The sequence below is a fragment of the Phaseolus vulgaris genome, chromosome 1, assembly GCF_000499845.2.
Source record: "Phaseolus vulgaris cultivar G19833 chromosome 1, P. vulgaris v2.0, whole genome shotgun sequence".
Taxonomy (NCBI): domain Eukaryota; kingdom Viridiplantae; phylum Streptophyta; class Magnoliopsida; order Fabales; family Fabaceae; genus Phaseolus; species Phaseolus vulgaris.
In genome coordinates this window covers 3,726,849-3,798,937 of record NC_023759.2, presented here as the reverse complement: position 1 = coordinate 3,798,937, position 72,089 = coordinate 3,726,849, and the positions used below count along the sequence as shown (strand labels likewise).

Genomic DNA, 72,089 nt, shown 5'->3' with positions numbered 1-72,089 from the left:
TAAGTAATGTTATAAAATTAATAAATTTACTACATATATTCATTTAACATTAAATAGTACTATAAAATTATTTTAATCTGTAAATAAATAGTATATATTCTCTTGCAATAATTCCAAAGAAAGACAGATTTCAAAGAACATGGGGTATGAAGCAACAGATATGGAAGAAACGTGAAAAGTGACATTTGATAGATGAAAATGAAGAAAAGTAGGTCACTGAGTGAGAATAATTGCATGAAAAGTAAGTTTTTATGTCAACAAGTTCCAGAGCCAAAAGCCCCGTGACAAAAGAGATAATCTGAGGCACAATTTCATTTATTTGCATATATAGATGTTGTTTTTGCTGGAGAACACTGCAACATTCTATAGACTCGGATTACTATAATTCATCTATTTTGTAGTCATTTTTCATTTTTCATTTTGGTAGATATTTCTTTTCTTTTTCTCAAAAGTGTTTAGACAATTCTGGCTTTCTGCTTTGGACTGAAATCAAGTGTATGGTTGTATTGGATATTGTCTCAAGCTCTGTTCTGCACCACAAAAATAAATAAATATCTTGGATTTGTATTTTATTAAGAAATGTAGTACAAACATAACTTTCTGTGGTTTTGCATGAATGGAAGTTTTACAATATATAACACCCATTTTTGTATATCATTTTGTATGACATTACCATATCTTCTCCAAATGTTGTCAGCATTGTGAGCATCAAGATAAATTGGCATTGAATCTAATTGACAGAGTGAATTGTTCTATCATGTAATTGAGTTCTATCAGTTACATCTGAATAAAAAAGGAATTTAAAAAAGAAATGAAAAATAGGATACAAAATTAACAAAAGGTAATGCTGAAATAGTCCCTGCAGCTGACTGACTAATGTGATCAGATGCCTCACCCAAACCTTGAATGGTACAATTCTTCTACAACCCTTCTCTTTACTTCTCTAACTTTTTTCTCCATTTTTTCAACCCTTCAACTCAACCCTTTTTTTTTCCTTTTTTGGCTTGGCCATTGCCATTACTTCTTCCCATTTACAGACAGATACAAGAATGACTACAATGTCTATGTGTTCATGGTGGATTTTTACTGTCAGAAACTTGTATACCTCCCTGGTTCAGTACAACACTACACGAATCAGGCCCGGCTGCGGTTCGGTGAAATCAAGGCCTTCTTCGAGTAGATATCGCTGTACGGCTATCGGAAGTCTTGCCGGAGTGCGCGAGCCCCGGGTGTGGTGGCCAGTGCCAACACAGATGTAAACCTGAAGACGCTGCTCGGCAGCTCTGGCCGTGCTTCTAAGCACACTCAGTTCGTGTTTCAGCACGTGAATGGCTTCACTTACATGCAGACCATGTAAATCTATCATTCTCTGGTGCCCCCTCCCATTAACTTGCATCTCTGGAGCAACAGGATTCCTGAAAAATCAATGTTCACTACATCACAATTTTCCAGCAGAATGCAGCACCTAGATTTTTATTTCTCTCTACTTTAGGAAGCATTCAACTGTTTGGCAGCCTCTATTGGTGAGTGTTTGAGAAGGAAAGGCTGCAGCAGTTTAGAAAGTAGATTTTTTCATAGAAATAGTAGTACTCTCATTTGAACCTCACTTGTACATTTTTTTCTCTGCAAGCAATTGGATTGAATAACAACTGGAGATCACTTATGTTAAACCACTCAAATTTTTTCATACTTCTCATAATAACCAATGAGACCATCATTCTTTTCAATGGCCATAGTCCCAACAATGTCTCTCTGTGTGTTACTGTGACTACCATACAGATTCTGTTTTTTAAGCGATTGTTGCATGGATGGAAAGAATGATAGAATTGGAAAACAAACCTCTGACGGTAAATAGATTCTTGAGCTTTTCCATGTGCGGCTTTCATATGCATGTTGTGCAGTTGCCCTTTAACACTAAGCTCCTTTGCAAGGGCCTTGTTGCCAACAAGGTAGGCTTGTCGTGCCTGTTTTTTATATTTTGAAGAATTAAACTCAATATACAAAAATTAAGATGGGTGGATTCATGTTACACCTCTTCCCGAGCTAGTGGGATAGATTGCAATTGTTGAAACTTGACTTGCCAAAATGTTAGCCGGACAAATTTCATGACAATAAAACAAATAAGAAAAAAATTATATGTTCTGGAAAGATTTTGCCAGTTACACAGCAAATGTTCCTTTATTGGTGCATACTCAATTTGGTATCATCCTAACAGCTCCACTGTTAAATTTACCCAAACTACTACCCATATCCAACTTCATTGTCCAAAGTTATACTAAAAAACAAAGGAAATAACATAAATTATGGACTAACTACTAAAAAGAATATGGAAGACTTGAAGTGTGGTAAAGCATATGGATACAAGCCAGCCAAGAAGTAGGTAGGTTGTAGCCAAATCATTATATTGTACTCTCATTCATATTCCCATTAACTCCTCCATCACCATATGAAACAAAGACCCACCTGCTCAAAATAAGCATTACGCAAGCGTGCATGATCACGAGCCTCCTCCCGCAGATCAGAATACATATTTGCTGCCATTCAAAATTGTTAAAGGAAACATGGTATAGAAAGAAGTCGTCTCACAGTTGAAGCATATAAACATAAATATTTACCAACTGCGTCACCGGTTTCAAGCCAAACAGGAGCTGCCCGAGCAGAACTATAGTTCTGTAATCTATCCCCAAGGTTGGATCTCCCCTGTCCACCATTGTAGGCACTAGCAAGAACATTTAAACTTCTACTAGAGCCAGTGGAAGCATCACCAGAACCATTTTTATCATACTTCCACATACCAGAATCCTGAGAAGCCAATTTCCTGACAGTTGAAGCAAAGTCAACAGCCCCTCTAGATGGAATAGAAGAGCTAGTTTTGAACATTAGCATGTCTTTATCAGATGATAAGTAAGGATTGCCATTTTGAACACTATCTGCGGCATATTTTGCAGTACTCTGGCCATTTGATGGAGTAAGAGCTGGAAATTCCATTGCACTCAGATTGGGAGCTGACAGAGTCTTAGGACTCAGATTCTGATTGAAGCTACTACCATCAACTTGAATCTACAAAATTGGAGGGGATGTTTAGTAAATCTAATCAATGTAAAATCCTAGGTTACGAAGAATGTCAGAGAAATAAACTATTCATGAGAGATGACAATGACAACCACAAAATAAAAAATACCAAGAGATAGTTGTATAACTATATCATATACCAACAATATAAATATATATATATATATACACACACACACACACACCCCAACAATATATATATTTCAAAAAAACTTAGAAATAAAATTTTAATTGTCACTTGTTCACATGAAGCATAAGCTATAAAAATAGGGAAATATTGACTAGAAACTGGGAGATGGATTGCCTTAGAGTTGCCACACAACTTAATGGAACACCAGCTCTTCCCTGCCAAAACAAGGCACACATATTTCTCTATATCTTTAGCTTCCATCCCTTCAGATTTAATATAGTATAGTACCAAATCATGTTTAGGATACAGTTATAACACATATATGCATGCACTTTTACCAGTAGTAATATGAAAAGAGGCTTTATAATGAGCCATAATTTAACCATAAATCAGCTATCACATGAAGAACCAACCTCTAACTGAGTGAGCATCTCAATGGTCAGATGTAAATCACATCCATTGGCAAAGAAAACTTCAGCGAGGCTTTCTGAAGCAAACCCAGGAAAAAGAGAAGCTAAAAATTCCAAAGGGTTCAAATCAGTATCATTCACAAGGGAATTCCCAGCAAAAACATCATTTAAGAATCCATGTCCAGAGTTGTCATCATAAACAAGTGCCTCTTGACCATTGCTAACATGCAAATCCGTGTTCCCATTTTGCCTATCCCAAGGCTTTGCTGATGTGTTCAAAATGCTTGGTGAAGATGATTCCTCCCTGTAGGTTGAATTGGAAAACCTTAATTTATCAGCAAAAGTATTGCCATTAAGGTGCTGTTGAGACAATTCCTGCAGCTCATTTAACTTATATCTACTTCCCTTAGAAGAAGGAAACATTGAGGATTCATTATCATTATTTATAGATAAGCCTTCTAAAGAGAGGTTGTTAACACCTTGGGATTCATCTTCTCCCATGACCTTGAAGTCAGGAGTGATATCATCAGGAAGCTGACAACGCCAGTATTGGTGAGCCTCATCATCAGAATTGTTCGAAATGGATGATTCTGAACGATCTAGAACTGCTTTACCAAGAGATCCAGCGGCAGTAGTAAACCTCGCTGTTGCATCCACTGAGCTAGCGCTTCCAGATGGAGATGATCTCAAGGAAAAAGGAACAAACTCTGCTGCATTTGGATTCAAATAGGTTGCTTTGTTTGGGGTGCTCAATTTAGCGTCTGTTTGGGATACTTTCTTGGATAAGCTCATTATTGACAAGAATGTGATAAAAATGACTAAAACATAGATGGACCTTAAAAACTGTAACAGAAATATTCCAGAAGGCTTCAACCAAACCCTGCAAAAATAATTCAACTAGGTCATCTACAAAGTTCATCAACCAGACTGTCAAAAAACAATTGTCATGCATCATGTACTAGACAAGTGATTCCACAGTACCAATATCACATGATGCATAATGAGCAACTCAATAATGAATTCCAGTTAAATAAGTTGATTATCACTGCAATCAACAATAGAATGACCATTTACAAAACTGAAACTTGAAAGTGAATCACACAAGCCCAATTGAACAACAGAATGACTAGTATGAATTACAAACACAACTTTTAGCTAATCATATTGCTTACCAAAAATGCATTGATGAACACCTAGCAATCTCACACCAAGTAAGAAACAGCTGGATAAAAGTAAAAACCCTAATTTTTGTTCTGGAGCAAATAATTAACAGTGAATAAGATTAAGTAAACAATTGAAAGAATTATTCAATTAGTAAAACCCAATAAAACTTCCAAAAATCTCAAACCTTATCACAGGAACAACAAACAAAAAAGAAAACCGCGACAGATTAAAACCAGTTGAAGGCAAAAAAAAAGTCAAAGCACGAGCACAACAATAACACAACCTTCCATTATGAAAGCCAAAACCTTTAGGAGATCTCAAGCAATTCAACACCATAATAATCAAAAGATAAACCAAAACAAAAAACCCCAATAAGTCCAATTAATCAAACATAACAAAAGCAGGTAATTACCGATAAAACACACAATTTAAAGAGATGGGTAAGTGAAAGATCTGAAATTTAAGGTAAGCCTGAGATAAAAATTATACCTTTGCGAATCAAATCAAAGGGATCCATTAGCGGAGATTGCATGAGATCAGAGGGGCAAGAGAGGAAGAAATGAAAGTGAAGCAAAGTTTAAATTTTTCTTTCTGGGAATTGGAGCTTCTAACTATCTCTCTCTAATATTGTTATCTCACTTATCAGTTTTTCTTATTTTTCCCTTCTGTTCTTTCTTTCTTTCTTTCTTTTTTCTCTTCTTTCTCTCTTCACTTTCTCTCTCTTGTTCAGTTCTTTTTTGTGTTGAAACCCTCTTAGGCTTGGCTAATACCAGCACCACCACCACAAAAATACTAATGAAGAAACCCAACCTTTCGCCGCTCGATTTGACCCCTCTCTCTCTCTCTCTTCTCTCTCACATCCTCTTAACTCTTCACTGTTTATATACTAATTTTTTTATAATTAATTAGAATCCATGATCGGGATTTGGGAAGGAAAAAGGGTGGCGCAACCCTCTTCTCTCTTATTTCAGTGCATTAAATATTTTATTAAATAAATTCATCACTCTTATAAGAAAATTATGCCAATCAATACTATTGTTTATAGAATTGCTAAAAGTTAAAAGCTTAATCTAACGTGTATTATTAGAACATGATAATAAAATATAGTAGTAATCAATAGTCTTGTTTAAAGAATTGCTAAAATAAAAGGTTTAATACATGACATTTATTAGTATCTTATAAAGGAATGTATGTTATTTTTATAAATACTAGTACATTATTATCCACAATGTAGATAATGTTATATTCGTATTTAATCACATTTCATTATATAAACTTTCTTTTTTCTTAGACTTTTATATACAAATAAAAGGAATATAATAAATTTCTTACTTTTTGTAAAATATTTTCTAGTAAGGGTATAATTGGGAAATATAAAAAAAAAAAACTACAAGAGATTTAATAAACAAATGTGCAAATAAATTATCTTCTTGTATTTAGATGTTTCTAACATAAACTTTTTAACAAGAAAATTGTTAGAATTTGTATTGTACAAAAGCATTATTCAAGAATGATAATAACTCTGCATAAAATAAATATGTATCCTAATTTAACTTACAAGAATTATAAATAAAAAGAAACTTAACTATTTAAATATCATTTTACATCGTTCTAAAATACTTATTTTGTGTTTTCTTTAAATTTTTAAAATAATTGTGCATTCTTTTATAGATTCAGGTCTACCTTAAAAATTATAATGGAGACTAGAATATTTTTGTTCGATTAAGAATTGTTGTTTTTAGTAAATGGGTAGTTGTATTATCAAGGACTAGTAAATACTTGGATAGTTAACTAACTCCTTAATTAAAACTTACATAAAAGTAAATATAACATTATTATACACAAATTAAACACAAGTTTACAGGGATTGGGTTGATTAGCAACCAAGTACATTGATAGTAAAATTCATATATGATATATGATAGTTGGAATTGAATTGGTTTTAATACTAATATGCACCATTTGTTCATACATATAATTATATATTTAGTATACTGGTAGGGCTGGACGACCGAGCCTATCATTCAATACTGGTTGTTATGCCGACTAATATCACAAAGATCATTATGCTTAAGCAAGAATAGTAAAACTAATTAACAATGAGTGTTTCTTCCTGCACCCCTATATTCTTCAAAAATATCGAAATTACCCTTCATAGTTTTAGGTGTTTTCGGAATAGTGGTTCCGTAAGTAAATGATATTTTCGAAATAGAAAATCTGAAAGACAAAAATCATTCTAGAATATCTTTTCCATAACATTTTTTTTTATTTCTAGATTTATAAATCTGGAATTTATGAAACATGTTTTGGAAAAAAACGTTATGGAAATATTTCAGAAAAAACAATCCATAAATTATTTTTTAAAGGGGTAAAACAGTCTTTTCTGAAAGTGAGCGGGTGCAAGAAGAAATTTGTAGAGGTGCAGGAAGAAGTTGTCATCAACAATTAAGAGTTAAATGCACTTCTAACACATGACCCAACTTCATAATCTGATCCACTAAGAAAATATCCATAATAACCATATATATAGGCATAAAATCCAAGAACCAGGTACGTCATATACCGTGCTCAGGATACCGAGTGCCGAATACTGAATTATGACTTGAGCATTGGAGTGTCTTTTGTAGGTATCATCCAAGTCTAGACTTTATGGAGATCGAGAGGTAGAGTGAGAGGAGGAGAGTAAGGAGCTTGCTTGAAGAGAAATAAAAGTGCAGACCGACCGATCGAGGAGGAAGAAAAGTACTTTTTGAATTGAGTATTTTTTATTTTATTTTTTACAATTTAGGATCTTGAATTAAAAAAAATGGAATGTTGAAAGGGGAATTAGGTTCTCATCTTCATTACTTATAAACAAAATGATATGTGAGAATGTTATATTGAGAAGACTCTTTCACTCAATAATCAACCAAAAAAGTCTTTAATTTCATTTTCTTGCGAGTAGTACATTAATAATGTAACCAAACTCACTCACTTTCACTTATTTTCCTACAATTCTCAATCCCTTAATTTTCAGTTTTTTCCCTTCGATTTCTCATTGCTCATCACATTGGATACAAAGTTAGTTTAATTACTTTTACAATAATGATATATTTATAACAATTAATAATGCTGATTGGTTTTCATAATTATTTTTTGTGTACATACTTACTCACTCATTTTCCTTAACAACTTTTTAGTTTTATGATCTACAACAATTACTCATAATCAGTAATTATGATAAAAAAAAAGAAATCTTTTTATTGTATAATTGTAATAATTAATAAAATGATAGATTATTTTTATAATTATTTTTAAACGTATTTTGTTAAAATTTTATTCATTAAATTTTGATAATTATTTTTTACTATAAGAATAATTATATAAAATATTTTAATTATATTTACTATTTTGTACACAACGTCTATATTTCTACCGATTGAGATATTAAACTCTTTTCCATAAACACTATTTTAAATATCAAATAAATATTTTTTTAATTAGTTGTGTAAATTTTACACTAAAAATGCATTTATGTTAAGTTAGTATTTTTTTTTAATATTTACTTTTAATATTTATGACGTGAACATTTCTTTCAATATTTATTTTCCTTCATCGAAGGCATGAAGTGTGGCCATGGTTTGTGGCATTGAATGGAATCAATGGTTGGTACTTATTTTTTATTACTTTGGATGATGAGACAAACTACACTTTTCAGTTTTGGTTCTGAAGTTCTCATATTGTGTACTTGTTCACGTGTTACTGTTTCAGCTTAATATTAATCTTTTATTAGAAAGGTTTAACACAATTAATAAATAATAAATAAGGAAATGACATATGAAATTAATGAAAAAGAAAAATAATCCTTTTCCAATTAATGAAAAAGAGTTACACGGAGTGTTCATGGAGTGGTATAAAATTAGATTTTCTTAAGCTGGATAAAAGTATCAATTTATTCTAAAATAACCTAATTGAAAAGAATTCAGATAAGATAAAGAGGCAAGACACCAATCAAAGAAAGAGAAGCAAACAGTGAAAACCTTAGAATTAATCAAAGACCCTTCAATCGGGTCAAAGAAAAGATTTCAGAATGATCCATCACACCGCCTTTGAAGATGACCTTATTCTTATGAAATCAAATCTCTCTAACCACCAAGATTCACACACTTCCCAGGACAAAGTTGATAGACTTAGGTGCATTACAAAACTGAATGAAATATGCAAAATGGATCAATGGGAGCAATCGACGACACTCCTAACCACGAGAAACACAGAATCCACATTAACCAAACAATTCTACAGTAAAAAAACAGATGGTTAGTAGACTCCTCTTTTAAACGACATAAACAACAAATAATACTTTCAACCACCACCTCGTATCGTGCCAAATTAACTTTAGTGGCAATCTTGTTTTTCAAGCTTATTATTGATAATAATGAAGCACTCCAGCCAAATTGCTCTATCTAAATAACCTTAGGAAAAAATAAAGTTGCACTATTACATAATTTCATAACCATAAGCAAGTTGTAGATGATTGAAACATGCTAGAAAATCAGTTGAGATTGTGCATACCATACAAATTTTCAAGCATGTTTTGAACATCTAACTGAACCGATAAATCTTCTAGTTACGTTCTATTATTAAGTTTTGTGAGATATTTTGTTATTAAAATTAATTTTAAAAACCAATTTGACAGTATAGTATGAATTAATTTGCTATTAAATAAAAACATTAGAGACTTGATTGATTCCTTTTTACACATTCAAAGATCAAATAAGATATTTTATATTTTTAAGAATTAAATTCAGAACCACTAATATATTAAATACATGTTATTTGTCTCATGTCACAGATAAGATTTTAATAAGAATGAGTTATGAATTAAACTCACAGAAGGAATTGTTCAAATCCAAAATCAAATCTTCCCTTTTTTTCGTATATTATTCAACTTTTTCATTTATATATACTCAATGTAGAACTTATAGTTACACTCCCATTCCTAGTAGTATAAAACAAACATTTAAAAAAGAAATTATTCAGTTTTATAATCTTATAGTGTTTGAGTATAATTGTTTTATGAATGCAGTGTCTATGAAATTAAGAATTCATGTTTATTTTTTATTGTAAAAAAGCTCTTGTAATTTTTAATAAGAATTAAACATTTTAAGAGTACTCAACTCATTCCTTAAATGAAGGTTCAAGTCAGGTATATTTTGTTTTTAATATTTTTTTCTTATGTTTTTGGGAAATTAATTCTGACTTTCAACCAGACATAGAGTTGACGAGTGAGAGAGGGAGCATTGGCCACGACAATATAATAAAATATTTTAATTAAATTGATCGACACGTTATTTTGCATCACAACTCATAAGACGTTGACTGCTTTGTCACTCCAACTGCTACTTTGACAATTACATGGCAAAGAAGATAATTTTAGACATAAACAATATTATTATTAAATGATTTATGTTAATTTTTCATTTTATTTATAAAGTCAATGTTTTTAGGTTGTGTAAATATATATGTTTTTAGGCCGTTTCTTCTTGCACCCCACGTTTTTCTTATTGCACCCCACACTCTTATGCAAAGACTAAATATTCCTTATTAATTTTTAAAATTCCAAGAATATCCCTAACTTAAAGAACCCTAAAGAAGACCGTGAGTGGTGTTCTTGCGCAGCGTGAATCCCTACCACCAGCGTGTTCTTCATCTTCCACCAACGGCACCTTCTAACCATTCTCCTCTCAATTTCACACATTTTTTCTTGGTAATTTAAAGTGCTTTTGGCAAAGGTAAGTAAATTTTTTTGTTTTCGAATTTAGACATTCGTTTTTTGTATGATTTTTATTCTTTAAAGTATGGTTGTGTTTTTAGTTAGTTTCTCACTTTTAATTTATTTCATACGAGGTTTTATGAAGGATTTTTTATTATTATATGTTCATTTCATTACCATTTTATTAGTTATTTAATTTTTTCATTTAAATATATTTAACTATTTTTTCTTATTTTATATGAAACAAAAGAACAAAATTATTTACCGATATTACATGAGAAAAACTTAATTTGTTTTGTTACATTGTGGAAGAAAATACTTTTTATTTAGATGGAAATAAAAAGTTTATAACAGACTAATGGAAACAGTTTTATAAAACAAAAATATTTATATAGTTTTATTTTAAAATAAAAAACAGGGTCCAAATGATATCTAGTCTAAAATTGAAAAAAAAAATTGCACCTCTTCTATGTGACGCCTTCCTCTCTATCTCTTTTTTTTTGTCATTCTTCTTCTTACGTAACACTTAAAAAAAAAAAACAAATTAGACATTATACTTATAATCTCAATAAAAAGTTGTTTGGACAAAATTTTATAATAATTTAAAATATTAACTTAAATATATATATTATATATGTATAAATATATGAATATCTAAAAAAAAATTAATTTTTTTATTCTTTTTAGATGTCATTCATGTACTTGTACGTGTATTTATTCGTGTACACAATACATTCATTATATACATGTTCGTGTACACAATACATTCATCATATTTTATAATACAAATGAATAAGACACACAAGGATAAATTATTGAAAATATTTTTTAATATATGAAGATATAAGTAAAAAAACAATTATATTAGTAATTTATAAATAATTCAATTTCTTTTTCAATCAAACATGGATATCCAAAATCAATGTATCAACCTCAATAATCCAATTTTCTTCCAATACCAATATACAACAATTGTGTAGACCACACATAGATCTATAGATCAAGAACATTCAACAACCATATAGACCACACATGATCTCTACATCAAGGATATTCAACAAGAGGAATATCAACTAACGTCCAAGAATTAGAGTACCAAGGTAAGTTCAATACAACCTAGACCATGCATCTACATATGTCATGGTGGGTAAGAAATCCCCCCTCAACTTCTCACCACCCGATATCTTAGTCTATGTGATTTAGATCATTAGTGAAAAAAATGGGAATCTCTGTTATAACATAGATGTCAACACTTAATACACATTCAAACAACGTCTCACACATTATCTCAAATGTATGACCTCAATTTCATACTAATTTCATCATCCTCATTAACTATTTTCATTCAATACATATCATTATGAATTTCACAAATCAATTGAATATATAAACTAATATTCTCTTTACATTTATAAAAGCATTCATACATAATCCAATTCAAAGAGACAAGAAGAAAAGAAAAGAAAAGAAAAAAGTTTTTTTTTACAATGAGTGAGAATATTTTAGCTTGAGCAAAAATTTGGTCAAGAGGGTTGACTTTTAGTGTTGTTTTCTCTTGAGTAACAAGTTTGAGAGAGCTATTTTTGCTTGTGTGAGGATGTTTCACTTGAGTGAAAATATCATAAAATTAACCTCAACAGTAGAATCAAATGCATTTTCAATGATCTTTACAAAAACATTCCCACAATACAACATCTAAACAATTCAAAATGATCAATCCAAAACTATGATTTATTCAAACACTGTTGGAGATCCCACATCGACTAGAGATTAGAGCCTTTCATTGTATATAAGTGGGTGCAAACCTCAACCTCATGATCCGGTTTTATGGGGTTGAGTTAGGCTTAAAGTCCACTTTGTAATATGGTATCAGAGCTCTTCGAATGAAGAGTTCTGCTGCGCTTCTCTCTGATTTTTATTTCCCTCTTTGCTGTTCTTGGTTAATTTTTTTTTTCTGTTCTCTTTCAAAATCTTGATTGGTTTTAAAAATCTTTTAGGCAATGTTTAATGAAAACCCTAGTCTTCATAGTCTTAATAGTAGTCACACTATTACATGCAATTTTTGTGGTAAATATGGTCATACTGAGGCTGTTTGTTTTCGCAAAGTGGGTTTTCCTTATGGTAATGTTAAAACCTCAAAGTTTTCTTTTACTAGAAAAGTCTGCACTTTTTGTAATCGTCTTGGCCACACTGTTGACACCTGTTATAAAAAGCATGGGTTCCCTCCTGGCTACAAATTCACCAATTGGACATCCCAAGCCAATAATATGATTACTACTGACACTTTTTCTGAGCTTTTTCCTAAAGAACAAGATGTAAAGGGAATTCAACTTACATCACAACAGTGTCAATTCCTTACCAACATTTTGCGTCAGCAAAACCTTGAGGATCCTGCCCCTCACACTCAAATTAATCAAGTCGGCACCATCTCTACGGATGAAATCCCCAATACTGAGCATTCTTCAACAGGTAAGTTTCTCTCTTCACTATCTTCTATAAAAGAATCTGTCTTAATTAGTCTTCCAAATGGCCAAACTGTTTATGCCACATATTCTGGTTTAGACTCAATGGGGTGAGGTTTGCACCCACTTATATACTATGAAAGGCTCTAATCTCTAGTCGATGTGGGATCTCCAACACACCCCCCTCACGCCGAGACTACCAACTCGTGCGTGGGACTATATATTATGGGTGGTCCGATAGCGGCCCGATAGCGAGTGGCACGATAGGCCCAACACAAACACTCGCTAGGATAGGCTCGAAATGGCTCTGATACCATATTACGAAGTGGACTTTAAGCCTAACTCAACCCCATAAAACCGGCTCATGAGGTTGAGGTTTGCACCCACTTAGATACAATGAAAGGCTCTAATCTCTAGTCGATGTGGGATCTCCAACACACCCCCTCCCACCGAGACTACCAACTCGTGCGTGGGACTATATATTATGGGTGGTCTGATAGCGGCCCGATAGCGGGTGGCACGATAGGCCCAACACAAACACTCGCTAGGATAGGCTCGAAATGGCTCTGATAACATATTAAGAAGTAGACTTTAAGCCTAACTCAACCCCATAAAACCGGCTCAATGGGGTGAGGTTTGCATTCTTCAATCATTTCAATACAATTTAAATTATTCAAACTCATATATTCATCAAACCATAATCAAAAATCAATTTAACTAGCTTTATGCATAATCTAGCTACTAGATTAACTTCTTATCTAAATCAAATATCCTAAGATTCTATCAAAATCATAAATAGCTTTCCTTATTTGTAACTTTTATTCTAAGGAAATTCCAGCTTAAGCAGTGGAACCACTCCAAAATCTAGAGATCTAGAGAAAGGTATCCAAACATCATCAAATTTTAGTATGAGCTTAACTTAGTTGAGAGGAACATTTTTTTCAACTAAACTCATCCATATTGATGACCAAATCATACGAAAAAGAAGGAGACAATAAATTAAATCTTTAGAGTAAACATGAAATTACTCAGTTTGAAAATCTAATCAAATATGAATGATTCCTGATTCCTCGCCTACTGTAGGGTGTTCTTAGATTTTAAAATAAATGAGATATGGAGGAAGAAAAGTAGAGAGAAGATTGAGAGAAAGAAAAACTAGAGAGAGAGAGAGAGAGAGAGGAAAAAGAACAAAGAAGAAGGAAAAATAGAGATAAAGGGGATGTGTGTCACATTTTACACATCAATTATTTAGAAAGAAAGAAAAATTGTGATAATTTAGAACAATACTTTTATATTGGTTATAAAGTAACAATATTGAAAGAGATATTCAACATTGGTTACTACATAGCTAATGTAAAAATGTATTTAAATTTAATAGAAGCATTTTCTCTTTTATTCTTTTTCTCGCGCATATATTTTCTTCTTTTCCTTCTTTGTCATGATAACTCGTTCTTCCTCCATACTTTGTTATTGATGCATTCCAATGGTTGATGTGCTTCACAAATAGCATGTCTTGTTTCTTATGTCGCTTATTCGTTCTACTCGATAATTTGTCTTTATCATGAACAATATTTTCATAAGATTTGTTACGAATTATAGACATCTTCATCCAATCTCCTTTAGTTTCGTAGTTTTCTTATATGTCAATTGTAACATACTAAAAACTATTAAAATTTAAACTATTAAAATTTATGCACAAACTACATTGTCTTTTTATAATTATATTAAATATATGTAACTATTAGGACAAAATAGTATATATATATATATATATATATATATATATATATAAAAGTATATATAAATAGAGCAAATATCATTAATTTGTGCATATTTTCGTCTAATACTATTGAAAGCCTATGTTTACATGTCAAAATCAAAAAAATAACTAAAAATTAAGATGTGATGACTATTTAATTAAATATGCAATGAAAAATATTAATGCATAAACATCAATTTTAAAAATATTTATTAATAATAAAATTTATTTTAAATATTATAATTTTTTTTAAGTTTTAAAATAATATTTAATTTAATAATTAATTATTTTTTATTTTTAAAATTAGTTTTTATTTAATAAGATAAAATTGAGTTAAAGGAATTTTATGACAAAAATTATAATTAAATATAAATAAATATTGAAATAAAATAATATTATATATAAGTTATTAAAATGGTGTATAGATGCGAGAAGATGTGAACGTATCATAATGTGTAATTTTAATGGCACTAACCAGTTATTGTCCAATTTCTCGTTCATGCAAATTCTTAGGTTAATAAGGTTACTATGTATTTCATAAAAGTTATATTAGAGATTAAAATAATAATCGTGGATTTTTATGTAACTTTCTGGATCAGGTTAAAATTTAATTATATTTTAATTTATTCTTTAACCATTTTTACACTGAAAATTGTTTAGGAAAAGAATTAACTACTGTGGCAGTTTTAGAAACTTGGAGGATCTTGTTTATGTAAGGGTGATTGAATTTGAGAATTTATTATTTACAAATATGAAAAATCAGGAAAAACGAAATAAAAATATATATAATAAAATAAATTCATTTAATATTTTGTCAATAGTTATATTTCATATTTTAATAAGATAAATAATCAAAATTAAAATAAAATAAAATCATTTAAATTTTAATATTTTTAAATTAATTTATTTTTATTTTAGATCTTTTATCTCCTGGATTTTTTTTCTATCCACAACACTTTCTTATTTTTGGGGATTACAATAATAGACTATTTTGGAAACTATGATTCAAAATTGTGGAAACTATGATTCAAAATTGTGGAAACTATGATTCAAAATATATTATAAATCGTTCACATATACCAATTTTAAACTATTCTAGAAATTGATTTGTTATGATAAATATAATTATAAGGTGTTTTAGAATTATGTTTCTATAGTGGTATTAAATTTTTAATAATCTTTTCATAAGAGATAGAAAATTTATGAGTTTGAAAAACACTTTAAAATACAATTTTGTGATTTTATACTTTGGGGAGTGCAGGATGAAATAAACGTGGTGCACGAAGAAAAGGCTGAGCCATGAGACCTTGCCTTTCCAGGGTATGGGCCTAAAATTGAAGGTCCACAGTATTTTAGAAATTGATTTTTTTTTAAATAATAATTCTTTTGAGCTCTCTCAAAAAAATAGAAAACATTAAAAACAAATTAAATTAATCATTTAACAATTATCTTTCAACATTGACTTTAAAGTTACGAAAATATGTAATTTGCTTTTATAAAGTCAGTCTAAGTAAGATACATTCCTTCTCTCTTGCTTTCTTTTAGGTTTCAATTTTTTTTATCTCAATATGTAAGAGATATTTCGATGATGAAATTAGGATATTTATGACTTATAAATATTATTCAACTTAATTTTTAAATATGCTATGACAATCTATTTATACTACTTTACAACGTGTCTTTATTATTATGGGTTTTATTAAGGCTCAATTCTTTTCATAATCCAGTACTTATCATTTGTTTAGCAAAATATTTGATTTAAGTTCTCATAATCAAACTATAAATTTTTTTTGATGGAAAGAGTACAGTTGGAACGTTTATTTCTCCTAATAAGAATCTATTCAACATCTATTTTTTGAATGTTCTACTGCATTACATATTTGGAGTTGGGTTCGACAAATTTTTCTTACTTTTCATTTCTCTAATAAGGATGATCTTCTTTCTTTTATTAAGAGTGATGGTAGTCCTTTGGTTAAATTGATTAAGCTTGTTGTGACAACCTTTTCTATATGGATGATATGGCGTATGACGAATTATGCTAGATTTCAGGATAAGATTGAACTTTCTAAGACTATTTCGGTAATTAAAGATTTAACTTGTCTAGTGGGAAATTCGTCTAAAACTTCAATGAAGAATGATATGTTGGATTTCAACGTGATTAAGTTTTTTGGTATTAAGACTCGTAGTGGGAAAGTTCTTCGTCCTCTTCCTGTTAGATGAGAATTTCCTTCACCAGGTTGGGTTAAAATTAACACGGATGGGGCTGCTATGGGGTATCCTGGTCTTGCTACTTGTGGAGGTATTTTTCGTGGGAGTATGAGAGAATTTATTGGTGCTTTTTCAGGGTTTCTTGAAGTTCAGACTGTTTTGGTTGCTGAGTTTTATGGAGTTATACATGCTATGGAGGAAGCTCAAAAGATGGGACTTACTAATGTTTGGCTTGAATGTGATTCGGTCTTGATTTGTGCTGCGTTTACTGCTAGGACTAATGTTTCGTGGATGCTTCGTAATCGATGAAATTCTTGTCTTAATTACTGTGGGACAATCAGGTTTAGGGTTACTCATATTTTTTCGAGAGGGGAATGCATGTGCTGATAAGTTGGCTAATTTAGGGTTCATTCATAAAGAATCATTTCATTGGTATAATAGACTTCCATGTAGTATGTTCTTAGAATTCTTTATGAATAGGTATAGTCTACCTATGTATCGTTTTTGTTAACATGTGGGTTTTGGTCTAGTCCCCCCATATTTTTTGTATTTTCTTTCTTTTTCTTTTTTTAATAATACTTTTTTCATGTGATGACAGATGATTGTTGTTACTTGAGGTGTCAGCCTTGTTGAGATGTCAAGTTGCATAGTGATGCCTAACATGAAAACTTTTATAATTTTTTTTTTTACCAAAATAGCATATTGTGTCAATAATCACACAAATATTATATTTTATATATAAAAAATTATTAATTTTTTAAGAAATTATTCGCCAAATGAAATTTTAAAATAAAAAATTGTCAATTCTCTTCTCTTCACTTCTATATAAAAAATAAAATCAAGTTGAAAATGAAACCAAATTTTGAATTACTAAGATAAATTATGTTATTTGGATAATTATTTGACATAATATGATACATAAATATTTGACACACTATATTATTGGAGTAAATAAATGATTGAAGTATGTTATTTTTGTCAAAATTTACTAAACGACACCATGACTTACTAAGTACAATTGTTCAAACGATAGAAGTTGATCGTGAGAGACCAGGATATAGAATGATACAAAGGCCTACAAGCTAAAGTGATTGAAGAATTGTAGAGTTTTGAAAGAAAAAATCATTTCTTTTGGTAGTGTTGATAGCTCAAGATTCCTTTGGTTCTAGGTATAAGTATACCCATGTGGCCTCTCAACCTTGAGCAAACAATAAGTCATAAGCATTTGTGAAGATTCATATCATTTTAGGGAAGTGTGCGCAATAAATGTTTGTTAGGTGGTATGGAGGTACTTGAAACATTATGTATTTTGAGTTGTGAGATGTGAGGGGACCTAACAGTTGGAGGGTCACTACCTAGGTCCACTCACAAGCCTGTCTCTGATTGTCCGACTAGTCAAGAAGAGTTCTTGTCTTTCTAAAGTTGACAATGTCTTCCTCTAGCTTTGTTTATATTTTTACGAATTTTTCAGGATTTTTAAGCTAAAGAAGTTAGGATTTTGAGGGAGGTCATGTCTCGGCTACTAGTTTAGGAGCGAGATCAATGTAGATTACTCCATATGTTTCGAAGGGGTCGATGGGGGATGTTGTAAGCTCACCCGAGAGGGTTGATAACACCCTAGATTTCATTGCTGAAGAGACAACCAAGAAGGTCGAGGAGAGTTGGATCTTGAGAAAAGGTTATGAATGGGTCAACTACCACGACCAGGAATATTTTTGAAATTATTGGTGATTGTTGGTGTTGTGTTCATTTGTCACCATTGTGGATTTGTACGACCCTATCCCAACAAAATAAGTGATATATTTTTTATGATGTTAAGTCATTAACAACGTATGTCACAACTTTGAGGGGTATGTTGAGGATTTCTTCTATATTTAGGCCTATCTGCTGATCGATGTGCATGTTCAATTCCCATTTGAGGAGTTCACAATGGGTGTGCTTCGGGTGTTGAACATGACGACCGAGAAGGTCGAGGAGAGTTGGAGCTTGAGAAAAATAATTCAATACTTATATTTATTATCATTCAAAATTTATTTTAGGGATAACCTAAGGCATTTGAACTCTGTATTAAACTGCTCAAATTTTAATACTCTCATCCACCAAAAATAAATTATTTAAATCCATTATTTGTTAACACATACCTTGAAAAAAAAGCATCAGGTCATTGTATGCATTACCTTTTAAATAACCTAACCTAGCTAGAACGTCATCATTCTTCATCTAAGAACGTTTATGTTGCTTAATATGGCTGAACATGTCTTTCTTCTTAAATCAAAGACAAACATGTTCCCAATTTTAATCCATCATGGAATGCAATATATGACATGTTCTAACTCCTTGTGATAGTAGAAAAACTATTTGGGATTTATCAAGCTTAGACAAACCATGATAGGTATGTTTTAATGGGATAAAATTACAATGACGGAGTCCATGACTATGACTCTCGTGAAAACAAAATAACTTTCTAATTTCTACTACTTTTATCCATCTTAATACACATTTTGACTTTACAATTTGTACAAGTAAATGATTTATGATTCGTCTTCCTATCATCCTTCATAAAGTGTCTTTTGTCCTTTAAAATAGCTTTAGGCATGACAAAACTATAATTTGAATTATGTCAAGTTCTTATGAGAAGAAACGTCAAGACAATAATGAATTATGAGAAAACCAGATGATAGACCAACATACCACCTTCAACCTAAAACCTTAAGATAGTGAGTTTATGTGTTTTCTTTCTTATACAGTGTTCCTTATGCTCATTCCTACTCAATGTCACACTCAAACTCACACTTGGAATCCTAACAATCTCCATTTCAAGTGTTAGTTTCTTTCACATTAATACACTTCTCATTAAATAACAATGATGACCCACTTATACCACCATTTACAACAATGAGACACACTTTACCTAAAACCCTCGTTAGGAAGACTTTCGATATAAAGAATCCTAGGACATACTTGTATCACCATTTTATCACAACGGTTCACAATTACTTGAAAGTCTTATCAGGAAGACTTTCGATACAAGATATCCTCAAATCTAGGATCATTCACCCGCTCATGTGTTTGTTCCATGTTCACCACACCAATTTGTTGATTTCTTGTGAGGGGAGTTATTAAGGAAATTTTACACCAATGAGCCATAAAAGACCAAGACACCACTATCAACCCAAAAGCTAAAAACAATAGCTTTGTGAGTCTTCTTTCTTATATATTACTAATTTCTACTCAATGTAAGACTGAAATTCGCATTTGAAATCCTATTAATATCCCTCTTCAAGTATGAGTTCCTTCCACATTTGTACACTTCTCCTTGAGCAACAGATGTGACCCACTTATATCACCATTTTACCATAACAACAGTAAAACTATATAAGAGATTAAGGCACTACCTCCAAATAAAAAACCTTAATCCTAAAGTTTTTTTTTTATCTTATTTCTTATATATTGTTCATCTTGTTCTTTGCTACTCAATGTGTGACTCAAAACTCAAACATAAAATTCTAACATTATCTAATGTGAGTTCCTTTCACATCGGTACACTTCCCTACATTTCTCCTCAACCAACAGTGAATACCTACTTGTATTGTCATATTACCAAAAGACACAATTACTTGAAACCCCACTCAAAAAGACTTTCAATGTGAGAAATCTTCAAATCTAAGATTCACGTTTCCACATTCACCCACTTGTTTGTTAGGTTATTGCAAGGGGAAATGTGCAGTAGATTTGACATTAATGAGTCATGAGCAAACCATGTAAGAGACAAAGATACTCTACCTTTTATCCAAAACAATAAGACAATGAATTTGTGAGTCTTCTTTCTAGTCAATGTGGGTCTCAAACTCACACTTAGAATTATAATAATTTATGTGCTCTTGTTTGTTATGGAATAGCTTAAAAGCAATTAATTGGAAAAACGTTTATCACACAAACAACAAAATGATTATAGAGAATATGTAAATGAAACAATTATAAGGTAAATGAAGGAAGAAAGAGAAGAATCACACAAAAGTAACGTGATTCAATTGAAGTGTTAACGAACTTCAATCTAAGTCCATGGAAAAATTCACAATTAACAAATATTACTACTGAAGTTTCTCTCTCTACAAACTCACACTCAACTAACAAATTTTTGTTATAGTTGAACAATAACTATATGTTTATTGATATATGTTCCTATTTATAGTGTAACTAGTGTAACTAACTTATATAAATCATGTCTAAACTAGCGAAAAAGACATGTGCACAGTACATTGATTATTGAGCTTGAAATGTCAATTAGGTAGACTCATCAAATTAGGTAGACTCATCAAATTATACAAGTCTGGGAGGAAGTTAAAGGTTGAATATAGACATACGGTTTAATAATGTCAAACTCTCTTATTGAAAACTATGAATCTTGAACCATTAGACAATCTAATACACTAAGAAAAATTATAAACTTTAACAATATTTATTAAGTTAATCCTCATAAATTAGGAGAATTAAGAACCTTAAAGAAGATTTATTATGTTAATCCTCATACATCAACAGTAACCTCTTGCATTGTTTATATGTTTTTTCCATTAATTTATACATGATTTAACGAAAGTAAATTCTTAAATTTTGATAATGTTATCAACCAATATTTTGTGTTTGAGATCAAGATTGAAATAACCTCGTCAAGTTCTTATAGAGTAATTACTTCTTCCTTTGGGTGATTAGGGTTTAGTTAATCGATTCTATCAATTTTCCATTAGAAATTCTTCTCTCATCCCATATAGAGATATACAAAAGGGAAAATGACTAAGAAAAGGAGAATGGTTAATTAAAAAAAAATCAGGGAAAGTCATTAATTGAAAATTTAAACTTATGCTCCCAGTGGGTAGAAAAAGTGTTGACATTGTTAATAAGTTGTCTTTGATGATTGCACATGATGAATATTCTATCAAGGGAGACGAAAAAGAAATATAATGTATAAACAATATAAGAACATTGGTGATGATCACGATCAAATATTTAATAACTGAATCTTATAAAATATTCTCATTAAAACATGGTAAAATTTAATATTTTTGGTTTCAATTATAAACAATAAAAAAATATATTTTAAAAACATTAAAGTGTAATCTTGCAAGATCTTTATATTAAAAAAATTATAAAAAAAAATAATGTGACTTAAGATTGAAGTAAAATTGTTAAATGGTGGGATTTTGGTGTTTTTGTTATTTAGGGTTTAGGGTCCTACTAAATTTGTAGTTATCATATCTGACTGTGGCCACTTGTCCAAACACATCATTCACTCTCCAACTCTTATACGGCATTGCATTCATTCCAATATCAGAACGTGACCCTTCCAAGCTCATAATATTCTTTTGCACATGCTTACAAAATATTATAAAATAACTCTTTCTATTTATTCCTTCAACATAATAATTTTATATGTAAAGAATCAACTAATTTTATATGTAAAGAATCAACTAGTAAATTTTTTTATTATTCTCTGTTGGAGTTGTAATGAAAATAAGAAAATATGTTATTCCTTCTTCTACTTACTACAAAACATTTTTTTACATAATCACATATCAGATTGCGTTTGACATTTGATGTGATTAATGATGTTTGGGGGCGATTTGGATTAGTGTTGTTAGTGGAATTTGGAGACATAGAAACTCGGTGACCTTCGACAAGGGCGTGGTAGTTGTGCTCGAAGTATTCGCACTGATGCAAGTAAATGTTTGATTTTAGATTTTTACAAAGTCCAGTTGTAATTCCTTTACGTATCCCAACTGGATTTTGAACCCAGTAAATTGTATGAGGCTGGTTGTTTAATGTTTTCTCGAATTTGGTTTGATTGTTCCTTATTTAAGTTAGAAGGTGTTATTTGGTTGGAAGTTGGTAAAACACTAACTCTTTATGTATAACGATTGGACCACCCATGAAATGGTTCCCATTTATTTATTTTTTTATTGCTAATAAAAAAAACATACCACTAAAGCTAATTAATTAGTTATCTTTATTAATTAGTTATCTTATAACATTATTATTACTATTACTGTGTATATATTCAATCATTGTATCTGAAATTTAAATTTAATAATAAATTAAATTTTAAAATATATATTTTATTTATTTATTTATTTTTAAAGCGGGTGAAAATGTCAGTTAACTCATCATAAAACTAAAGTAAGATAAAATAAATAATTTTTTATTTATAAGCGGATCAATCCAACCTATTTTACAGCTGTAATATTAGAAAATGAAGGATATGATAGGATTAAAAGGAAAAAATATAGAAATTACTTGGAACAAATATGAATATTAAGGGATTAAATATAAACAGCATGAGTATTTTCTTTTTTATTACGATTTATTTCATGTTTAACATATCATCATCAAAATTCGTACCTTAAATCAATTGATAAAATTGTTGCACATGTCAACCAATGTTGGGAAAGAAAAATAAGGAAGTTGATTATTAAGATTGAGCAAGTGATGGGACTCAGAACAAAAGAATATGTGATGAATTTGTCCAGACAAAACATCTGAATAAATTAAAAAATGTATATAACTAACATTTGATTTTGAGATGTAAGTGATGCAATTCTTCTAAATTTAGGACTTTTTTTTTCAGAATGGTGTAATTTCTCAAGTTTATTACTGAAATGATTTTTTATTTATTTATAGAGGTAACTTGTGCCACATACAAATTTAGTTTAAAAAAATAAAGTGGTGTCATGTTAGAACAAACTTAGTGCTGAATAAAAATTACCTTGACACGATTTTATTTAATAATAAATATTTTTTTAATTAAAATTGTGTTAAAGTAACACAACTTTAGGATTTAAGATTTCAATTGAAATAAAATTACACTAATTAATCATGTTGGTGTAATTTTGTTTCAACTAAATTCGTATAAGAGTGGTATAACCTTTGTAATTTTATCCTCTTTATTTATTTAATTTGTAAATTATTTAAAGTAAATTAAAACTTGGTACTAAAGTTAACTAAATAATATAATATGTAATTATACTTGGTAAAAGTTATTGGTATATTAGTAAAAAAATATTTAATGTATGTATAAATTTGACCATAAAATAAAGAAGAAAGGAAGAAAACTAGTAATTGTTTGTAATTAAATTATAACATGGATATTATCATTCATTCATTTGTATACAATCTTACATCATCCATATTATCAATTCACTGTACTCTACAAAATATTCATGATAAAGGTGATAACAATGATGATCTACCTCCACCAATTTATACGAGCATTAAATACATTTTACTAAATATATCAATCACTTTTAACAAATATAATTAAATAGTACATTATTTAGTTAATTTCAACACTAAATTTTAATTCAATTTAAATAAATTTACAAATTAAATAATTAAATCAATAAAAATTAAAAACAAATAAGATACATATTAATTTATTAAAAAAATAAAATTTATGCTAAGATAATACAACTTTAATATAATTTTATTTTATCTTCAACATGATTTTAATTAAAAAATCTCTATTTAAACAAAGTCATATCAATATTGCATAACTTTTATTTTGACACTAAAGTTGTGTCAACCCGAGTTATTTTTATACCATAAATGACATGAGATTTTTATATGTCCATTTGGATAATAAACTTGAGAAATTAGATCATTCTAGAAAGAAAAAAATCTTTAAACTTACTTACTATAAGCATGGTTCTAAAGGTTAGGGTTAAAAAGAAAAGGAGAGAAGTGATGTGATAGAAATGAAGAGAAAGAAGAATGTGATGGGACTTACACTTGCGAGGGCCAAGAGATTCATTTCTCATTCTTTTATCATACAATGCAAAACAATTCTGACACTACCACCTGCTCCATGACATGACGCGCTCATGGTTTTGCTAATTTCTACACACAAGCTATTCTCCATAAAGAATAGTACGATAGAGGTACGGTGATACAATACATATACATAGATATATATAATTTTTAAAATATATAATACGAATGTATATATTATATAATTATAAATTTTATAAATTGATAATAAAAATTTATATACATAAGTATGTTTTAATTTTTTTTAAAGTAAAAAGATGTTTTTCATAATTGATAAAAATGATTTGCCTCTTATTTTCAGAAAATTGTAATTTTTCTTTTTAAAATTGTATTAGAATCTGCTAAAATTGTCAGAAATTCAATAAATACTTTTTGAATGAGACATTTCATTGATACATGTTATACAAGTATTTAATTATTTTCATTTTCGAAAGATTACAAAATTATCTCGACAATTTAAAAGTATATATATTATCGGAGGCAACTACTGCTGAATGTAAAGCCTTTTCTTTTTAGGGCTTGTTTGCTTTTGGGGGTGGCACTGTAGGCGCAGACGGATGTTGGGTGCCACCCCCGTTTGGATCTGTAATGGGTGAGGGTGAGGGTGAGGGTGAGTGGAAAGGAGAGTGATTTTTGGTTCATCTGTGATATGAGGAGATAGGAGGGTGAGAAGGGTGGAAAGCCACGTGGGATTCCTTCATTTACCATGCTGCCCCTTATTCACGTTACGCATAGTAACTCTTTCTGCATTGGTGAGAGAGTAGGTGCATGATGAACCATTATATAAGTGTCTTCGAAGACCACCATATCTACACCACTTCGAAGACCACCATACCACATATACATCTGGCTAGCCTTGACAGAGAAAGAGTTGCATTGATATAGTGCTTGGAGAGGGTCTTCAGTGAGAATAGAGGTAGGAGAGTGAGTTTGGTGGTTCATGTGTGCCCTGGGTTACGTTTTTTTTTATTTCAGTTTGAACCTAATCGATTATTTCAGCTTCATGTTTGCTCACATAATCGGTTATCTGGAAATTTTTGGCAACCATAATCGATTATGGGTCATGTGTTATTTTGGCCATAATCAATTATGAAACTAATATAATCGACTATGTTAGTTTTTGCACTACAAGCATAATCGATTATGTTTGTGGATAATCGATTATGTGGCTTTTTGAAGGGAACTGATAATCGATTATGTTCATAGTTTTTAGATTTATGTTTAAATTTTCTTTGGAATTGAATTTGTTTAAATTATTTGAAAGTAATTATTGATGTTAATTACTTTTTAATTTTAGATATGGATATTTAGGAGAAATTTATTAATTATATTAGTAAATTAATTATTGTGATAAGTTGTTTGTGTAATTGTATATTGGAAGGAAAGATTATATTGAAATATGAATATTTATTTTGTTACAAATGAATTGAAATTATAAATATGAATACGTATTTTAAAAATAGTAATAATAATAATGTTTAGTGTTTCTTTTGTTAGGTTATACATAAATTATTAATCTTATAATTAAAAAATTATAAAAAAGGTTGTAGTAATTAAAAATACAGTCAAGGTTTAGAGAAAAAAATGATAGAAAATGATAAAATTATACTTATATTTAAAATTATATTTAATTATTTCTTTGAATTTTACATTTATTTTATTTTATTTATAAATAAAATTTTAAATTATTTTAATTAACTAAAATATACACAAAATTAATAATTATTGTAGATAGTTATTAGTGTTTAAAAATTAAATTGTTTATAAGAAATAGTTTTTTATTTGTAAATAATATTTTTAGGGTTTAGGGTTAGTTAATATTTTTTTAGATTGGACATAAATTCATATTTCATTTCTATATTCTATTTTTTTTAATTCATTTCAATTTTATATTATTTTTTAAGTTATAATTGAAACTTACAATTATTTTAATTATGAAAATTATGTACAAAAGTAATAATTATTTTATTATTATTTTTTTACACATGAACAAAAAAGTATACTTTATTATTATATATAATGTAATAGAAATTAAATAATATAATACTAATTATTTTAATTAACTTAAATATCCTTTAAACTAATTAATATTTCATTTTCCTATTTATTTATATACAAGGGTAAATTTGTAATTTTATAATTTACACTATTTAAAATATATTAAAATATTCTCATAACTATCACATCATTCACACTTCTCAATAAACTTTCTTCACGCATTTACTCTAACATCTTCCAATCCAAACACCCCCAACTTTCTCCATACTTTCTTCACACTTCCACTCACCCACACCCTCAATTTTCCACTCATCCACAACCTCTAATCCAAACACACCCTTAATGATTAAGTCTATTTAGAAAAAAAAATATTTTAAAGTAAATAAAGAATGAAAGTATCTTTTAAAAATTATTAGAAAATTATTTTGAGTAAATTTTTTTATTAAATAAGAGACGTGATGTAAAAATAAAAATGAAGAAGAATGAAAGTATATTTTAAAAAAAATATTTATAAAAAAATTAAAAACAATTCATTCTTTATTTATTTTAAATTTTCTTCTTCAAATCATATAAATACTCTATATTTCTTTAAATATTTTTTTTGCAAACATTATATCAGTGAAAAGACAAAAATGAGTAGATCAAGACCAATCAAAATATTGTTAAAGGAGAGTTCTTATTTTATTTTTTTAATTCGTCATATTCATTTTCTTCTTTTCTTGTTCGGGGAAGTTATATGATCTAAATGTACTACAAATGAGGAAGAGGAATGTATAATGATAATATAAATAAGTGGAGATGTTGGTTGTGTAGGTTAAAACTTTGGAAATTCTATTAACTTGTTTGGAATCGTTTGAATATTAAAATTGTTTTTTAATATTAAAATTGTTTTTCTTATGAGGAAATATATCTTTAGGTAGAAGGAGTTTTTTTATTGAAAAAAATAAAATAAATAAAAGGTATTTTTGAGATATCTCAAACCTTATATATTTTATATAAGACTTTTATCTGAGTGAGATAAAAGGAGTTAATTACCTGCATTTGTTAAATTGTGTGTTAGAATAATATAAAAAGTTATGAATTTGAATTGGCCTCTTGTATAATGAAGTAATAAATTTGTTGATTGTGCGAACAATTTGAAACTATATTAATTTTAACTTATTTTAAATATTGATAGGTCATATTTATGTCTTTTAAATGAAAAATAATTGATTGATGATTAAAACTAGTTACAAGGTTTAGGATTTAAAATTTTGAATTTTTCAATTCTATATGATTGTTATTATTCTTTTGAGTTTCATATAATTCGCATGATCACTGAATTATCATTTAAATAATTCTTAAAGTGGTAGGAATTATTATGCGTCAAGTTTTCAGTTTGGTAACTTAAGCAATAATATATTTGTAACTTTTTTTACAAAATCGTGTTAGTCTTTAATTAAATTAGTGTATATATATATATATATATAAATGATATTATATGATGATAGATTTGAATGTTTGAAATTAGATGATGATGGTTGGTAGAAAAGTAGATAATGTTTCAGGGTAGAGAAAACATTGGAGGCAAAGTTATGAGTATGATTTATTATATTCATAGGATGCTGAGATTTTATATATGTATTTTGGAAACTTCAAGTTTTAGGATAATGTAAGAAAACATGAATGTGTGAACATGTGGTTGTGCATGTAAGTGTCTGATACTTATGTGAAAACTTAATCAATATTTTAAGAAGATATAAATAAAAAATAAAATAAAATTATAAGAATTTAAAACTTATTAAAAATACCCTTAAAATGTATTTTTACAATATTTTTTTTAAAATATTGTATAAACATGTTTAATTCTATCATTTATATTTGTCAGCTACTTTAACTAATAATTTTACCAGATACTTATATAAATTAGTTTAACAGCTTTCAATTATTATTCAAATTTTCAGATTTTTTATCCTTAGTATTATATGACATTCCTTAACTGCGTATGTGTTGTGTTGAAAGAAAGGTTGCGCAATGACTTCAAGTGATACCTACTCACATATACGTATATACTGAGTTATTTTTTCTAAGAGTTTTTTTAACAAAATAACCATAATTATGTTTTTACGTGTTATTCTAAATTTATTTCAAAATAAGCAAATTTTAGTTTATTTTATAAACTAGTTCTACCTGCTTAGTAAGTAAGTAAATAAGTCTCTATTTAAGTTTAGAAGGGATAATGTATTTTATAAGAGGGGTAAAAAGTAAAAACATAGTTAAGGTCTTGCTTTTGGGCTTTCAAATAAAAAAGAAATAGAAAGGAGGTGAGTTTGGCAAAGCGAGGGGTGCAAATAGTAATTACAAAGATCTTTTATAATTGCACCACATTAATTATCTTCTTCATCATTTTCTTTATTCCTCATTCTTCTTCTCCTCCAAAACCTTAGAACCTAAATCCTCCTTCCCTTTCATTTGAGAATATTTGATTATCAAGTTTTAAATGAAGAGATATGTAGAGAATCCATGACAACAATGGTCTTTAGATAATTATTTTTTTCCTTTCTACTATTTCATTTTCTAATTCCTTCTCCATAGAAACCATACATGACTTGAGATTTGCTGGTTGTACCAAAATTTACATAATAGAATTTTACTTACTTGTGGTGCATCCAAACCATAATAATTAAATACATTATAATTAAGCAATTAATGCATTGTAACTAAGAAAATACATATGTGCCTAAATGAACAAGAAGGACTATGAACAATGTTTCCAAGAGAAGGAAAACAAGGATATCAAAGGGGTATGACGATAAAAGAACACAAAAGATGATAAACGATGTGATGAAAAAGAAAATAGAACATAAGAGTGAAAGTGGAAAAGAGAAGGAAAATAATAGACAACAATGACACAAAGAGAATGTTAAAGAGAGTGAGATGTATAAATATGATATAAAATTTCAAAATTAACTGTTGTAATATTTATATAATTACAATTTTAGAAATTGTTACTATAGTTGTCATAAAAAAACCAAGATAAGATAGTATAAATAAAAATATTATTGTCATGATTCGTGTTTCTTTGAGTCATGAATAACCAAATTCTTAATTGTAAAAATGAAAAGAACTTCTTTTTTTACTTCTCCTATGCTCTTTGCCAAGAAAATTCACCTGAGAAAGGGCCAACAAATTTTATAAACCCAAACAATTAATGAAAATTGAAACAAACTCAATCTCAACTTGGTGCATCACTGTTAAATCCAAAATCCTTCTTCTGAATCATCCTCCAAGAATTGCGCTTTGAATGATCTCAACTTATCAGATACTACCACAATTGAAAAACTCGATATTGTTTTGGATCAACAAGAAAGTAAGTTCAAGGAAAGAAAAACAAGAAATAAAATGTTTTTCTTCTTACAATGTTGGTTTTAATAGAGTCATTTTTGTTAAAGACATAGGTATGGTACAATCAAGTACACCCCTTTTTAAATAAAAGTTATTTATTCTTTATTTTTTATTATTAAACTTAGCTTGAGATTTTTTTTTAAAATAATAATAATATTAATTTCTTAAAATTATATAGTTTTAATATATTTAAATATTATTATTAAAATATAAGAAATAATTATTACTTTTGTTTTGAGATGAAATGTTTGTTTTTGGTGCATTAAAAAATTAAATTATTTACTATTAATTCAAAATTATAACACCATAATTAACTTACTGAAAATAAATTATAAGTTTATTTTTAAATTAAAACTTGTAAAAAATAAACTATGCTTTGAAAAATAAAAATTAATATACATAACTATTTTGTTTAAATATATATTTTAATTAAATTATTTGTTTGAAAAATTAATGATTTGAATTTATTATTTCTTATTACTTTAATAATGTTCATTAATATTTTTTTGAACGTTAAACTAATCTCACTCTAATATAAAGCCTACAAAATAATATTATAAATTAAAAAAATGTAAAATTTACAGATATAAATGAAATCATATTTATAGAAAATAAAAATAAATTTTATTTTATTTTGATTACATTATATTATTCTTTATTTTTTTTACAGACATAGATAGAACTGTAAGAAATTTTTTAAAAATATAGCGTGGAAGAAAAAAATATATACTATAAATATAAAATATGCAATTATGTCGAGTAAAGAGATTATGCCCGTTTAAATTTATATGATTATTAAATAATTAAATTATTTTTTTTGTTTAAGAAAGAATAAGATAGTCAAATAAAAATAAAAATAAAATAAGTATTATAAAAATTATATACCTTTATGATGAAATAAATGAAGATAGATCAATTATTAAAATGCAATGTGTGGAGATAAATATATTTTTAAATGTTCAATTTTAAGAGTTTTATTATATATAATTAAAGATTTTGTTTACAATAGATAATATCATGTTATGGTCTGTCTAATTAAATTACTTTGTGTAAAATATAGTTTATAAATAAAAAGAATTTAAAAAATAAGTGTTAGAAACAAAATATTAAATGAAGTTATGTATAAAGTGTAACACAAAATCAAGCAACATGAAGTTCAAATGACAATGTTAAGTGAAGGAGAGAAAGTATACATATGATTTTATAAGACACAATTTGAATTACCATTTACTATATTCTTCTCCTACATTAACTCACATCTCCAAAGATCATATTGACACAATGAATGAAGGAACCTTTTGAATTTGCATACTAAATTTGAACCTTTCACTACTACTAAGGGATTTGCAAAAATAATGTCGTTTTGTTCCTAACAAAGTTTAATGCTTTAGAAAAAAAGATACCAATATAAATGCCACCATATTGTAATGAATATCTATAAATAGAAGTAATTTTATGAAGGAAAAACTAAATGTGATGTGCGAGATTATAGGTAAATTAATTACGTTGCATGCAAAAAAAATAAAAAAATAATTTTATAAAAGATCTTGTGTTAGACTACTTTAAAAAGACCAAAGTGTTGTATATATTCCATTAGGAGGCTCATATGATGGTTGAGGTTTGCACCCACTTATGGGTAATCCGATAGCGGATGGCATGATAAGCCCAACACAAACACTCGCTGGATAGGCTCGAAATGGCTCTGATACCATATTACGAAATGAACTTTAAGCCTAACTCAACCCATAAAACCAGCTCATAGGGTTGAGGTTTGCACCCACTTATATACAATGAAATGCTCTAATATCTAGTCGATGTGGGATCTCCAACAAAGAGTGATGATATTTTGTATGTGTTTTTGTTTTAGGAGAGATAAAATAATAATCAAATAACATGTATTTAGGTGAGCTAAAAATGAAAAAAATAAAATTATTTTAATTTTTCTCATCATCGACATACTTTTTATTTTATAATGTGTTTATCCATAAAAAGTAGTCATATTATAAAATTTAGAGAAACGTATCCTATTCGTTCTTATATATATTTTTAAATTATCTTTAGTCTTATATTTTTAAACTGATAAATTTAATGCTGTAACTTTTAAAAACATGTGTATTTTGTTTTTTTTTATACCTAAATATAATATTTAATGAAGATTTTTTATCGTCACAAAATTGATAGCAAAACTAAATTTATATATGTAACGTTAATTTTTCTTTTTATCTAAGTTTAATACATATAATTAAACTTTTACCGCCATAAAATTGATATAAAGACTAAATTATCTTTTTAAAATATAAGAAAATTAACCAATTTTATAAATATAGAAATTAAATTTAACGAGAAGTAGATTACCAAAAGATACTAAAGTTATAGAAATTATATCGGTAAAATAAGATAATAATAACTTCTGACACTTGTTTAATAATTCTATTAATCTTATTCCTATCTCGTATTTTATTTCTTTTTATATCTCTCACTGCATGAATTATTGAGCAGAAATCTATCGTTCTAATATTATATATATGCATTTCAAACTTGGTAAACTCCCGTTCTAATAATTATTTGTTCTCTTTCAACAAATAATAAATCCTCTTAAAAGAAAATCCTCCTAAAACAAACCCAAAAGATTTCATTCAAAATTTTCCAATTTTAAATTTATTTTCTTGTTTTCCTTGAAATTATTTTGAGAATGGTTCAATGTTTTTTCTTTCTAAATGCAATATTTCTAACACCGTGGTTTCATAAATGGCATATATATAATTTATACTTTTAGTTTCCATTTGAGAAAAAAAAAAGAATTTTAATCTTGAATTAAAACATTTAATATCTTACCTTTTGAAAAAATAGGTTTCGTCTTTTAAATTAAAAAAAAAAAATCCATTCCACGCTTTCAAATGAACAGCCCTGTAAGATTAAAACAGTTGAAATAAAAAAGTAATTTTAGTCTTAAAATAAAAATATTGTTCAAAATTTGAGAAACCAAAACCAAATTAATCTCGAATTTCGTTTTCACCCTCTAAGATTTTATATAGTTACACCAAAAATAATTTGAGCCTTCCACTGTAAACAGAAGGAACAGTCTAGAAAACTCTTCTAACAGCACAGTACGAAGTAAAATGAAAGCATAAGAACAAAGATTATTCATAACGTTGCCACATTCGCAGGTAAATGGTAATTTTCAATGCCCACCGAACCCTCCAATGATTGGAATTTTTTTTCCCTTTTGAATATAAATAAATTGCAAAGCAACACAAAGATCTGCATCTCAGCATCTATATCTATCCACACATCCACACCCTTCTGCTTCAATCCTCGTCACACACAAAACACAGCACTCGCACATGTTGTGGACCAAATACAGATCCATCACCCAAAAAACCAGTTAATTATTGATTCTGTGTTCGTGCTGGATTCGGTTTCAGGAATTTGTCCAAGAGAGCCCGTGAAGGGTCTGTGATGTACCACAAGCTGTTCGAGCTTTTGATTTTCGGCGGCGAGAAGGTTGAAGAGACTCAGTGGGAGAAGGAGCGATAAATCTCATTTCCATCATTCTTCTAGATCTTTCCATTGTTTCTATTCATCTTCCACCTTCTGATTTTTCGGGTACGTCAATAAGTTAAGAAAACATCTCAAACAAGATTTTGTTATCAAATCCACAAATTAAGCAAATACCATGCAAAAATCGTGTGCCTTGTTGTTCCTCTATGCTATTAAAAAAACCGCTATTAGAAATTGTTCGTGTAATTCTTATTTAATTTGATGGGTTTGTAGGTATGGCGGCGAAGGTTTTGAAAGAGACAAAGTCGATGACGGCGGCGGAGATGACTGCGGAAACGGCGGAGGCGGCGGTGTCGTCCGTGAAGTGCTGCTGCTGCGGGCTGGTGGAGGAGTGCACGCAGGCGTACATTGGGCGCGTGAGGGAGAGGTACGGTGGGCGGTGGATTTGTGGGCTGTGTGCGGAGGCAGTGAAAGAAGAGAGGGAGAGAGAGAAAATCATGATAACAACCGACGAAGCTCTGAAACGACACATGAGGTTCTGCCAACAGTTCAGGTCGTCTTCTCCTCCCGACAGCACCAACGAGGATTTCATCCTCGCCGTCAAACAGATTCTGTTCCGTACCTTGGATTCTCCGACGAAAGACCGTTTCAGTTGTCGACCACTTGGGAGATCTCACAGCTGCTTCTCAACCATGCAAGGAACACATCAAGCCCATAGGGAATGATCACTCCTCGTATCTTACACCAACAACATTGTCTTCAATAAAACAACTCATAAATCACATGTTCATTCCTACAAAACTTAGATACACTTCTGCAATGTTATTCTTCATGTCAGAATTGAAGTTTTATTTCGTTAATTTTAATTTTTAGGATACAACTTCGATGTTGTTAAGAGAATAATATCAAGAACATTCAAGGAACTGTATTCAGGTTTTGTTGTATAAATAAAATTGAGACTTGGTGGATAATAATTGAAAATAATGTCATTGTTCTGTTGTGAGTTGGGTTATGATTTAGGTTAAGGTGTTGGGTGTGTTTTGTTTGATATTTGGGATTGAGATTATGATTTTTGATAGGAGTTTTCCTTCCTTGACTTCAATCTAAATCTCACTTTTTGTTGCTTACTAGTAATGAAATTTCATTTTCTTTGTGCCTAAATTCAACTTAATTTTCTGAAATTCTTCCAAAATTTCTTTTTCACAAAATGCTTTTTGGCATGTTTTACATTTATTTAGTTATATAAATAACTACATGCATGCATCTTAGATTAATTTTTTCAATGATGTCAACAATTTATTCAACATAGACTCCATAAGGGATTCTGAATCAATTTCAAAATACATATTCAAAGGCATGACATTAAAAATCCAGTTATTCAACGTTGGTTAAAACTAATATAAAAAAATGTAATTTTAACATAATTTTTAAAATCAGTTATAGACATAATCGAAGTTAAATAACCAATTTATACTATCATAATCCATGTTTACATTTTTTTAAGTTGGTTACTGTTATCCTCGTCGAAAAAAAAAAGTAATTTTTTAATTTATTTTCCGTTGAGATAAATTTCCAATATATAAAATCAAAACCAATCTCAAACTAATATAATTTAAAATTAAAAGCATTCATAAATAAATAATTACATTATTCAAACTTTGAAATAAACAAAAGTTGTAAAAATTCTACATGTTTATTTATCTCTAACATCTCCCATTGTCCTTGTTTAATACAATTCATTTTCTCTGAATACCTGTAAGGTAAGTTGAATTATGAATACAATTTTGCTTAGTAATAAAAATTATCTTCATAATTCTAACAATTTTTAATATTCAATATTATGTTAATTAATTATGTAAAATATATACCTATTAAATTAAGATCCTATGAAGAATAAGAATTACTTACATTTATAATAATTTAGGATGGATTGATTCTTTGACTTCTTTGTTTCCGTATTTCAAGTCTTGAAAACACCATGGACAAAGAAAAATAAAAAATATTAGTGCAGTTGAAGATCAATAATTAAATAATACATACTTATTTACTATGTTTTTTTTATCTCAATGTCGGGCTTACTACAAACTACCTAGAAGTTATCAGTTATGGTTATATAATTTAAAGCTTGCGTCAGGGATGCTTATATAATTTAAAGCTTATCAAAATAATAATTGAATACAAGAATTTAAGCACCTACTTATTATTATTGTTATTATTATGATTGACTTTTTAATGTAAATAACCATCATTAGACATCTCTCCTTGACTCCATAGTCAATTCATAATGTAGGTGGATCATGCGGTTTGGTTAGTAGTTCGTTATTAAAAAAATATGGGTGAGTTCACTAGTTTAATCTGTTGATTCGTTTATATTTGTTTTGTATAATTTGCAGTCCGCACAGACAGTCTGCACAGACAACTAGACGGAGTGGATTGGTTTGCTAGTCCGCATAAATAAAAAAAATAATTATTTTATTTTTTTATAAAAAAAATCACATCCTACTCATCCGTTATGGTAATGTGACATTTATTTTATTTTATTTTAAAAACATTGAACTTAATGTACTAAGAAAATGAATATTTTATTTTAATAATCTAAATGGGTCAATATTAAGAATGATAGTGAATTTAGTTTTAAGTAAAGTCTTATATTTAAAATTTGTTAATAAAAAAAATAATATAAAAAAGAGATTTCAATAAGATACTTGTTAAAAAATTAGTCATCTTTATTAAAATATTTTGTAACAAAACTTTGATAAGATAATCTGATAAATTTACATACATATATAGAGAAAATAGAAAATAGATGCAAAACAAAACTTTAATTATTTTTAATCAAACCTTCTAACAATCCGCATACTTGAATTCATATTTTTATCTTAATTGAAGGAATATGTAGCATAGATACGGATACGGAAACTGACACGACACGAATACAGACACGGAGATACGTATAATCTCTAAAATGTAGGACATGGATCTATATATTATATAATTTTGAATTATATAAATTGAAAATAAATATTGATGTGCAAAAGTATGTTTCAGATTCTTTTGGGAGCAGGAAGATATTTTTCATGACTGGTTCAAAATAATTTGTTCCTTGTTTTTATAATCATAATAAAAATTTATACAATAAATTTGAGTTTTTAGAAAATTATTGTATTTATACCTTTTAAAATTGTGTTAGAACCGTGTTAGAATTTTCAAAAATCCAACAAATATTTTTTGAATTGAACACTTCACCGATAAATGTCCTACGAGTGTCGACACCGATACGTGTATCCGACACAGATACACCCATTTAAGAGAAGTGTCCGAGCCTCATAAGGAATTAAAAAAATAAAATTTTAATTTTTCAGTCGCAGAAATACGTTTTTTTTTATAATTAATGAAATTTTAATTTTTTTTTAAAAATATTTTGCTTATGCAGGCTGGTCCGCAGGCCCGCTAGCTACCTCTTATGCGGGACGGGCCAGTGAGAAGAGCTCGCACTCCTTGCGTGGGGTGGACCAACCCGACCCGCATTTTGCAGGTCAAATACAGGGCGGGCCTATGCAGGCGGGGCAACCCGCATTGCCACCCCTAATTCTTATTGTATATTTGAGTTTTTTTTCCCTTTTATATCTTTATTTTTGTATGGATTGTGATTCCAAAAATCATACACATTACTCGTTCATGCTACTGAGGTTGTTGAAGATCTTAAACATAACATTAAAATGAATATTAACATACAAGTTATTATAAAGGACATTAGATTGTGATAATTAAAGAAAATATGGACATTGTTTGAAATAGTTATCACTAGATATATAAGTCAAACAAAAAGGACAAATGTCAACTCTTTATTGAATATATGGATTCGAGCATCAACATCTTAAACTATCACTCTAACTATATTAGGTTCTAAAATAACATCATTATAGTTGAAATTTCTTTATGAACTCTCCCAATAATTATCAAATGTGGTTGAGTAATATTTCTTGGTGTTGGAATTGAAAATTATTGAAAGCAGAGACTTCGATAGAATGAAAACCTCAATCATGATAGGTACACAAGGATCAATTGGACAACTGATCTAGTTTAACCATATGCTCACAAAAGTTGGAAGCACAATTTTCTTCAGGTGGTTTTTTCCCACAAAAGATATATGGATGGTTCACAGACGTGTGTTGAAATTATAAGGCTTCCAACCATTTATGTTGCCACAGTTTGGAAATTTGATTTATTGGTTCTTGTTTGCCTGACTATTTATTGTGGCCAATACTACATATATATTATTTTGGGGTTGTAGCAGGTTCTTCATTTGTCTTAGTTGTGTAGGGAAATTGTTAGTTGTTAGGTGATTGGATGGTAGAGACATCCCTTTTATTAGATGTTTTGGAGGTTATGCAAAACTTATAACCTGTCTAGTGTAGCAGGATTGGAGCATACCTAAAATACCCAACATTTATTTATTCTTTTTTTGTCAATAAAAAAATGTGATTGTGTTAGATTTTCATAATTGTACAACCCACACCAATTAATGGAGAAATGTTATCTAAGTTAATATAGAATTTACCATTTCCACTTCTATCAACTTAACATTCTTTTCCATCATCTTTTTGGTAGGAAATCATATCTCACACTAGTCAGTAGACATATAGTGGGGTACAATTATTTTTTCTATATCTTCTGTAGTTTTATTCTTTATTTGTGTTAATATTTAAAAAATAATATGTTGTAAAAAAAATTATAGCACTTGTCAATGATAAACCAAAAACAATTGAATTAAAAACAAACCTCACTTTGCTCCAATGTAAATATTCACAAATTTCTTTCACATGTTCTTGTTGATATCATTGTTAAAATCAAACTTAAACTTATCAGTGTTAAGATCAAACTTAAACTTAAGCCTGTGATGAAAAACTATCATCTATATAATTATGAATTTATCATGATAATCATCACAACTAAAAGCGAAAGCATACCTAAATTCATAAATGATTAGAGAGCATAGTGATTTAGCCTTCCAAATCAACACGAACTTTATTGAGATATTCCTTTAATAATCTCTTTGTCTTCTACTCATAATGAGATGTCATAATAGAGAACAATGTAGTGTGATATGAGGACTTAACCTATTTATAGACAAATGGGATTGTCCTTTTGTATTTCTATTTACCTATTACAAAATGGAATTATCCTTTCTTTGCTACACATTAAAGGTCTCATAACCTTTCAAATATACAACAACCAAAATACTTTAGTACCATTTGATCATTTTTAATTTGACATAAAAGTAACAGTAGTAGGTATACTTAATATTGATATCTTTAATATGTAATTATTCATATATAAGACCAATGTTGGATTAAGGATCCAGCAACTCCCACTTGAACTATATATGTAACTTTTAATATATTTTTTCAAATGTATCTTTCATGAGTTGAGTACAATAGTCATACCAACATAGGATTAAAGTGATCTTTGCGTCTTTTATCATAGCTAAACCCATCAATGGTCATATATGTTGACACAAATGAATAACATGAATCATGTGTGGTATGGGATTTTCATGTAATGTAATCTTAACATGTCTAATTCCATTAGGTCATCCTTAAACCTTAGTGAGATCAAACAAAAACAAAATCAAAGTTTAAATATATCGAAACTTTATTTCTACCGAAAATATACTTGAACCATATTGTTTATGTTATGAAAACATCCAAAATTACAAACTCCCACTAAAATTGGATATCACTTAAAGAGATAATGTTATGTCAGCAGAGAATCAATACCCATCGGACGATCTCATGATATGAGTGTCTATATGCTTTTATTACGAGAAACAATATAAGGTGTGTTGTGGTATAACAAAGCTCACTCATGTGGAAAATAAGTTTAGACAAAAATAATAGAGAAGATGAGCAAGACTCACTAGACGATACAACATAAAAGGTTGTTAGATGAAACAATGACATGTGCTCACAACAGAAGATCCTCAAACGATCCAACCTTCGTTTTTATGTTATAGAAATACTCTAAGTGGCTAAAATATTCAAAGAGAACACTAGAAATAAAGAATGCTCTGCATATAAGACAATCAAATGAAAACACATACCAGACGAAGCTCTCATTAGACAAAAAGACATATCAAAGGAAGCTCGTGAGAAGCTCACATCATGTGATGGATCAGAAGATACAATGGAGAAGATCTTATTAGACGATCCTACAAGGTTTCACAAGGAAGAAGATCTGATAACACATTAGATGTTCATCTATATTGTGCTTGTGAAACGATCAAACACACACTGAAGATTGCACATATAAGACGATACAAGCATATTCAACTTTTTAGACGAACCAATGTGCTAAGGAAGTGTCATGCTTAATCTTTACATTCATATAATGTTTTATGAAACTACGTTTATGTTTTCCATATCTTATTTGACATTTCTAAATCATAAAAACATTATTTTCAAATAAGATTATTGGATAAATGTTTTTGGAAAGTTTTCGTATTTGTGAAGGTAACATAGAAAAATCCTAAAATCTCAAATACCTTGTGTTTTAATGATTATTTAATGAAAAATGTTTTCCATATTAGTTTCACATGTTTTCGGATACAATTGTGCAAATAGAATCAAATATAATATTGTATTGGAAATTTTTAATAAATAGTTTTTCACTATAACATCTTCGAAAAATAGAGCATAAACATTTTCTATGTCAAGGATTTTTTCAAAAAAATAATTAGTGAACAATATTCAGGTTAAACGTGATTAATTTACAAAATGTTGACATTTTTTGATTAACTTGGAATATATTTGAAATTATTCTTAATTGAAATATCTGAGAATATAAAGTCTTAATTAATTGAAGATATTGAAATATATTGTTTTAGTGATACCTGTGATTTATTTTTTAGATTATAATAATCAACTGATATTGATATTGCTCTCATATATTATCAAAGGGACTTAAAGACGTAAGTAAAGTTGAGAGCCAAAGTTTTCATAATCAGCGTTTAACAGGAAAATGATGAAGTTGAGAAACGAGATTTGTGCATATCAAGAGTAAAACAATATCAAGGAGATATGGAAGAAGATATTCTTAGAGAAAGATGATTGAAGCATAAACACGTGACAAAGTGCATTGAAGACGCATATTAAAAGTTTCCTATTTCAGTGTTTGATACATAATAGAAGATGAAAAATACATAATTTGAAATATACAAGTCTTAGAGATGGTCAAACCTCAACAGACAAAGTTCATACATATGAAGAAATTATTTGAAAATCAAATACGTGTTAAAGATGCAAAGATTTCAAAAAAAATAAATGTTTCCATATTAAGCGTCTACCACGAGAAAGATCATGAACAGTCCAAATAAGGAAGTATCCAAGTCAAGGTTAATTAAGCTACTCGACGTTCAAATTATTTACAATTAAAAAAACATTTTGAAATGTTTTATATGATTCAAGGATGCACTAATTGTATCAGAACAGAAGTTCCCATATCCAATGTTTAGCGTATTGAAGAAGAAGAACCACGTGGCAGATTGAGCTGATACTTGAAATTATGAATATTAAAGTGTCAACGTTCATATTAGAGGAAGATAAAGAAAGATTTTGAAAAACCTTATATGCAAAATACAATTATAACAATTGTTTCCTTATCAAACGTGTAACAACTACATGAAAAAAGAAGAAACCCTAAAGTTACAACCTCCACATTTTAGATGTCTATATGAATACCTCAAGGGTGAATAACACAACAACGAAGTACATACGAGCGATATATGAAATATTCAGGTGTATAGAAAAACCTTTTGTAGTTGTATCTATATCTGAGCATAGAATTTCATATTCGCTAGAAAAGAGTAACCTGTGAGAATTTGGGTAGTGTGCTTAACCATTGTACATCCTTCACTACTGTGAAGTATACCTTATGAGCTTACTCTATTCTCTCTTAACGAATTGAGTTTTCCTCATTGTATTGAGAGGTCTTGATCTCAGGGGGAGATTAGGACAATGTACCTGGAGTGGTCATAATACTTTATGTACCTGGAGATGTCAGAATTCTAGGTGTACTTGAAGATGTCAGAATACTTGGCGTACCTGAAGAGGTCAGGAAACTTGATGTACCTGAAGAGGTTAGAATACTTGGTGTACTTGGAGAGGTTAGAATACTTGGTGAACCTAGAGAGGTTAGAATACTTGATGTACTTGGAGAGGTTAAAATACTTGGTGAAGCTACAGAGGTTGAGAATACTATGTGAACCTGAAGAAGTGCAAAAATACTATGTTTAGTGAAAGACGCTTGAGTAGTCTGCTCAAGGGGACTGGACGCAGTCCTGGTTATGAGGTGAACACGTATAAATTTGGTGTGCATTTATCTCTTACTATCATTCTCTATTACTTGTTGGTTTATGTGTTTATTGTCTTTCCGCTTCACGAATGGAGTTTAGGCTTCATTCGACCATCCTTTCTTCTGGAACCAACTTTACCTTCAAATAACACTCATACGATCAATGTGCTCATGAAATCTTTTAGGAATTAATCCTTTATTAAGTGGATCCGTAATCTCAGAAATTTTGTTAATATTGTTTTATAAACAAGTGTTTACTTTGAACTTTTTCTTTAACTAGTAAGAATTGGATGTCTATATGTTGTTGTTGAAAAATATATCTACTAATTTGTTATCACAAAATAACTTAAGTGATATTTCTATACCATCCATTAAAGATGTGGTCGTATAACAAAATTTAAATTTTGTCAATAAGTGTCATAACATGCTATGAATTCAATTACCATAGTAGAAAAGAGTAGAAAAGCCTATAAAAGAGTGTTTAACCTTTTTTTCCACCAAATAGTATCTCTAGAAATTCATAGGTCGGATTTGATACTATCTTGACCTCTAGTAAAATGAAAGTCAATATATTTTAATCACTTTAAAATATTAGTTATGCAATAATTAATGTAAATTTTTTATAAAATATTATAGTCTTTTTTACGTTTTTTCTATATCAATTATGTAATAGATAACAATATATGGTGAAGTGCTATTTTTGCACTATTATATATTTCTGAATATGAATCAAATGTAAAAGTACAGTAGGTTGTTTGTATCTATCATTATTAACAGGGAGATTCTTTTTATAACAGTTCTGTAATGATTTTTAATGTATATATTTTATTATCAATTATATCTTTATTAATATAATTTATTTTGTTATTTTACCTTTTATATTTTGTAAATAGTTTTTTAAATTCAATTAATTATTTATAAGAAAGAATTATCTATAATAAAATTATTTATTTTATAATTATTTTGTATTAAGCTGGCCAAAAGCTAATGTTATTCTCAATAAACTAAAGTTCGAGTGATAGAGATAAAGGCACTTTTTTGTTCATGATTCATGTTCACAAATTATACCTTGTGGTTTCCTAAGAAAATCTTTTGGATGAGAAAGGTGTGACATCTAATCGCACATGAAAACGTCTAATTATTAATATCAATCTTTCTTAAAAGGGATTGATATATTGTAATCATTTTTTAGAATTTACATAAAAATAACATTGGTAAATATCTAAGCACTCCTAACAAATTGGAAGAGAATCTTTAAAGATAAGGCATGTTGCATTTACTTGCAAACTCAATACTATGTAACTATTTTTTGTTTTCAAATTAATATTTGTCATTATATAAGGATATGATTAGTCAAAATTTGGTGAGTTCAAAAGAAGTAGTAAAACTTGAGCAAATATTCGAATATTCGAATAACAAATATTTCTTTTTCCGACAAAGTAATATGAAATATCTTTTAATTTATCAAAACACTATAAGTTTGAGTCCTAATGTATAAGTATTTACGTGATAAGAATATTTTAAATACAAAAGTGAAAAATAGTGATTCGTATATTTGGAAAAACATTAACAAGGTAATAGATAAACTCAAAGGTAGTTTTTTAACGTCCCAAATTTGTGTACTAGTGGAACGTATATATGTTTATATTTATACATTAAATATGTATAGAAAATATATCTCATAAAATATATAGCCATGAAATAAAATAAATAAAATGGATCTAGTGGGAAAGAGAGGGTCCCATTATAGTGATGATGGATAACATGAAAAACTTGTGGTATTATTATATGAGGATGGCATGGTAGATGGGAAGAAGGAGAATGAAAAAGAATCCTTAGAGCTAGAGGTCAAAAATGGTAGACCCTTCTTCATCTCCCACTCTCACAAGTCACCCTTTTTCTTCTCTTTCTTCTTTAGCTCAACTTTAATCTAATCATTAATTATTAATTATCTTTTCTCTTTAAATTAATTATTATTTACTATTTTTTTTCATATATAGTGTGTTTTACGTTAATGGTAGAACTTATAGTAAAACTCAAGTTTAAAAAAAATAATTAAAAATACAAGTATGAACTGTAAAACTTTGTTGTTACTTCAAGTATCAACCTGTTAAGTTGTATAGTAATACTTAACATGAAAACTTTTATTAATAAGGTGAAACTATCACTTTTTTTAGTAAAATTGAGTTTCATATAAAAAAAATTCAAGAAACCTATGTTGTTGAAGGTGGTATCAAAATATAATTTGTTGTGACCCATTGGTGGTGAATCTTTTGAGTGTCTCCTTCATATACTAATATTAAGGACTAATTTTACAACACCTAATACAAATTAAAATGTTTTGCCATGCTCCATAATATGTTTTGTTATAATAAATTATTAGTATATATTTATATTTTAAAGATCTTAAGGAGAGAAAATGTTTAAGAAATGAAATTAAAGATGTATTCAGGTTTGTTGACTGTGTTTATTTTCGTACCATTGTTACGTTAAGTAACGAAAGTAGTTAAGTATTGTGGACAAAATGACATTTAGGTTAATAAACATGAACATTATTCATTTTGTGATCATTATTGCTATTGAATATAAGAGCTCTAAAGTAGACAGTTATTGCTTATTTTTTACTGTTTAGAACTTACATCTTAGAACATTCCAACTATCAAATTATTAAATAAAAATTAATTTTAAAGATAAAAATAATTAATTGTTATATTATTTTAAAATTAAAAAAATTATTTATATTTATATTAATTTCTATTAATAATAAATAAATTTAAAATTTTATCTATTAATTATTTAGATTTTAAGATTGATAGCTAATTAGATACAAATTTAAAAATTATTTATTAATAAAAATTAATTTAGACATTAATAATTTTTTTAACCTCTAAAATAATATGTAATTTAGTTAATAATCTCTTAAGATTAGTTTTGTATTTAATAATTTTGTAGTGTCCACTTATAATGGAAGCATTTTAGGAAATAAAATATTTTGTAGTACGTAAGTTAATCGGAGACTATTTTAAAATTGCTATATTGTTTAGAAGTATTTTTAGGAAAAAATCGTTGATATTAAGTAATGTTAGACGAAATTTTACATGAAAATAGTAGTGTAAATTTATTTATGTTGAAGTTATTTTTTACTTGAAATTAAAAATTTATCAATTTATTAAGAAATTAGGTTGTATATTTATTGAATTGTTAAGGAATTATACCTTTGCGATTGTGTTTTTTTTTCTAAAAAAACTATTATTTTTAAGTTAACATTTACATTATTTGTATTTTTAACTGATAAAAAGATCAGGTTTTTAAATCAATTCGAAACATTAATAATGGACTTTGTATATAGATTAGTTTTACATCTATTAGTCATTGAATGAATGTAAAATCTAAAAATTTACAACAATTTTAAATCCAAACATGTAAAAAGTATATAGTTTATATAACTTTAACCTATCATTTTATATATATATATATATATATATATAATTATGGCCTGGAAAAACTATGTATAATGTTGTATTATTAAAGAGAATGAAATTGGGGAAATAAGATTAAGGGTTCAATTCTAATTAGTGATTAGGAGATTTGGATTCTGTTAAGAATTTTGGTGTTCTTTAATATGGTGTTGGTGTTCATGTGTTTGTGGTGTAGTTCATGTTATTTTTCAGTTTATTGAATGAATGATTGATCTGTAATTTGTTTAATATTTTTGTCCATGTCTAAATTTAACAGGATAACTTTTATAAATTTATTATGATGTATGAAGAATTTTTTTGTTCTTGTGGTTCATCAGAGAAATTTTCAAAAGGTGACAGAATGAGATATGTGGGTGGTCAAACATCAATTAAGTCATGTAACTCTAATAGATAGAATTACTTTGTAATAATAGGCATTTCGAAGGAGATGTGTTTTTTTTATTTTGAATATAGACTACTTTTGTAATTTGAAACTTTTGTAAATATTATTTTTCTATTAATTAATTAGATGATTTTTTTGTAATTTGAAACTTTAGTAAAATTATTTTCTATTAATTAATTTGATGAGTTTTTGAATGAACCTAATTAGCAGATAAAGGTAATAGTTTTGGTTTCTAGTATAGATATACATGTATTAACTTTCACCAAAGTTTAATATTTATTTTATGAATAAAAAAAAAATTTGAATAAAAAACATTTACATTTATTTTTTTTTGGTAGAATAAGAAATTTATTAAAGGAAAGTTCATATAAGATTTTGAAATGTAAGAAACAATTAGTAGAAGGACTTTTTCAGAAAGTTCAAGGTGTGAATTTCGATTTGGATAAGGAGGACAGGTGGGTCAGGAAGGAGAGGAGCTTGGATAAACAGTTAAATCGACATACCTCCGTCTAAGAGAGAATGAAGTAGGAGGAGAATGGGACGATGTTTAAAAAGTTTTGGAAGAGTAAAGTTGTACCTAATGCTTTAATTACGGCTTGGAAGGGGTTGGAAAATAAGTTAGCCACTAAGATTAACCTGGAAAGGCGCGGGATCACAGTTGCAAGGTTCCTCGTGTAGTCTTTGTAGGGTCGAGGAGGAGACTAGCACAAATTTGCTTGGTTATTGTGGAAACATTGTTGTGCATGTTTGGACGTGCAGAGAGCGTGTTTCACAATGTCCCATTGTTAAATTTTTCCCAGTTTAAGTTTAGAATGAGCAATGCGCCTCTTTCGGTGAATAAGGTTTGAGGAGTTATTTGGATCGCAGTAGTCAACGATGTTTGGAAGCATAGAAACATGGTAACTTTTAAAGGGGGAGTAGTGGATGTATTGGAAGCTTTTGTTTTGGTTCAATTAAAAGCTTGGTCATGGGTTACATCCAAGTCACAGTTTGCGAATTTTTCTTTTTTCTGATTGGTGCATAGATTTGTTAGTTTGTATGAGGATGATCTCATGACGTATTCATTTAAGTTGTATGATTGTTTTCCCTATATGTTTTTTTCTGAGTTAGCTAGAAGAATTATGTACAGGCAGACTTCAGGCAGACTTTAGAGTAAGTCTTATGATGAATGTTATAGTTGAGTTCATGTATAAGGGTTAGATCACCCTAAAGTGATTCATATTTATTTATTTTTTATTATCGATAAAAAAATTGAAATGTAAATTAAACCCGAGTAGCTTTTCCTTTTGCATGCCATTGTTGATTCGGTGAATTTTCATATGATTTGGTTCAAAATCATAATCACGTGAAAACAAACAGTTCATGTTGAAGTGATTCTGTTATGTGCAGATTCACTTTTCCATTGGGTGAACAATTGTCACACGCATTCGGACAACTGTTACATGCATTCGGTGAAGCAGCTCACTAGGCAAAGCAAAAACTTGAAGATCAATTAAAACAAAGGAATCGGTCCATTCAAATTCAATCGGATTGAAACGGTGCTTGAATTGTATGGAGTAGTAATCAAGAAGCAAATGGTGCAGATTTTTTGAAAGCAGTGACAAACCACTGAAGAAACTTTGATCCAGGTGCTGTGTTGTTCATCACGCAATTGAAATCTGTTCGGTGCAATAATTGAATTTCTTTCGGTGCGAGTGACAACTGAAGCACAGTTGATTCGGTGTTGGCGCCATTCAATTCAAGCAGCATGAGTCAAATTTTTTTCCAAATGGTAGCAGAATTGCCTTGAATTCATTTGACACTGCTGAAGCAGTTCGAATTAGTTCACTCAGGATGAGTTCAAAGAAGTGCAATCCATTGCTAGCTTCAACCAATGGTGATCGTTGGTAATTTTCATCCACACTGTGATTTCTTTGGCAAGTAAAATTGTGTCGGTGCAAGTAAGAATTTATTAAACTCATTCATAGTTTCGTATATGAATTGTGACTATCTCCCTTGTGAATGAATTCCTTTGAAAGACTAAAGCAGAACTATAAGAAGCAATTGAAGTTCCTGTCTTTAATCTGTGTGAAAAATTAGAAGCACTTAAATTATTTAGTTTAATTGTTGAGAGAATTGCGTGCTGATTAAAGTTAGTGCTGTTATTTCTTTGTGAAGAAAAAATTTGGAGAACTCCAAGCACAGACAAACAGATTGAAAAATTCATACTGACAATCTTTGTTCAATTTAAAGAGAATCTTTGTTCAATTTATTTGTCAATAACTACCTCGAGTATCTTACTCTTATCAAAATCTAGGATGTTTTGAATGACAACTATGTTCTAAGATTTAGCTTAACAAAAGAATATCCTATCATAATCAAATTATAGGACATTAACTAACATCTCCTCACAATCCACTCTTAATCCTCAAGCATATTTTTGTTGTTGTTGCTTACCTTACTAACCTTGATAGACCTTCCCCCTCATTGAAGCTGTCTAGATTCAATATTTTTTTATTATGATAAGATTTAAAACATATAAATTTGTGAGTAATTTTTCATCTATGTTTTAGTGTTTTTTATATCTTTTGAATTAAGGTATATGATTATTAATATTTGTTAAGTTCTTAATTTTTTACTTATGAGATAAATTGATAAAAGAATAGTGATCATTTGAGATTAAATTTTAAATTATACAATTTAAAATTAAATGTTAATATTTATATTTTGATTTTTTTTTTTAAATTTGAATTTTAAGTAATGAGAACTTAAAATCACTCATTAAACAAAACAATATGTATAAGTAATTTTAAAAAAAATAAAATATATATATATACAAAGTATTTAAATACTCCAACCATTATATTATATCAAGTTTAACTATTTTTATCAACAACTCAAGTCTAACTATATATAAATTATAAGCTTTTGTACGTAAATGCACAGAATTATTCTTTCTAATAAAATATATCAACTCATTCTTGTTACACATGTTTAATGTTTGATTTGTCAAATTACACATCATACATATAATATATTTTTTTTGTATTTCCTCTCTTTTATGGTAGATTATCTTTTATTGGTACTCTATTTAAAATTACTCTCCACACAATTAATTATGGATGTCAATTTTAGCATTTCAAAATAAATTATACATATTAACATCTTTACAATGTTATTTTGTAGTTTTGTTTTTTTATCTGCATAATTGATCATAAAAACTTGTGTTTCACTATCTTTCCAAATGTTGTACTTTCTTTTCTCTAGCTATAGATGTTGATTTTATTAAATGCCTCTATTTAGGGTCTTTTCCATATACAAAACGGAAATGATTTTATGTTGTGTAAACTATACATATGGAAAAAAGAATAGAGAATAAAGGATATGGGCATGTGTTTCAAACTTAGGTACTTTTATATGGTGAGACGAACCACATACACATCAAATTTGAGGAAAAAAAAATGTTCAGCAATTTGTAACAATCTGAAAGTGCACTGAGCTATACATGAAGTGATACTGTAAATCAAGACTTGTTAAAGGTAAATCACAGTGAGAGAGGTTGAGACTTTTGCTAAAAATATAAAAGCATTTTGTGTAGTCACAAGAAGTCTTCAACTAGCTGAAGCAGATTCCAAATTAACTGGTCCATACTCTGATCTGACAGAAAAGGATCACCTGCAGTATAAATTCAGTGACTGAATGCCAGGTTCACATAATTGACGCAGCAGAGCAACAAATAGCCTGGAATCTTTGAAGCTACAGATCATCTGTTGTCTATGAAAACAGCCTCTCAGTAAACTAGAATAAGAAATGTCACATGGAATGAAGGATCACAATATGTCACATCCACTGTTATTGATCTTCGGTTTTGAACAAAACTAGTTCACTTTCTTGCTGTAGATTCTTGTACTTCAAATTGCTAGGGAGCCATCTGGATAATCTCTCAGGCCAGAACCTGGCATCAGATAAATGAGAGAAGCAAATTTGGTTACATGTTTTAAATTAAATGTACGGCAAAAGAACAAATAGGCATCTATAATTAAATAGTAAAATTGCCTATAATTAAATAGTAAAATTAAATAAATGATTAACGTCATTTGTACAAGGTTGAAAAGGAAACAAAAGCCTCCCAAATTTTGGACCTACAGCACCAAATACCCCAAATTAAGTGCCCATCAGTAGACTATTAATCGTTAATTTATCAATTTGATTCCGCAAAGGCTGGTGCACACACAAATTCGGTGAAGTAGTTCAACACAAAAAATGACCCATTGCACAAGAAATAAAGAGAAAATTGAATGCTATGATTTATGAACAAGAATCTTAACCCATGTTGCCAACCACATCGCCTTACTTGCTGCTCACCATAAATCATTTCTTCTTTCAGTTCTTTTCACTAGAGTACTTGTGAATGCATTTCTCTGGTTCCCAAATGGACTTCCCATGCCCAAAATCCCCTAACAGGCGGGCACCTTTCATCTTTGTCTTATCAAAGCAATTGAGGAATGTAAGATAAGTGAAATGGATGGTGCTCATGCAAGTTTTCAAGTGTCTGCAAAAGACTGAAGACGCCATAGTCTTTATATAAATGTGACTAGTGCAACACTCCCACTAAAGAAAGAAGTTTCGTATTGTCAAGTTCTTCAATAATTGGTTATATGTAGACGGATGGTGAAACAATTCATTTGTTAATTGATACATCCATGTAAAATTCAATTCAATTCAATCCAATTTACAAAAAAATACATTTGGATCGGATTGGATGGATCATATAATTAAATGGAAGAATAACAATCTATCCTATGCTATTTTCAAAAATTAACACTTTATGGATCAAAATCAATCGAACAAAACATTTTTTTCATATTTTATTATTTTAAATTTGTTAAAAGTTAATTTATGACTTATTCAAAATAGTTTAAGTTTTAAAAATAACTATTTATTTATAAAACAATCTTAGAAACCCAATAAAATAAATAAACATTTCTTTAAAGTGAATTGAAAAAATAAGTTGTATTTTTTTAACTTACAAAAATTCTAGTGGATAAATGAGTATTTTGAATAATCATAAAAATATTTGAGAGGGTTTGAGAGAAGATTCATTGTATTCAACATTCCCTAGTGCAAAGAAAACAAAAATTGAGCTTTGTACTCCATTTTTCTCAACTTTTGCACCTCGCTAGTTTTTTTTCTAGGTTTTGTTGTTTCCCGATTCTACAATCCGGAATAGATTTTTAATTGAGGGGGTGTTACGTATTAGCATACACCAAAAAAATGAAAAAAAGAGTGAACGAAAACACAACCACCATCAATAAAAACACCACAAGAATTACCTCAACCACATACGTTTACCACAACCACTTGAAAATAAAGAAGAAGGCACCACACTCTCCACTCTCCACTCTCCACCGTACTCAGAAGGGAATTGTTGGAAATAAAAAGAAGTATGGAGGTACAGGTGAAGGTATGGAGGTACAGGAGAAGGTATGGAGGTGTAGGGAGAATTTGCCAACAAAATTTTAAAAAAATACCCTACCCACACACCCCACACTGCAACCACTTCTCTGTTTCACCTACTCCACGACACCACCCACCACCTGCAGGTTGTGTCATGGCCCACAACAACTATTGGATATGAAAATAGTATAGGATGGATAGTGTGCAACATCAAGATGGGTCATGGTGAGGTAATTTAGAGTACCAACTAACCTTCACGGAACAAGGTTTCCCTTGGTCAATTACATGTTTGACACTTGAATCCATTTGTGTGTTTACAAGCTTAGCATTTATCACCCCTCTTTCTTCTAGAATGTTGATCACATATTTTCTATAAGACAGGACCAAACCATCCATGGATTGTGCCACTTCTATACCAAGGAAATACCTTAGATGTCCAAGATCTTTTGGGCAAGATATTGTTTTAGTTGTACAATACCCACCGTATCCCTACCTATGACAACAATGTCGCCACATGTACAATGAGATAGATACATCCTTGGGGAGAATGACAATAGAACATAGAATGATCAGCATCACTTCGTATCATTCCAGATTGATGGATGACAGTTCGAAAATGCTCAAACCATGCACGGGGTTATTGTTTGAGGCATACCATATTAAATGACTCCCCTTGAGCAACAAAACCATGAGGTTGCTCCATGTAGACTTTTTCATCAACGTCACCATGTAGAAATGCATTTTTTTGTCAAGTTGAAACAAAGTCCAGGGATGAATAATTGCAATGGAAAAGAGAAGTTTAATAGAAGTCATTTTTGCAATAGGATAGAAAGTGTCAGCATAATCTTGGTCATAGATTTGTGTGTATCATTTGACAACAAATAAAGCTTTAATAGCGATCAATGTTACCATCAGGTCCTGAGGAACCAATCCCCAAGTACCACTACTTTAAAGGGCACACATCTCATCAATCCCCAAGTACTACTACTTTAAAGCTTCACCTAAAGACTTAGGAACAAGAATAGAAGATAACGAGGACAAACAAGAATATTGTATGGGGGAAAGCCTATGATAACTAAAGTTTGTATAGTGGGGAGAGCGGTTACAAGTAGAATGTGTACCCTTTTGAATAGCAATATACCAATCATTTTTAGATGGGACCAAATCCAGAACGAGAGATGGCTTCACAGAAGGATCAAACATGACTTCATTATATTATCCCCCTTTCCATCCTCTTGCAATCCTCAAGTTTGACAGCATTGCAATAGAGTATTTGAGTGTTTGATTCTCTCCACTTAACAGATAGCTTTTAAGGGTGGGTTCCTTAACTGCTATGGTGTTTATCAATTGGTATTAGATACGGTTGTCTGTGTCTCAGAAAGGGTAACCTACTGAGGATTTTAACTGGTAGAGGATTCTAACCAAATGGAAGTTGAGTGAAATGTTACTGAGTGAAGTGACATAGAATGTTTGTCACTGAGGTGTCGTCTCTCAGGGAGGTTCTATGATAGAAACTTGTGTATCATAGGGTGTCTAAGACTCATATCAAGTAGTAATACGTGAAGTTCAGCAGAGTGTTTAAATGTTCGGTTCTCTCCCCTTAACAACTAGATTCCCCAAGTGCTTTAAAGTTTACACATTAAATTCAGAATACAAAGAAGATATTACTACTAGACTGACCTTAATTAGAAAAAGAAATCCAGTGGAAGATCTCAAAAATGAATAGAGTCAGTACTTACTTGTCAAGTCTTTCACAAATTGCCCGGCGTACAGAAGAATTGAGACCATAAGCAATTGAGTTAAAGAGGCCCTGCAATATGTAGACAAAGTGAGATAGCTTAACAAGATACAAATGTAACAGTATTTTTCACAAAGTTGAACTTGATTGATCATCACAACATTAAGACACTACCAATCACCAGGGGAAACCATTACATTTACTGGAAAAGCACATAACATACCAGCAAAAAGGGAAAGTGATTAACTGCAGGAATACAATGCAATGCCCTTGTATTAGAAAATGTTCTTACAATTGTTTGGCATCATCTAGTGTTTAAATTGTAAGAATTAACCTACCGTTTTTCATGTTTCCCCAAAGAATAATCATTGAGAAAAATCAGCTTTGACAAGCACAAGATTAGCTAAGAAGATGAGGAAGTTGAAGGAATAGGGAGAAAACAAGAGTGGCAAGGTAAGTGTATAGCTAGAACACAAATCATGCAGGATAGTGGCAAGACATATCCACAGATAAAGCTGACACAATTAGATTGGTAATAAAAGTGCACATCTACGTGCTGCATAAATTGGAATTATATCAAACCACAACAAAACCTACGTGCCATTTAACTTATTGCATCTATTGTGGTTCAGTGACCAAACACCCAAAAATACCTTTCTATAGGCTTGTACAATCAGAGTTGTATAATTTAAGCACGAGATGTCTAAGTGTAAATGAATATTTGTATTTTGAGCTCAAAGATGTTGGAAAAATAAATTTGAACAGGTTGTACCCTCAGTTTCAACCAATCAAGTCAAATGCATAAATACACCAAAGGTTGAATCGTTCATTTGGTCCTTGTACAAATACAATAATCATTTTCACAAATACATCTTATACATTTTAGTCCCTACACCAAGAAACCAATTGGTTTAATCTCCAACATGCACTTTTTAATCCACTACACTACATTCCATCCAAAAAATATAGGGACTAAAACAAAAGATGTATCTGTTATAGAGGTTAGATAATTCATTTTAACATGTTATTAACATATAGTAGCGAAGACGACATAAGTATGATCAGGGGGATGCTAGGAGATCAGAGGAGGTGACAAGTTTATTGAGAGGACTTAAAAACAAAGGACAACCATGCTGAGTCTCCAGATAGATTATAGAACATTCAGTGAACAAAAAATAGAGCTAAAAAAAATAGTATGGTTACTTGCTGATACCATAAGAGCAGCTGTTCCAACATCAAGAAATGTGAGCCAAAAGATTCTATGGTTGGGTTCAAAAAAATCATGAATACGGTTAATAGTTCCAAAAGCCCATGATCCAATCAGAATTAGTGGATAGTATCCCCAGCGATTCAGAGCCTGCAGTGTAAAACAGAAAACACAATAGATCAGTGAGAATGTAGATGCAACTGGGAATAACAGTTTCCTCTTAAGCAATTTGATTTAAGCATGCATATTAACTTACTTAAGAAAATCCCAACGACAAAAAATAAGTGGTGAGCATCACTAAACCACATTAGAAATCATAGAACAGTACTAATTTATTTTATCCATGAAAACTTCTTTGTGTGAAATACATTATAATATACATATCTTGTGTGAAAATTTCCCTTATGGTGGGTTTGATTGAGAGGATGAGTGAAGATAGGAGAAGATAGATAAAATTATAGTCTATAGATGTTTTGTGCAAGAGGAGATCAATTATTTAAAAAATGGTGGAACCCAGAGTACTATTTTTCACCTATTTCTACTAGTATCTCTATATCTCTCATCATCTCCTCTCTATTTCTCTTCAACCAAAAACTTTTCATTTTCATTTTATTTCTCATCTATTTCCACTCCACCTGCTTATTTCCATCTAACTGGTTTCTCCCCTCTACCAAACACACTCTAATTCTAAAGAAACCTAGCCTAAATAAGGCATTTGCACAAAACGAAAAGATTAAAATCAAAATTCCTCATGACAGAAGGTAAATTATAAAGTATTAAAGGCACTGTGGATCACTGCAATACAGTTGCTAGAAACAAATAAAAGTGTATCTAGTGTACATGGATTCTTATATTTCAAATCTTGGAACCTGGTGATAATAGAATAAAATACCCTCATGTTATCTCTTGTATCTGACACAAAAGTTTGGCTTGACATACCAACCGCCATCTGAAATTTGAAGAAACAAGAAAATATGGTCTCAAAAAGTGCCTAAACAAGCAATTTGTTTCGTTTGAGAAATAATCAGTAAAATCAGGTACATACACGGGTTGCATTATTCAGCATGCGTATTACTTGAAAGTATGTAAACCCATTATACAGAATTGCACCCCAGAGTGGCATGTAAAATGTTACAAAATGAACTGCCTGCATAGAAAAAGGAATTACCGTTTAGAGGAAAAAGAAAAGCACCAGATTAATGACTAATCTGATAAACATATACACAATATATTAACACTGCAAAGTTGCAGAAAATTGGGAGATGACTACTGTTATTCTACTATCTTTCATTCTAATCTTCATTAATATCATAAAATACATTTAGATAATGCCACAATGATGAGCATCCTAGACCCTAAACAAAAGGAAGAAAGAATGCTGTATAGAAAATCATTTGCTTGTAAACATTTCTTGCATGGATTTTTCAGCTGTCAAATTCAACTGCTTTCAGGTTAATAACTACGTATTAGATTTTGAGTAATAAAGAGCTGCTACAAGGAAAATATTATTCTCAAAGCCAACCAAATCCTTACTTTCATTTCCAGTCCATTTGTATTTAGAGAATGGCAAATTACATAAGGGGGCAAAACTTGACACTAAACCAGGTTTTTGAAATATTTACACAATTATTGAAAGGGATACCTGACTTGGAATCTTTTTTACTTGTACTGAAACATTTTATGTTATAGTTTTACCATAACTTAAGAGGGGTGATCAAATTGTAATTACAAATTGATAACAGAAGCCCACACCACCACAATTTACCCCTTCCTACATTTATGAAAGAAAACTTCCATAACTTTTGAGTCAATTAAAATTAAATTTGAAGTCAATTTACATTTAATTTTTTTAATTTAAAAGGGAAGAAAACTACTCTGCACTCTAAGAGCCTATTTGAAAATCCATGTATAACATGTATAATGAAAGAAACAAGAGGGAATTGCAGAAATTTTTAGGAGAAATATAAAAGCATTGTTTGGTATGCATTCCTGGTCTCCAATTACTACTTGCCTTCCCTGCGCGACCTGTTTGAGTCCAACACCATGCACCTAAATGTTTATGGTCATTACCAAAGGAGCGCATAACAGTCATAACCAAGGAAGTACCTATCAAAGTAAAAAGATATACCGGATGAGCTCTTAGAATTGCATGTTGCTAATGAAATAATTGAGCTTAGAACATAGAATGAAGTGCTATTATTTCTCTTGGTACATAACCAGGATCTAAGGCCATTTGATTAGCTTTTATTTGCTCAAAGAAATCATTTTCAGATAAAACATGAGCTCTTAGAATGTGAAGATTATGGCAAACTAAGCTATTTCTCAAAGCTAGGATATTAAAAATTGATTTATACATAGCTGCATACCCCAGACATACAAGTGAAACATGGCCTCTAAATCTTCAACATCAGTTTTGTGTTTTACAACAGTACGGTGCAGGGTAAAAGCAATTGTTGTAGTCCATAGAAAAGATGCCACACAAAAGAAATGGGTGCTATAGCCCTGTGCATAACAAAAGAAACCTTTGAACGGGTCCCTGTATCAAAGTGAAACTTCTATCAATCACATGATGAACAACTTCAGCTGATACATACATTTAAAGAAGCATGTATACCCTATTATGCTGAAGAAACTGCAAAGCATATCCTGCAATCGACAAAAATGTAATAAAAATAGCATTATGGATCAGAAAAAAAAGGCATGAATTAACCAAATAACCAGTGCAAAGGAACAGACACATAAGGTTCCTGGAATGTCAAAGTATCTACTTCTTTCAATTATAAAGCAGCATTGCAAACACAGAATAAAGTGGCTAAGGGCGTCAAGAAACAAGAATAAAAAAACTATAAAAGTTAGCTTCTTAACATAAAATGTTGTCCAGCAATCTAACAGTTTTTATCAACATATACTCATAAAGTAGCTTTTACAATCACAATTGCAGTCAATAACAATCTGGTAATATCTGATAACTTTTACAACAAATATATTGCATACAGAATCTTACTATGGTCTTGTTTGGATAAACTTACCAAGAATCACTTGTAGGAGAAGAAGAAACCAAGAAAATAAATTGAACTAGTTTTTCCCACAAGTTAAAAAAGTAGCATATGTTAAAATCAAGTTCTTAATAAGCACAGAAACCCTAGCTTATGCATAAACTAATTTTAATAAGCTTAACTCCTCTTATTTTCTACTCCTCTAAGACAGTGAAGTTTTTTGAGAAGTTTATCCAAACAGTGTCATATGTCTACTAGCTTAACACCTAATTTTACTTTTTCTTGCAAAGTAAGTTTAACTTAACCTTAGGTTCTCCATCATATTAAGCTCCTAATTCTAAAGCTACTTGGAGTCACAAGTTCAGTAAATTTATCTTCGGAAACAGCTGTTTTATGCTCATTCTAAAACCTAATCGACTAGCTTATGTTAAAGCAACTACAAATCGAGTACAAAAACAAGCAATTAGGTTTTAAGAAAAAAAAATCAAGTGTGAAATCGACTGTCGGTAAATTCAATTGAAGAGGCCAAAGCGCGTTTCACCACGCCGTTTTTGAGAATCGTCCGGTATTAGTAAATTAACGAATAAAGAATTAGAAGCAAGGTTTAAAATACAAAGAGGAAACGCAGAATTTCAGATCTGGTGAAGAGGAAGCATACAGCGAGAGCGAGGTAGAAAACGAGCTTGAAGGAGAACTTGCGAAGCTCCTTGAATAGAAGGTAGCAGAGTACAATGAAGCTGGAACCGGCCAACGACAGGCTCGACGCTCCGGAGTTCACTGCCGTCAGAATCTGGCGATCGTGCGCAGTGAGAGTAGCGCCGAGTGCGACGGAGGCCGCCATTACACGGAACCAGTTCGCTATCGCCGATCAGTAGTCACTCTCTTGATTCTCAACTTCTAACTTACTGCGAAAGGAAGAGAGAAAGGAGAGAGCCGAACGGTTTTGAAATTTATTTTTTTTTCTGGAAAAAGAAAATAACAGTAGTATGATTGTTGATTTATGTTTAATTATTGATTTTAATTTGCATGTAAATGGTTAATGTGAGGAAATATTGTGAATTAATTAAAGATGTGATAAACTTATTATAAAAATTATTAACTGTTGAGTTTAATTTTACTTCTGGTTTTTCAAAATTAATTTTATGAATTTTTTCAAAAGTGTGAATTTAGTCATTTGCACCAACTTATTTTAAACTTTACTTTTTTAAGTTATTTTTAAAAATTAGGATAAACACTTCATTTAGAACCATCATGATTATTTTGTTTTTAGTAAAAAAAACTACAATATTAGTACAGCAATTTCAGTGTTGTTAATTTTATTTGAATTTTAAATCCTATTAATAATTAAGATAATTGAACATATCTTAGTCTATAATAATTGTCACTTATATTTATTTAAAAAACTAATTTTAGTATACAATTAATTATCCGTGAAATTTTTTACATACTTTTTGTTTCATAAATTTAAAATCTTTAATGATTTTTCAAGATTAATTATATACTAATGTTAATTTTCACTTTAATAAAAAAAAACATTACAATTAGTAATAACAACAATCATCTACCACCACATAAAAAAGTATTATTGAAGAAAAAAAAAATACAAGTAAATATAAACTCATATATTAACAAAATTGATACATATATAGCTTATACTTATTCATAAATATCTTTAATAAAAGACTTGATGGATGGAAACCTATTATATCAATAAAATTGATCTTTAAGAAAAAATCTCAAGTTAGCAAGCTTATAAGCACAAACATTTCCTTTACGAAAAAATATGTGAAAATTGAAATCTAATTTTGTCATAGTAATTAAGACAAGTGTTTCACATATTACGAAGCATCCAATAAACATTAGTTCCAAAAGTAAATGCAACACAAACCAACCAAGATAGAATCACATTCAAATCCTAAAACTTAAGTCATAAATTAGTAAGACTTATCTTTTGAGTTTCTTCAATAGCATGTATAAACCACCAATAAATTCCTTCATACTCTCACGAAAAATACTTCCACAAACAGCAAGACCAAGAGAACTCCTAACAGCCATCAGTGTTAATTTTAACCCAACTTTTCTAAGATAAAAATGTAATAAAAGATTAGCAAAGTGTAATTTTCTTATTTATTCAAATGTAAATTATGTATACATGTGTGATAATTCTTTTAATTGCGTCATATTTTCTTCATGTGCTGGAATATTTTATGAACAAAAAGGAGAAAGAACATGGTGTCATTATTTTTTTAAAGTTTGGGTGCTACAATGCTTAGCATTAATTCATATCCATTACAGTTTTGTTATTCATTCCATCGTTAAGGTACAAGGAATCATACATAAAAGACAAGTTTTTTTTTATTGAAATATAAAATTAAAAATTATTTATATTTTTTAAATATTAAAATTGAATTAAGATTATGATTTCTTTTGATAGATATTATTTGTGCTTATTTTATTCGGATCTTATATCAAATAGTTATATGCTTCAGTTTCTCTTCAGACCCTTGTGAGATATTCTTTGATTCCATGTGGCCTGCACCACGTACTTTCAATTGAAAGTAACTCAGATATTGTTTTTTAATTTTCGTTTAAATATACATTTTAGTCTAATCTTTTAATTTTTTTATTAATCGTGATCAATTTTAACTTTTTTAAAAGTGATTCCTATTTTTTTTTCAATAACAATATCATATGTATTCCAAAACGTCACGTCACGGTTCTTATCTAAATAACAATTCTAGATGTATACACGTCACATTTTCATTGTGGTGATGAAGACTATTTTGAAGATTTAAAATAGAAAACTAAGAGAAATATTTTAGAAAATTAAAACTGAATATTTATAATTAACAAATTACCCTTTTTTACGAATTTTCCAATGTAAAAAAGTTGTTGATAATATGATCGTAGAAAATAATTTCCATCAATTTTTTTTATTAAAACTCGTGGGAAAACTTTCACAGAATTACTTCTATAATTTCTCATAAAAAAAATCTACAGAAAATTGTAACTTTTTTGTTCTGTTATAATTTCATAATTTCAGTACTCAAAATTGCTGAACAAAATAATTTTTGTTTTGATGTAATTAAAATAATTAAAAAATTAAAAACAAAACATACAATAATCATGTGTTAAATTTTTTTAACGCAATATCCATCAAGTTCAATCACAAAACCAAATAATACAATGTCAAATAGTTTTGAGATAGTCAATTTGAAGCATTTCAACAAGTGTTCAAAAGTAAAAAAAAAATGTTGTTGAAGAAGGGTCTGATATATTTTATTACCCATGAACAAGATATAGAAAAAAAAACTATGTTTGTAATATAAAATTATTTTTAATGATATATTGGGTCATGTGGTTAACCATTTATCCATTGACCTGGTATTTTGACCAGATATTGATTGATCCGGTTTGATAACACTTATTTATACTGGATGATTGAGACTTATTTGGAGTTGAGATTTATTACTTTCACCAAATCTACTTCTTAAAACATATTTTTGATAAAATTATTTGCCAAATTATGTCGTAATTGGATATTCTATGACCTAAAACAATAAGTGTATGAAATCCATTTTTTGTTCATTTTCTCTAAACTATAACTTAACATCCAAAACCATGTCCAAACACAATCCCAACCATATTTGTCACATACATTACATGTGAATAAATTTTAGTGTGTATCCTGAACTAGTATCAAGTGCTTATACTTGTCCATTGTCGTGTATATCATCAAACCATAGAAAACTCAATTATCACTTCGAATAGCTTGTGTTCAATGTGATTGCCCTTATTTCACCCTAACCATCATTTTGCTGCAACTCTGTATTTCTGGCCACAGTCAGATGTGATAGAACTACCTGCCACCCTTTTCATGATGACCAAGCCATGCCGTCTTGTAAAATAAAATAACACACCTTTTTTTTTTCTTTTTACCCTTTTCTATATGATATGTATATTTTATCTACTTTGCTGAGGAGCGTTATCTGCTGCTATATTTTATGTTTGTTACCATTTTCACTTACGGCAACATACACAAATGGTCCAATGAAAACATCATCGAAGTCCTGAAGTGGCTCCAACACCTTCACCACATCACTCATAGTTGGCCTTGCATTTGGGTGAGGACTCAAGCATTTAAAAGCCAACATAGCAACTTTCATGGCTCCTTTCATGGGAAATTGCCCTTCTAGTCTACAATCTATGATGCTATAAACTATTTTCGGATCTCTCAGTAAAGGCCTTGCCCATTCCACTAAGCTCTTGCCACCATTCGACCGAGACTTATCCACCACTCGTCTTCCCGTAAGCAATTCCAACAGCACCACTCCATAGCTATACACATCACTCTTGGTTGTAAGATGACCTGTGACAAGGCAATGAGTTATTACTTCATCAAATATAAGTTTTTGTCATTCTGGACATAAGAAAATATAGCTTGTTTAGTTTAACATTGTGATGTTGTGAATTTCTACGTTTAATACTTATAACTTTCACGTTTTCGGGCTCAATTGAAAGTGACAACATCAAGGGAATTTTAGTTTCTAGTAATATGAAAGGCCTAAATTCAATTTACACTACAAAAATTCTTATTGAGGCTTGTAACATGGTTTTAGGAGTAAGGAATGAAATAGCCTCCTTTGCCCCTTTACTTTTTGGATGTCAATTGATGCTAGAAACTTGGTTAACTTTTGTATGGTAGTGCATATACCTGTCATTATGTACTCAGGAGCAGCATATCCTTGTGTTCCCATTATGCGTGTTGTTACATATGTATCTTCCCCTTCAGGGCCATCCTTGGCTAGACCAAAGTCTGAGAGTTTAGCTGTGAAATCCTAGATTTAGAGGAAAAAAACGTTAAAAGAGTGTAAGTTAATTTCTTGATATGGAAATTAAGAAGATCATGCAATTAAGAGATGCAGTATGAGATCACAGAACATACTGAGTCCAGTAAAATGTTTGAAGCTTTTAAATCGCGGTATATTACAGGCTTATCTGCTTCATGAAGGAAGGCCAGACCTTTGGCAGCTCCTAATGCAATTTTCATCCTGGTTGACCATGGCATAGCAGCAGAGTATCCTATTTGTATTAGAGCAAAAGAAGCTGTTATTAAGGCTTGGTTTATGTAAGAATCCAATTTTGTGTATCAGTAAGAGGGATTTTCTATTTGTCATCAGTATCCAAAGAAAACACATAGATTTGAAACAATTAGGTGTGCATGACCTTACAGAACAGAACATCTAAAATTCTAAATCATTTGATGATAATTATTGAGCTTGATCTTGCAATCATGTTTGACTTATGAGATACTTCTGATATAACCAGAAATGCACAAAAACAAAAAGATGAGAATAAGCGAGAAAAGAAACATACTTCTGAAGAGTTGATTCTCCAAGCTGCCTCTTGGCATGTATTCATACATCAAAAGCCTGTTTTCATCTTCATAACAGTACCCTATTAACTTTACAAGATGTGGATGCCTTAGTTGTCCAAGAAATATAATCTCTGCCTAGAAAAGAAATTGTGATCAAAACAACAGTTTATTCAGATACTAGCTCATATGAGTATTTGTTCACGAGTGCAGTATTTTTGTTGTCAAGGAAACAAATATGTCGGCATCTAAAATTGACGTGACAACCAAAAAATGGGGTAGTCATGAAAAGTTAAAAATGGCATTTGAGAAAGCTAACTAACCAGCCACTCCCTGTGACCTTGCAAGCCATCCAAGTCCAACCTTTTCACAGCAACAGTCTGAGCTTTCAAACCTGGCCTAAGTTTGTCATCCACAAAACCCTTGTACACAGGTCCAAACCCTCCTTCTCCTAGCATATTACTCCATGAGAAACTGCTCGTTGCTTCCCTTAGCTCCTCAAGTGTGAATGCATAAAGTTTGGAGCCACCAAAGGAAATTGAAAGATCCTCAATGGCCTGAGTGGAGCTTGAATTGCTCACATCAGATAGACACAGCCTCTGGAAAGACCCTTGTTTCAAAACCTGTTTCTCTGATTCCTCCAAGGAGCACTTAACCTTGTAACAACTTAAGATCAAGATCACAGACTTCCATGTGTTCCTTTTAGTACCCATCTAGGAAATTGGTCTATATGTGAAACTGCAACAACCCTGTTGTGTAACTTTCTTTCACAAGCTACTTCTGATTCTAAAAATATGAGGAAGACGACATAAAATTTGGAATAATTGATGATGCTAGGAAAAAAATAAGTGAAAGTTGAGGAAGTTTATAAGTACAACTTCACCTACCACCTCAGAAGAAAAATTGTGGGAGATTCCTTGACTTCTAGAACTCATGAATGTGGATGCTAGAACAATATTACACGATATACATGAAGGATTTCTATTTTATTTTAGGTCAATCAACATGCCTACCTATTATTGACTTCAATGTTACACTAATATATTTTTCATAAACACTTATAAAAAATAAGGAACAAATATATCTATAAATTAAAATTTGTAAAGCTAATTTAATTTTATGAAAAAAGTGAAATTTAATTTGTTTCTCCAAATTACGGAACGACTCCATCAAACATGAGTGCCGTCCACATATTTTTGTGTTTGGCAAGTGATGTACATTCGCCGAGAAGATCGGAAAAATGAAGGGATGTAACAAAATTCCATTAGTGCCAAACCAAAAATTCCATTCTAATTTGTAGTTGCACACATCAAAAGGTTTTTTTAATCGTTCATTTGGTTGTGTTGAGGACACGTGAATTATTATAACAAAAATAAAAGTGCTATGTGGATTTTGAGAGTATTTTATGGTTTAATTTGATATGTTCCTATATTTGGTAGGTAAGTTTCTCTACGTTGTTGTTGTTGTAGTTAGAATGTCATGATCATACAATAGCGACCCGACAATGAAACTCTTCTTTTAAATTCTTTATATGATCATCAAGGGCAGCTTCTAGAACCTACAACTTAAGGGTTTCCTCTAAGACTGAGTGTTTTTTTGAGAAGTTTATCCAAACAGTGTCATATCTCTACTAGCTTAACTTTTACTTTTTCTTGCAAAGTAAGTTTAACTTAAACTTAGGTTCTCCATCATATTAAGCTCCTAATTCTAAAGCTACTTGAAGTCACAAGTTCAGTAAATTTATCTTCGGAAACAGTTATTTTAAGCTCATTCCTTCTAAAACCTAATCGACTAATCACGCCTTTGAAAAGAAGCAACTAAAAATCGAGTACAAAAACAAGCAATTAGGTTTTAAGAAAAAAAATCAGGGGCGAAATCGAGTATCGGTAAATTCAATTGAAGAGGCCAAAGCGCGCTTCACCACGCCGTTTTTGCGAATCGTCCGGTATTAGTATACTCACGAATAAAGAATTAGAAGCAAGGTTTAAAATACAGAGAGGAAACGCAGGACTTTAGATCTGGTGAAGAGGAAGCATACAGAGAGAGCAAGGTAGAAAACGAGTTTGAAGGAGAACTTGCGAAGCTCCTTGAATAGAAGGTAGCAGAGTACAATGAAGCTGGAACCGGCCAACGAAAGGCTCGACGCTCCGGCGTTCACCGCCGTCAGAATCCGGCAATCGTGCGCAGTGAGAGTTCTGCCGTGTGCGACGGAGGCCGCCATTACACGGAACTAGTTCGCTATCGCCGATCAGTAGTCACTCTCTTGATTCTCAACTTCTAACTCACTGCGAAAGGAAGAGAAACAAAGGAGAAAGCGGAACGGTTTTGAAATTTTGTCATTTTTTTTTGGAAAAAGAAATTAACAGTAGCATGATTGTGGATTTATGTTTAATTATTGATTTTAATTTGTGTGCAAATGGTTAATGTAAGGAAATATTATGAATTAATTAAAAATGTGATAAACATATATTATACAAATTATTAACTGTTGAGTTTAATTTTACTTCTGGTTTTTCAAAATTAATTTATGATTTTTCTTGAGGTATGAATTTAGAGTTCCTTTGCACCAACTTATTTTAAATTTTATTTTTTTAAGTTATATTTAAAAAGTAGGATAAATATAGTATTTGGAATTATTTTAATTTCAAATTGATATTATTAGATGAATCATTATATTCACATTATTTAATGTATTGTTTATTTTAAAAAAAAAATCATTTGATTGTATGTTAGTATTTGTTTTTAGATATAAGAAAAATGGGAACCACTTCAGGATGGTTCAACCCTTATAAAGAAACTAACATCTAGCAAATAACATAAATTAATTAACAAAATTCCTACCTATTAAAATAAATCTTAAAAAATAACTTTAAGAAATCATTCTCATACATACCAAAGATTCCAAACACCAATTAGAATATTAAAACGAAGCAGAGGAAACAACCGTTTTCTCTATTAAAATAAAGACATCAAATGTTTGAGTCAACAAGGACTTTCACAAGGTTTGGATGTATTGAATCCAAGTGTTTTGAAAAAATAAAAAAGGTGGGAAAAGATGATGAAGGTTGGAAAAGTCAAAGAGAAAGGGTGAAGCAATTAAGCTAACCAAGAATCAATTTCCATGGATCATGGAAAATGTTGCAAAAGAAGAAGTGATAATTTGGAAAATGGAATTCATGCAAAGCCATAAAGGGTTGCTCATTTAATTAGGGTTTGACAATTGCATTGCCCTTTCAAGTTTTAAAGTTATTGATATTAAGAAGTACAAATTGGTTTCATATAAAAGTTGGAAAAGGTAGTGTACTAGTGGGGCTGCTATAACAATATTTAGGGGTATTTTATTTTTTACATGTTTCTGTCAAAATTCACCTTCATGATGATGCTTCCTACTTAGAATGATTTTTGGTAGTAACTTTTAGTGGCTCAACAACTCACTACCATGGCCTAGGTCAAAAGGAAAGAGAACTACTCTTCATTATTATATCATCTCTCCCACAACCAAAAACCTAAATTTTCCAGAAGCTTCGTTTATATGTGACTTATAGTATTTTTTAATTGCTTTTGGTGTTGTTTTTGTTAATTAACATTAATTCATGTAAAAAAATAATGTTTAAAACTTATATGTTCTTAATATTTAAAATCCATATAAAAATGAAAATAAAATACATTAATTATCATACTTATATTAATTTTAATAACATTTATCAATATCTATTGACAATAACAAAGTTATATCTAGAATAAAAGGAAATCACTGTTTTCGTTTTTTAAGAAAAAATTAAAAAAATATATTATTGAATATTTTTGTGATTTATTTGAACCGTTTAAAACAAGAAATTGGAGAATTCCTTTTTGTCAATATAAAATAACATGCATAAATTATTTTTAGGTTATTAAATGTAAAACTAAATATTGTATTTATAGAACAATCTTTAAGTTGCTAAAAAAAATTATATTATATATTGGTCATTAAAGTAGTGAAGATTTTAGTTGGTAATTCATTGGTCTGAATCTGTTAAATCACTGTCATACTCATAGTGATTAAATATAGCTTAATATTTTTTTATAAACATTTTAAATATTACATGACCTCATATAAAATAACAAATTAAATACTAGTTTAAGAAATCTCACTAAGCAAGCTTAGATATTCTTAATTTTGGACCCATCAAAGGATCACACCTCCTGCGTGTCAAAATAGATTAATCTAACACAAATTGCCAAAAAAACAAGTTGGATTGAACTTATTTTATGATTAAGTTAAAAATCTCAACTCAATCTAATCCTAAAAATATTGAAAAAAATGCATAGTGCATGAGTTGAATTGTAAAATAATAAAAAATATAACGCCCAGTTTCGTAATCATATTAATATTATCTTACTAAATTATACCGATAATCTTTAGAAGTTGCTATTATTATGAGTTAAATAAATGAAATAAAATACAATGCAATAGTGTATAATTTTTAATAACTAACAAAATATTATTTCTTAAATACAACATCATATTCACAAATTTTCTATATATAAACTAATGATATTTATATATAAACTAATGATATTTGAATGATTATTTGCAACAACTCTTTGTGTGAAATACGGGGGGAAATTGATTTGAGTATTATATTAGAACGAATATGGAAGGATCTAAGTTCATAAGTAAAATTAATATTTTTTAAAATATACTTAATCATAATAAGTAAACATTCATCATGGTACAGTAAGTGCTCCGAATATATGATAAGAGAAATATTTATGTTTCTATACTTAAAAAACAAGTAGGGAAAAATAATAATGATGAAAAAGACATTGAATAGATATATTATTACTATGTATCGTTTTTGTTAACATATGAGTTTTGGTCTAATCTTTCCATATTTTTTTTATTTTTTATTTTTTTAATAATATTTTTTTCATGCGATGACAGATGATTATTGTTACTTAAGGTATCAGCCTGACCGAGATGTCAAGTTGCATAATGATGTATAACATGAGAACTTTTTATAAAAAAAATAATGATAAAAAAAGATGAATAAAGAAAAAATAATTGAAGTTGATCAAATAGATATAACATTTATCTTTTATTGATAATGTTCTTTTAGTATATGGTTTAAAAAATAATCTAATTAGCATAAGTAAATTATGTCACAATAAATATGTTGTTATTTTTAACAAGGATCATCATATAGTAAAATCTTATGATGAGACTAATATTTCCTGCCAACAAACAATATAATTTATATAAGATTGAATTATACGAGTTATCAATTTAAAATATCTCATGAATCATGTTTATTAAAAAAATCATTAGGTTTCATATAAAAAGCGTAAAAAAATCGTTCAAGCTTGAAATTAATCTCAAAAGTGTAAAAACACAATCACACAAACTGTCTCTAGTAATATTACTTAAAGACAACCATTTTTTATGTGTATAAAAGGAAACAAGTTAAAACATTTTTCAAAATATAAACAAAGTTCAAACATAAAAATCTATACATTTTAACTTATTTAATTTATTGTTACCACATCTACTGGGAGCATTAAATAAACATAGTTTTATAAGACGAAAAATAAATATAACTCTATTCCACAAAGATTACTCCTTTAGTACTCATGTAAACAATATATATTACATTTAATGGTACTAATGAATCTTTATTTAAGAAATTATATAAACCTATGTAGAACCAGTTCAAGATAAAAATGAAGAGAATTAAGATATTTAAATAGGTGGTCATATACACACATCAGACTAAATATGTCAAAGAACTTCTCAATGACATATTTAATTAAAAACATATGGGAGATGGTGTCACGAGTGTCATTTTATTAAAAATATAAGAAAGATCAGTAACTATTTAAAAAATATAAAAGGTGTGAATGTCATTTAGTATAATCTCAGTGATATTATATGTTAGATTTGACAAAACGGACAAGTTTAATAAAAAAATAAGAATTTTTATATTAAATTTCTAAACCCTAAACTTAATTAGTAAGTGTTTATTATTTAAATTGCAATAATATTGTATATTAGTATTTTTCAAATAACACAACTCAAAATTTATAATAATTATAATTCTTTGAGTTATATTTTTTTATTTTAATAAATTAATTTTAATTCTTTGAGTTATATTCTTTGAGTCATTATAAATATCTCTTAATATTCACAATTCCTATCATCTAAAGTTATAGGAGCTAAAAGAGATAAAAAGAAGTATGTACAAAAATGAAAAACAATGATTTTTTAAGTAAAAGGACTATAAATAAAATTTATTTAAGTGTACTGTGAAATGAATAATTTTATTTAAATAAAAATTGATTGATTACTTTATAGTGAGTTCTTCTTTTTAAATGCAAATCCAACACTTTAGGTAAGAAAATCTGAACCGAGTTTCATTCAAATTATGGAAAATTTCTATTTATTTAAAATTTGGTATTGACTATTTTGTGTGATCTCAGCATAAAAAAGTTTCTATTCAATACTCTTCTATACTTTTTTTTTCACTGGTGAACAAAGTCCATTTCTATTTAATGGCTTACCAAGAGTTTTTTTGTTGAAAAAGGAAAGAAGAAAATGAAACTTTAGTTGAAACCATTACGCAAGTAATAAGAAAGGGAATGAGTACAAAACACTCCACACTCAACTGTGGAAATACCTACACCCCAAACAACCGGAAAAGAAAATATCAAACACACATCAAATCAAAATTAATTGATGAATCAAAATTAAACAACGTACATTTCCACTAGGAATTGTGGTTGGTGAAGATAAAAGATATTGGAAAAAAACCAGCGTTAGATTTGTGAATTTTGGTTAACATGTATTACGAGGTGGACTTTAGGTCTAACTCAACCCTATAAAGTCTATTTATGTAATTTTCAACACACCTCCTTACGTTGAGAGTGACAGTTCTTGCACGGAACAACATATTATGAGTGGTCCGATAACAACTCAACAAACACTCTCTAGTAGATTTAAAAAAAATAGACTTTATGCCTAACTCAACCCTATAAAGTCTATTTATAGGTGAGGTTTGCACTCACTTATATATAATGAAATATTTTCATCTCTAGTCGATGTGTAATCTCCAACACACCTCCTTACGCTGAGAGTGACAACTCATGTGTAGAATAACATATTATGAGTGGTCCGATAACAGGCTAACAAACACTCACCAGTAGATTTAAAAAAAAATTGTTTTGATAGTAACTTCTTATTACAAAATAAGAACAAAGAGAAAATTAAGTACTAGTGTAGATCATAAGTGTTGTTTCAAATTAAGTAGCAAGTGTTTGTTTGAATGGGTTTTCATGGTTTTACTCCGCCATGATAGTCCAATGATTGGAGCAGAAAGTGAAAAACTTTCCAACAGTTTTGGTAGCTGTGATTGCTGAAGTGGTGGCGTGGAAGATAAGGGATAATACAAAATTGAACACCTTCTTCTTCAGAATAACACTACTTTATATATAAGACTACGTGTGATGATGAGTGAATTGGTACCAATTTCAATCTTTGACTTTATTCATTAGTGATTTCGCTTGAACCATTCCATTTTTTTTATTCAGAACATCTTATACATAAATTCAAAAATAGCAATTTAAAGAAATTATATAAAAATCAAATCCCCTAAAAAATAATAGGAAGTTCTAAAAACTATCTTGAGCCTTAAAGGAAAAGTCCAAAGAGTATTGAGACATCGTATAAAAGGAAATTTTCCGTACAAGAGAATCATGAATCATGATTAATATTATTTTTGAATAAATTATGTTCGATTAGTAAAAAAATTCATGAAATCTATACTTTAAAAAATAAACTAATATTATATTTTTAAAATACATAAATGTATTGTAATTTAATTATATTATATCTTAAATTTATATTTAATAAAATGAATTGAATTTTAAAAATAAATTTAATTTTGTTTTTTTAGCAGATTGAAATGGCTGATTGAATGGTTGACTGACATAGAACTAGACTAGATTGAAAAATTGCAATTCGTTATATAATATTTTTTAGAAAATTCATTTGACAACTTTAAAAGTAATGTTGTATTTTCTAATTAAAAAATTTAATTTCAACTCAAGAAGTTAGATTTTCGTCTCATCCCTTCGATTTGTTTTTGTTGGAAACTTGGCCAAAACCTATTTTCCAAAAATCATTACTTTGTTTTTTTATTATAATTGTTTTTGTTTTTATAAAAATTTTCATGTTAGATATTACTATGTAACTTGACATCTCAGCTAGTAATGTTTTTTTAAAAATTACTTAAAAAGTAATTATAATAATAATAATTATATTTTTATTATTAATGATAATTTAATATGAAATTAATACTAATAATTTTATTTTATATTAATATATATTAAAATGAAAATATTAATATAATAAGAATAATAATTATAATATTAATAATAATTTTAATATTAAGAGTATTAAAAATAATTACAATAATATTAATATAATAATTATTATTATTAATTTTAATAATATTAATATTAATATTAATAATATCATCATTATTATTTTTACTATTATTAATCAACTCCTGAATGAGCTTGATCTGAACCTACTATCCGTCATAAAATTAAAATTAATGTGTCCTCTCTTTCCTTCAAACTCTGAATTATCTATATTACTATCTGCTGATCAAAAAAATAAAAAAAATAAAAAAAAATCTATATTACTATCTTTTCTCCTCTGTTGTTCTTCTGCAACTTTATTAGGATTCATCCTCTTCCTCTCTCCAATTTCCCACTCCTTTATAAAACTTTATATTTCATGTCTTTCTCACTCAAACCATTTATTCATTCATTGTACTCTAAAACAGGACCCAATCACCTTCTAATGGGATTTAGGATGCTCAAAATTTATACATCAAATTCTTGTTTCTGATAATATAATAATTACCATTATTTTCATCATATATATATAAATTTAAAAATGTATGTAAACTAAAATTAGGACACTTGTAGCTGAAAAAAACGATAACTTATAAAATGTTTATATTCACGGATAATTCCAATCAATTTTTAAATATAAATATAAATTTAACTTTTACCTTATTTTTTATCACATTATTTATTTCATCTCGTTTTATTTTCGCCTTTCTGTCTCTCTTTTCTTTCATTATTTAACATTATTTTTTAAATTCATCTATGGTTTATCACGGATTGCTAGAAAAACCTCTTTTTTTTTTCCTGATTCTTTAAGTGATATTACATTAACTTTATCAATGATTGGTTTTCTTTTCAACAAAGAGAAGAATATATACTTTTATTGAGATAAACCTATGCCTTAAATTACCACAACATAAACCATGGGTAAAGCAAACACTTTATTTTTTTCTTTCTAAAAGAATAAAGATAAAGTTTCTTTTTCTTAAAAAAAAAAGCATAGATAAAGTTTTTTTATGTCAGATAAAGTTTCTGATGTAGTTGATACTATTTAGTTTTGATAAAAACATAAA

General features: G+C 29.3%; 4 protein-coding genes and 1 long non-coding RNA gene across 8 annotated transcripts; 2 read left to right on the top strand and 3 right to left on the bottom strand.

Annotated features, from left to right (window-relative positions):
* Positions 1-699: 699 nt before the first annotated feature.
* Positions 700-5,757, bottom strand: LOC137816673 (polyadenylate-binding protein-interacting protein 7-like). Its single transcript, XM_068619922.1, has 6 exons — positions 5,266-5,757; positions 3,616-4,492; positions 2,616-3,060; positions 2,464-2,534; positions 1,840-1,964; positions 700-1,415 (listed from the first exon to the last, which is right to left on the bottom strand). The coding sequence occupies exons 2-6, from the start codon at positions 4,402-4,404 to the stop codon at positions 1,115-1,117; spliced, it is 1,731 nt and encodes a 576-aa protein (XP_068476023.1). The 5' UTR covers positions 4,405-4,492; positions 5,266-5,757; the 3' UTR covers positions 700-1,114.
* A 27,643-nt stretch (positions 5,758-33,400) lies between these two features.
* Positions 33,401-34,642, top strand: LOC137816672 (uncharacterized). The gene is made up of 2 exons (XM_068619921.1): positions 33,401-33,763; positions 33,932-34,642. The coding sequence occupies exon 2, from the start codon at positions 33,934-33,936 to the stop codon at positions 34,381-34,383; it is 450 nt and encodes a 149-aa protein (XP_068476022.1). The 5' UTR covers positions 33,401-33,763; positions 33,932-33,933; the 3' UTR covers positions 34,384-34,642.
* Positions 34,643-47,623: 12,981 nt separating this feature from the next.
* LOC137816671 (uncharacterized) lies at positions 47,624-49,415 on the top strand. The gene is made up of 2 exons (XR_011081845.1): positions 47,624-47,757; positions 49,258-49,415. It is a non-coding gene; the product is annotated as an uncharacterized lncRNA (long non-coding RNA).
* On the bottom strand, positions 49,244-58,250 carry LOC137816670 (G-protein coupled receptor 1). 2 transcript variants are annotated; one of them, XR_011081844.1, is made up of 9 exons: positions 57,907-58,231; positions 56,867-56,898; positions 56,619-56,788; positions 56,260-56,358; positions 55,298-55,395; positions 55,145-55,201; positions 54,249-54,402; positions 53,047-53,117; positions 49,244-49,805 (listed from the first exon to the last, which is right to left on the bottom strand). XR_011081844.1 is itself a non-coding variant. In XM_068619920.1 (9 exons), exons 1-9 carry the CDS (start codon positions 58,087-58,089, stop codon positions 49,703-49,705), a joined length of 957 nt encoding a protein of 318 aa, XP_068476021.1. In that variant the 5' UTR covers positions 58,090-58,250; the 3' UTR covers positions 49,244-49,702. The 2 variants fall into 2 exon arrangements, 1 of the variants encoding a protein (XP_068476021.1); XM_068619920.1 differs by having other exon boundaries at positions 54,259-54,402; positions 57,907-58,250.
* Positions 58,251-60,814: 2,564 nt separating this feature from the next.
* On the bottom strand, positions 60,815-64,926 carry LOC137816669 (serine/threonine-protein kinase RIPK-like). 3 transcript variants are annotated; one of them, XM_068619917.1, is made up of 6 exons: positions 63,510-64,926; positions 62,946-63,408; positions 62,625-62,760; positions 62,194-62,330; positions 61,963-62,086; positions 60,815-61,617 (listed from the first exon to the last, which is right to left on the bottom strand). In XM_068619917.1, exons 2-6 carry the CDS (start codon positions 63,333-63,335, stop codon positions 61,244-61,246), a joined length of 1,161 nt encoding a protein of 386 aa, XP_068476018.1. In that variant the 5' UTR covers positions 63,336-63,408; positions 63,510-64,926; the 3' UTR covers positions 60,815-61,243. The 3 variants fall into 3 exon arrangements, with proteins under 3 accessions (XP_068476018.1, XP_068476020.1, XP_068476019.1); XM_068619919.1 differs by having other exon boundaries at positions 62,239-62,330; positions 63,510-63,789; XM_068619918.1 differs by having other exon boundaries at positions 62,239-62,330; positions 62,946-64,919.
* Positions 64,927-72,089: the final 7,163 nt, after the last annotated feature.

What these genes read in the sequence shown, in the direction of transcription:
- LOC137816673 (XM_068619922.1), bottom strand. Translation starts at nt 4,404, where the DNA reads ATGAGCTTATCCAAGAAAGTATCCCAAACAGACGCTAAATTGAGCACC. An exon ending in AGATGCTCACTCAGTTAGAG is followed by an intron (nt 3,061 to 3,615) that starts GTTGGTTCTTCA and finishes CCAATTTTGTAG; the next exon opens with ATTCAAGTTGATGGTAGTAG. An exon ending in TGAAACCGGTGACGCAGTTG is followed by an intron (nt 2,535 to 2,615) that starts GTAAATATTTAT and finishes TTTGAATGGCAG; the next exon opens with CAAATATGTATTCTGATCTG.
- LOC137816672 (XM_068619921.1), top strand. Translation starts at nt 33,934, where the DNA reads ATGGCGGCGAAGGTTTTGAAAGAGACAAAGTCGATGACGGCGGCGGAG.
- LOC137816670 (XM_068619920.1), bottom strand. Translation starts at nt 58,089, where the DNA reads ATGGCGGCCTCCGTCGCACTCGGCGCTACTCTCACTGCGCACGATCGC. An exon ending in AGTTTCTTCAGCATAATAGG is followed by an intron (nt 56,789 to 56,866) that starts GTATACATGCTT and finishes ACTTTGATACAG; the next exon opens with GGACCCGTTCAAAGGTTTCT. An exon ending in TTGGAACAGCTGCTCTTATG is followed by an intron (nt 53,118 to 54,258) that starts GTATCAGCAAGT and finishes TACATATTGCAG; the next exon opens with GGCCTCTTTAACTCAATTGC.
- LOC137816669 (XM_068619917.1), bottom strand. Translation starts at nt 63,335, where the DNA reads ATGGGTACTAAAAGGAACACATGGAAGTCTGTGATCTTGATCTTAAGT. An exon ending in AAGGTCACAGGGAGTGGCTG is followed by an intron (nt 62,761 to 62,945) that starts GTTAGTTAGCTT and finishes TTTCTTTTCTAG; the next exon opens with GCAGAGATTATATTTCTTGG. An exon ending in GGAGAATCAACTCTTCAGAA is followed by an intron (nt 62,331 to 62,624) that starts GTATGTTTCTTT and finishes TAATACAAATAG; the next exon opens with GATACTCTGCTGCTATGCCA.